Here is a 72089-nt window from a genome sequence, read left to right as displayed (position 1 = left end):
ATGACATGTTGGGGACGTCCGGACAATATAAAGTTATAATCAAAAGTAAACTCATGCCAAGTCAATCAAACTAAACCACCAAAAAAAAAAACTATGAGCACAAACTATGTCAAAAAAAAAATAAAGGACTTCATCTCATCAAGCAAAGGAATAACACTATCTTTTATTCAAATGCTTCTAGTATTTGCTATTTACATGCTTGTAAATTCTTATAAAAATAAGAGCAACTCACATAACTGTGGAACATCTCTACAACCTTTACAGAAGTTGAGAGAAATCTTTGGCCGAGAAAGAAAGACAAAAGGGAATCTAATATACATGTAAAAAAAAACAAGTAAAAAGCTCATAAAAGACAGACACCTCATACCAGTTTTCATCACAAAGCTAGCAAACAAACAACACACAATCGCTTCTTGGGGTGTCAAACTAGTTGTTAGATCTAACTATAAGCTGGGTCTAGCTCACTGATCTGAAACAAACAATCACATGAACAAACTAAAACAAAAATAAAAAAAATAAAAAATAAAAAGAATTAACTAAGACTAAAAGCAATTCTTTTTTCCTGAAACAAATAACTTAAGACAAAAAAAAGATTCTCGGCCTTAATTACCACAATCAAACACAAACACAAACTTATATAATTAATGAGGTCACAAACGCAAACCAACAAACAAATATAATCAAAAACCAAACACTCCAATTCACATTCTACTCATCCTTATAACTCCATGCAAGCCTCCCGCTCACTACAATTCACAGTACTTCCACCAACAAGTGAGTGACAATAGGTTTGAAATAACTATTCTTTTGAGAAGAGAAAACAAAAACATTCAAAAGATTGCAAACAAATGAACTTCCATAGCAATGTTCTCCATCAAATACGGCACCTCTCATCAAGTAACAAAGCAAGGGCTCTTTGCAGAATTTTTGGTTGGCTATAGAGGAATTAGATATATGCACATCAGAAACCAGTTGGCTATTCTATCATCATATGGGTATATAGACAACCCATGGCCATATGGCCTGAATGGATCAGAGATATGACTAATTAAACTCAGTATAATCATGCACAAAGTCAAAACCTTAGTCGCTAGGCTTTAATTCAATTAATTTCTCAATACCATTTCCGTAATGCTTTTTACTAAAAACAAAAAAGAAAATCCTCAAAACCCACAAAAAAAAAAGGGTAATAATAATAGGAAGGGAATCTGAAAGGCAAAAATGAGTAGTAATGGTTACAAAGGGCAATGCCTGAAAATGCAAATCCATAAGCCTCTAGAAATAAATCAGCTAGCACGCCACACAATATAACAAATTTGATGCATCTTTATCATCCAACTAGACCTAATTGAAAACTTGAAAGAATGGGCATAAAACCAATGTTTGAAACTTTGAGCTATCAGATCTCACACTCACAGCAATGCATAGCAAGTCAAACCCAGCAATGCATAGTAAGTCAAACCTTTTCTAGCTTGAAGAAGGTTCCTGCCAGAAGATGCACGAGATCCAAAGATGGTATCTGCAATTATATACACAGAATTTTTTATTTTTTTTTTTAAAAAAAAAAGGAAGAGGAAAGAGATATATAAAGAACCACATATTCACAGAAAGACAAAGATTAGGGAAAACTAATAAAGAAATAAATAAAAAGATGGTAATCCTGTCCATATTAAAAATGCAGAGTTATACATTGCCCTACATGGTATAAAAATGCAGAATGGGTGTTCGAACCACCAAACGGCCTTTGAGGTGGTTCGGCCACCCTCATATTTTGAGAATAGTCGAACCACCTTCACGACTATGGAAATAGTATGGCCACCCCAATAACGCAAACAAAAGATTTAGGTTGTTGTGCTCTAAAATCATGGCTCTATTTGTTAAAATTTTTGTTTTCCCTTCTCCAAACAAAAACATTAACAAACAACCAAAACACAAATATAGTTTTCACATTAGGAAACTTTGTCAAACAAAAAACACTCCCCAAATCGAGTTAACATAGAGTTTCTCTTCATGCATTCAGAAAGCTACAAGCATGGAATTGCATACAGTGACCGCCATGAAGGTGGAAGAAAACTGAAGATGCCATATGGTATGATGGTTTAAATGAATGGTAGAAATTAGCAATAAAATAGCCTGTATAGTATCATTTGGCTGTTTGGACAAGTAGAGCATCTAAATTAGAACTTCTAGTACTATAGTGGTAATTGGCACATTTCTAACTTTCTGATCGATCCCCAGCAGAAAGGATATTAGAAAGAAATAACCTACATCTATTTGTAAGGATATTAGAAATGCATGTTCTTTAGATCTTCAGGGTTCTTATGCCAATGTATAAGCTCATATTACCTGCAGCATAAGAAAAACAAGCGACCAGAAAATGACATACATAAGCTGCAAAACAGAAATTCATAAATAGTTCTTCAATGCAAAATGCTTTAGATTTAATGAAGCATACACAATTCCGGGAGTGTTAAAACAAAACAAATTCAAAGCTTAGTTTAGTTTAAGAGGAAGCGAAGCTTTCAAGCAGATATAGAAGATAAACCAAACTAAATCAATAAAAATTAATGGAAAATATTCCAAAACCCCTCTTGTGCTTTTTTGGATTTTGTAAATTGGGTTTATGCACATTTTAAATCTAAGACTGCTATCAATTTTTTCCTCAAATAAATAGCAAAAACGACATGGAAATACTATTATGCCATTTTTATTGAAAATTTTAAAAAAGTCCCAACCCTTTTCTGACTCCTGTGTTTACATTAACCAACATTAATTAAGTTCAATAACAAACCCCATATAAGAAGCAAAATTTTGTCTTTATTCTTAATAATCAGTTTAAATAAATTATTAGCAAGCAGAATGTTCATCATCTTACCTGAATAACAATTGAATAAGGGGGAGGCATATGGAGAGCTGCCCCGCACTGTCAAAACGACAGTCGAACCTGCAAATTATCAACAGAGAAACAAGTTTCAATTTCTGGAAAAAAAAATAATCCAACCCAATGACAAACTCATTCAGGGAAGCTTGATTTATGTTGGCCAAAATCTTGCCGGTCAGTTTAAATTGCAGTTGCTCACCAGATACCTTGTGAAATACTGCCGGAGAGAGAAACGTGTGCGGCGTCGGAGTGAGAGAGAGAGAGAGAGAGAGAGTGAGAGAGTGATGAGGGGGGTGGGACTTTGGGGTTACGGGTTAGGGATTTGGGTCAAACAAAATGGTTTGAAATTTACAGAAAACATAAAAAATGGACTCAAAATTTCAGAAATTAGCGCCAATTTCAGAGATTGGCGCTAATTTTATTTTGCCCAATCAATAGCGGCAACCATAGGTCGCCGCTATTGATCTCAAATAGCGGCCTCCCCATATGTCGCCACTATTTGGGGTATTTTTTTTTAAAAAAAAAAATTATACTTACAATTTTTTAATTTTTATTTATTTATTTCTGTTTTTTTTTAAAAAAAAAAAAATTTCTCTTGTCATAAGTTTTTATTATTATAAGATTAACTAAAAATTTCCGTTTAATAATTTTTTATGATAAAGATCATTAAGTTGATATTTATCTTATAATTAATTATAAAATAATATAAAATCCAAAGATAATACAAGATCAATATAACTAAGGGTCCGTTTGGGAGTGCGATTTTAAAAATTGCGTTTTTAAAAATTGTGTTTTTAAAATCACCACTTTTTTAAATCGTACAGGCGTTTGGTAAAACATACTAAAAAGTACTTTTTTTTATCAATTGAGTGTTTGGATAATATTAGCATATAATTGCGGTTTCATGACCAAATTACCAATAAGGATGAACAAGACAGAAAGGATGAAGATAAAAAAAAAAAAAAAAAAAAAAAAAAGAGAAAAGAAGGGTTTTAATATATTTTAGGTGGATATTCTTGGTATTTTTTTCATTCCCGTTCTAAAAAAGGTAACTATTGCGCCAAATATCTTTTTAATAAAAATCGTGATTTTATTTTAAATTCGCACTTTTTCAAATAAGCACCCTCTAATCAGCTTATGGAAATCGCAGATTTTTTTACGATTTTAAAATTTGCGTTGTTAAAATCGCAATCCCAAATACCATAAAATTGCGATTTGGTTTAAAATCGCAGATTATTTTTTTCAAAACACACTCCCAAACGCACCCTAAGGCACTAAGATAATATAAAAAGCTTACAGTTCAATTGAATGTTCCATTGAACCTTCAATTGTATCCAGTTTGATCTATCAATTGATCATATCACGATCAATCGAACTAATTCACTAGGATCGATCGGATGTTTGTTTTTTTAATTTTTCTCTTGTAATATGTTTTTATTATTATAATATTAACTAAAAATTTCCGTTTAATAAATTTTTATGATAAAGATCATTAAGTTGATATTTATCTTATAATTAATTATAAAATAATACAAAATCCAAAGATAATACAAGATCAATATAACTAAGGCACTAAGATAATATAAAAAGCTTACAGTTCAATTGAATATTCGATTGAACCATCAATTGTATCCAGTTTGATCTATCAATTGATCATATCACGATCAATCAAACTAATTCACTAGGATCGATCGGATGTTTGATCGAACATTTAATCCTATCACGATCAATCGAATTAATTCATTATGATCGATCGGATGTTTAATCGATCATTTGATCTTATCACGATCAATCGAACTAATTCACAAGGATCGATCAGATGTTTAATCGATCATTTGATCTTATCACAATCAATCGAACTAATTCACAAGGATCGATCAGATGTTTGACCAATCATTTGATCCTATCACGATCAATCGAACTAATTTACCTAGATCGATCGGATGTTTGAGCGATCATTTTATCCTATCATGATCAATCTAACTAATTCATTAGGAGCGATCGAATGTCTGATCAATCATTTGATCCTATCACGATCAATCTAACTAATTCATTAGCAACGATCGGATGTTTGATCAATCATTTGATCCTATCACGATCAATCGAATTAATTCAGTAGGATCAATCGGATGTTTGATCGATAATTTGATCGATAATTTGATCATATCAAGATCAATCGAATTAATTTAGTAAGATTGATCGAACATTTGATTCTATCAAGATCAATCGAACTAATTCAGTAAGATTGATCGAACATTTGATTCTATCAAGATCAATCAAACTAATTTATTAGGATCGATCAGATGTTTGATCGAACATTTGATCCTATCGCGATCAATCGAACTAATTCATTAGGATCGATCGGATGTTTGATCGATCATTTAAACATATTACGATCAATCGAACTAATTCATTTAGATCGATCGGATGTTTGACCGAACATTTGATCCTATCACGATCAATCGAACTAATTCATTAGAATCAATCGGATGTTCGATCAATAATTTGTTCTTATCACGATCAATCGAACTAATTCACCAAGATTGATTGGATGCTCGATCAAACATTTGATCCCATCACTATCAATCGAACTAATTCATTAGGATCGATGTTTGATCAATCATTTGATCATATCACGATCAATCGAACTAATTCACCTGGATCGATCAGATGTTTGATCAATTATTTGATCCTATCACAATCAATCGAATTAATTCACCAAGATCGGTCGATTGTTCGATCAAACGTTAAAATAAGAATAAGAAATAGAAAACTTCAATAATAATTAATAGGAGAATTTGTTTTCTTTAAAAGAAAAAAATAAATATTGATTTTTTATATAAAATAAGAATAGAAAATAGAAAACAAATTCACCAATAATTAATATAAAAGAAATAATGACAAATTATCGGAGGTGAATTTTTGGTAAATAATTTTTTCTATTATATATGTAGGGTTAATAGCATCGCCCCAATATATATATATATTTTCCAGGGGTAAATAGCGGCCACTACAAAGTCGCCACTATTAATGGGTCATTAGCGGCTAATTATCTTTTAAAATTTTTTCTTATGTCAATAGCGGCGACTGCAAAGTCGCCACTATTGACTACTCATTAGCGGCGACTCTTGAGAGTGGCCGCTGTTGACACTCATCAGCGGCGACTTTAGGGTCGCCGCTGCTTAATTTTTAATTACTTTTTCACCTGTTAATAGCGGCGACTCTGCTATTGAGTTTTTTAATTATTTTTTAAAATTTTTTGTTATGTCAATAGCGGCAACTTCAAAGTCGCCGCTATTGACTACTCATTAGCGGCGACTCTTAAGAGTGGCCGCTGTTGACACTCATCAGCGGCAACTTTAGGGTCGCCGCTGCTTAATTTTTAATTACTTTTTCCCGTGTCAATAGCGGCGACCTAGGAGTTGCCGCTATTGAGGGGTCATTAGCGGCAACTCAAAAGGTCGCCGCTAATGACCCATTAATAGTGGCGACTTCATGGTCGCCGCTATTGAATTTTTTTAATTATTTTTTAAAATTTTTTCTTATGTCAATAGCGGCGACCGTAAAGTCGCCGCTATTGACTACACATTAGCGGCGACTCCTAAAAGTCGCCGCTGATGACTCATCAGCGGCGACTTTTGGGTCGCCGCTGTTTGGAGTATTATTAGCGGCAACCCCTGTCGCCGCTATTGTTTCTTAATAGTGGCAACCCATTGGAGTCGCCGCTAATGATGGTTAGTAGCGGAGACTTTATGTCGCCGCTATTGTTGTAGCTGCTAAATAATATATATTTTTTGTTTTAAGCGTCCACTATTAGCGGCGACTCAAAAGTCGCCGCTATTGATGTGTCATTAGCAGCGACTTAAAAAAGTCACCGCTAATGACCCATCAATAGCGGCGACTTTTGAGTCGCCGCTATTTGTTTGGTCGCTAAAGACCATATGGCTTGTAGTGTACTAATCCCAAAAGAAATTTTCCTTCAACACCCATTTTTGTTCAAGGAAAATTAGCTGAAAATTATTACTAATGCTTCATGCCCATTAGGCATATACCTAAAATTAAGCTTCAAGACCAACATCAACCCAAACCCCCATCGCGATCTACAACTCTCTCTCCCATCACACCACCAAATCCACTCCACTCAAGCACCCGAAAGGTTGAACCATGGGTATTGGCACATTTTTATGTGATAAAAGCTTTAGTTCCAACCCTGGATATTTACAAAACAGTGAGCTTAGAAAATCCTCAACTCAACTCTGTGTAGATGGAGCTCTCGATTTGGCAATGAATATATGGTGAGAAACAATCATGGCAGATGGCTTCGTCTTGTTGACAAAGTGATGAAAAGGAAAAGAAGAGAAGCAAAGGAGAGAGACTGAGGGACCGAGGGAGATAGAAAAATTAAACAATAGAAAGTAATCTTTGAGGAAGAATAAAATAATCACCTAGTGTGCTATAGTAAATAGTAAAATGGTGCTATTCATTGTAGCAAAATTTGCATTTTAATTACTCTGGAGCTTACCTATTGGAGACAAAAAAAACCAAAAAAAAAAAAAAAGGCTCAAAGTAGCTAAATGTAGCTATTATGAGTCCTTTAGCCAATTTTTTGGAGTCGCTCTTTAATAGCTAAAATAGTTAACATTGTTGAACGTGTTCTAACTACCTGGCCCAATCGATACAATTGCCTAAATCGCACAGTATTTGACTAGGGTCTGTTTGAGATTGCGATTTCAAAAAGTGTATTTTAAAAATAGTGATTTTAAAATGTGCGATTTGAAAATGTGATTTTTAAAAACACAATTAAGCATTTGGCAAAATCACGATTTGACCCTTAAAATCGCTATTTAGCCTTTACAATCGTGCGTTTTTCAAAAAATCACCTCCTTACCTTCAAGCAAATTTTCTGTGTTTTCAAATCGCAAATTTGTAAAAATGCAATCCCAAAAAATCAATTTTAAGCGATTTTGTTTAAAATCGTACTTTTGTTTATAAAATCATAATGCCAAACGCACCATAAGTATACAAAACTTGGATACGCTGAGAACGCCTTCCTGTTTGAAGGTTGGCCCATCCTCTCCAAACAGGGCCAATTGGCCAAGTCTTTTAGGGCCAATCTTTTACGGGAAGGGGCCAAGTTTTAACGGATAGGTTCAAACTTCAAAGTGAGTATATTTTTACCTCTTCAAGGCAGATTTCAAAAGAGTGGGGGATGCAAAGGGACCCTTTTTCTATAGTGTGCTGGTGAAGTTAAAGCTGACCATTAACAGTTAATAAGGTTTTCATATGCGCAGGGCAATGGAACCTGGAAATTTATGACTCTAGCTAGTTCATCATGGGCTACACGTAATGATGATGTTGAAAGTAATGACTTGTTTTGAATTCTTAACAGCAATTTGTATAAAAAGATGATATTGGGTCATTTATGAATTTTATTTATAAAATCTTCCCACAAGGTGACCATTAATTTGATAAATGCTACATTCTTATAGCATTAATATGCAACCTCGTTCTGGTTGTGGTTTATCTGGCCTACATGTACATCTTACCGTCTAATTTTTAATTGGCAGAATTAAGGTACAAAAAATAAAAGAAATTCGTGTATTTTAGTATTAGAGATTGTATTGCAAATTATTGTCTTTTCTGGTAGGGTTTTTCTTTTTCTTTTTCCCACTTAGGTTCAGTTTTTAGGAACAAATTAAAGTATATAAAATGCGTTTGACATTGAAATTTTACAAATTAAAAGTGTAATTTTAAACCAGATTACAGAAATGGAAGTGGTAATTTGAAAGGTGTATATATGTGTATTTTTCCCTTATATATACATGAGCCTAACAAACACGCAAGTTGAGCCTTATACAAGCTTGTTCACAAACGTTAACCAAGCCAAACTGAGGTTTAATACTTGTATGTATCGTTTGAAATTCGATCTTAGTTTTGTGTTTATGAATGGTCTGTTTACTAATTAAATCGAGTTTTATTAAACCAAACCTTAGCGAGTTCACGAGCAGCTATGTTCATTTACAACCTATTCGAGACAGAAAAAGAAAAAAAAAATAGAGGGGGAGGGAGTCTTGAGAGAAAGAGGAAGAGAAAAATAAATAAAGGGTGAGCTCCTTTTTTTTAGTCATAATTGTGACTTCTAACAAGGATTTTCTTTCTTCAAGAACAATTTGGTAGTTAATTTTCTCTTGAAGAATATTTTTATGGTTAAAATTTTTTGACATTACTTGCGAACTCAACACCAACCTAAAACGAAATTAAAGGTATAAGGTTGAGGAGTCTGACCTATTTAATTAAATGTATTGGGTTAGTGTTAATAGTCATGTACTTATTACCTTAACACGATCTGAACCCAATACGTGGACACGAATTGCCACCTCAATTTATTTTGGGTGCTACGACAACATGGAGTTTTAGTATTTAGAATGGGGACTCATTGTAGTATTGGATGCGCCAATTACGTACGATGGTTTGTGCTGAGGCTATTTTTTTTCCTAGAGAGTAGAGACTGTTGTATTTTCCCAAATCACAATGAACTCAAGTTTCTAGCATAATTAATTGAGTGTTACAATCTCTATTTTATTAGAGTGGATTGATCAGATTTTTCCCATGGTTTTCCCTTCACTCTAGAGGGTTTTCCACATATATTAGGTGTCACTACAAAAAACCTTTTGATTAGTAACGACACATTAGTAACGTGTCAATAGGCTTAACACGTCACTAACGGTTAGTAACGTGTGCGGCGTATTACTAATTTGGACGTTACTAAATTCCTATTAGTAACGTGTTAGAAATTGACACGTTACTAAATGTTTAGTAACGTGCCATTTTGACACGTTACACGTTACTAAACTTTAGTAACGTGTCAAAAATGACACGTTACTAAACTTTAGTAACGCGTCAATTTGACACGTTACTAAAAATTTAGTAACGCGTCAATTTGACACATTACTAAAAATGTAGTAACGTGCTATTTTTAACATGTTACTAAACCATGCAGGAAAAAAAAAAAAAAAAATTCATTTTAAAATTTCTCAAATTTTTTTTTTTTTTTTTTTTTAAAAAAAAAACACCTGATAACAATAACTATCAATATATAGCTATTCATCAACATACATCATTTCTCGAGTCGTATTAGAGCTATCAATCAAGATGATGTCCACAAAACATACATATATACATAATTGTCTATATACATCAACATTGTTAATAAACAACAAATAAATCCAACTATATATATATATATATACACATTAACAAAACATAGGAAATACAACTTAAGTTATTCGCGAATACATTACATACAAACACCCTAACAAAAAACTGAGTGAACACCATCATGATTGCTCGACTTCTCCGCACTAACTGCAAATGATTAAACAACAATCTATTAGCAAACAAACAATCAAACAATCAATCAGCAATCATCAAGTCCTAAGCGATGAGCAACGTCAAAGTATACGAAGGTCATACTCAAAAGTATTCAGGTTTAGTGACGTGTATAAACGTCGCATAAACAACTTCAACATTATATCTACACTACCAACACACACCTGCGTTTATATATATAGTTTCAATGATATATATGATCATATATATGATCACAAATATCCAGCATTTCCACAACCACAAGACATGTTAATTAGTATTCCTAATTTTGAAGTATTTTGAGTTAAATATATACACTATTTATGAATATTCGATAATAACTTCTTGGAAAAATTACACTTTACCCCCCCAAAGTTTGGGGCGATTTTCAATTCGACCACCAATGTTTCAATTTTTGCAATACACCCCCCCAAACTTGCAAATTTTTTTCAATTCGACAAATTTCATCCAAAAATTCCCATATTGCCCTTAATTTTTTTACTTTTTTATTTTTTATAAAAAATAAAAAAAATAAATAAATAAAATTTGGGGGTTATAAAAATGACCAGATGGCCAAAGGGTTGGCTAAGGCCACCCCGAATATTTTTTTAAAATTTTTTTATGAAAAAAATAAAAAAATAAATTAGGGCAATATGGGAATTTTATGATGAAATTGGTCGAATTGAAAAAAATTTGCAAGTTTGGGGGGGTGCATTGCAAAAATTGAAACATTGGTGGTCGAATTGAAAATCGCCCCAAACTTTGAAGGGGTAAAGTGTACTTTTCCCTAACTTCTTATTAAGTCATATGTATACATACGGGCTTGCTAAACCATTGGTACATTGTCTTGATAAACAAGACTCTTGTCCAATCGGGGTCCGTTGTTGGTTTTCATTTCGATCGTCGTCCTCAGCTTCTATTCTTACGTCATGTACACATATTACAGTGTAAATGTGTTATACACATGCATGTGTGGCAAAAACATACGCACAAAATGTGATTACCAAAAAATATTACTAACTCTTAAAATGATAGTCATTTCAGAAGACAATCATATTACTAAAAGAGAAACAAAAAATAATATAGTTTTACCTGATCGGCTATCTATTGAGGACCACACAATCACACGGGCTGGAAACTCTACGTCGTGCGGAGCCCTAACATTAGTCACCTCCGGCTCGGAGGTGACATGTCTCAAGCCCTCAAGGACATGAACCCAAGCCTCATACGCTGCCATCTGCTCAGCAATCTGTGCAGCCATCTGTGCGGTAACTTGTTGGGTCACCTTTGCAGTAATCTCGACCCTCTGCTGGGCCAACTGTGCAGCCATATGTGTCCTGTGCTGCTCCCTTTCAGCTTCGAGTGCTCTTTCAATCATTTGCGAGACATTCGAGCTTTTGAGATTCTGTGAATGTGCTTGGGACGGTGTATAATAAGAATGGATGTTGTCATTGACAGGTAGAATATTCTTACTAACCCCTCAAAGACGACCCGCATACTCAGGCTTATTGTCGTGCGCTTGGGCATATGCGTCGTTCGATGCCCACCGAATAGTCCCATGGGGCCTGTATACTACATTACACCTAATCATTGTTATCTAACTAGTGTTAATCCTAAATAAGTTAATACGCAAATAAAAATGAAAGATAAAGGGTGTAAGCAGCATACTACTTTCTCCTCGACCTCCCGATTTGGGTAGCTACCGTCTTTCTTTTGGTGGGTCTTTATGTAAGCCTTTGCTCGCGTAGGAGCCCTGCCCGCAGTAATTACCTGCAATTAAAAACCCACAACACAAACATATGTTAGTATATATATTAAATTAATGATGATATATACATTTATACAAATGGTAAATTACAAACATACATCCTCATTTGATAACCTTGCGAAGCTCTTCGAGCCGATGCAGTGTGGTGTGTTATTCAATGCTCGTATCTCTTTCATATGCTGAGCATAGTGCTACACGTACACAACATATATACGTTATTAATATGTGAGCCTTCTTCACAATATTTACAATTAATGAAACTACACAATTGAAATTAACTTAGTGAACTACTTGATACGATGGATCGCACTATTTTTCTAGCAATATATTCACGTCTGCGTGGTTGTACCATAAAAGAACTCCAACATCCTCGCCTTCACTGTTGCAGGAGTCTCACCGCGCTGAATATCGAGTTTCCTTTTCAATTCATGTCTCCAACGCCTTAGCTTCTTGTCCATGTCACGAAACGCATCATTCTTGATCCAGATAAGATATAGAACTGCGTCTGCATTAGTTACAAATTGAGAAATTAAGAACCCTACATTATATTTTCACCATCAACTAATTGTTTCACAAAATAAATAAAATAGCTACTATGTACATATGATTGTAAATTAAGAATATCGTAACATTTCACATACCATCAATGAGCTCCATAAATCCTCCTTTGTGTTGATTGGTACCTTAGTCCAGTCGTCAGATATCCTGAGGAAAGCCTTGCTCCTGACAGTCTTGCCCATCACCCGTCTTAATTTCGACCTGCTATGTCCTATTGGCTGCCGCGCGCCATTATACTCCACCACGATCCTTTTCCTAGGGGGGATGTTCCACAACTTGCGCGAATCATTTATGTACATCACTTCAATTTTATCCTCTGAATTTGCGTTGATGTTTAACACACACATAAATGAGTACCGACATTAATTGGAAGTGAATGCTTATAACTGTATATATACAAGAATATGCATAAACAAATATGTATATATTTCAATCTTGACTAGCATACATACCTATCGTCCAAGGTTAGGCCAAGCATTGATGTTCAATTTTGTTTCATGCACATCCAAGGAGGCAGGTTGTATGGTACTAGCATTACAGGCCAAGTATTGTGGGATGTGCTCATGTTCCTAAAATGATTAAACCCATCCGAGGTTAGGTCAAGCCTTACGTTCCTGCAGTCTGCTGAAAAATCCGAATATAAATTATCAAACGACTTTCATGCTTCACCAACGGCCGGATGCCTCAATACGCCATCTTTTGTGCGGTCGTTTGCATGCCATCTCATATAGGGCACGGTATGCTGCGACATAAATAGCTTCTATAGTCGTGGTATGATTGGAAACCACCGCAATACCTTCACCGGACATCGCTTACTCGACGATATGGGGTGGCCATCCTCGTCTAAATGAATTTCGTCCTTCCACTTAGATTTTCTACATTTAACACATAAGTCTAACTCCTTATTGCCATTCCAAAACAACATATAGTCATTACGACAAGCCGGTATCTTCTCATATCCAAGTCTCATGTCCCTTAGAAACCTTTTGGCCTCATATGTATTAACTGGCAAAGCCCTATCATTTGGAGGCAACAACTGATTAATGAACTCTAGGAAAGCCGAGAATATCGTATTACTAACTTTACCCACACACTTCAAGTTATACAAATATAAAGTAGCACTCAGTTTACTGTGTTTGGTCTTCTCATGAAGCGGCTTGTCTGCCTTTTTTAGCAAGTCTTCGTACTTTTGTACGTCACATTCACCGACTTCATCATGCACAAAGTGTTCTTCCTCACCCTCCACCTCAACCTGAGGCTCACAATTGTCTTCCATCATTTCGTGCATGCCGAACAAATCACGCAACAGGCTGTGCATATTTCCACCCTATTCTGCGCTTTCACCCACATCCGCGGTCGAATAGTTCGAATGAGCGCCTTCAACTGGAGCTTGTATAGGCCTCTCATCGTGATAAATCCAATGTTGGTATTGTGGCCACATTCCTTTCCCCCCTGTCAGGGCCCCCCTGTCAAGTGGTTGTATACCAACCCTGACAGGTGTTTCTTGTTTGTTCGACACGTCTTACAAGGGCACACAATAAGCCCATCTGGAGTTCTACAGTTCCTAACTACGAAGTCTACAAACGATCTACACACGTCTCCGTATTCATTCGTACCCTTAGACTTCGTCATCCAACTCTTATCCATAGCGTTACTATGTATATTAAATAAGTTGAGGTTAGTTTTGGAATAACCTAAGAAAAATTATTGGCCACAAATTAATTTAACTACATTTGTTATGGAGTCCCTAAACAAAATTAATCTAGGCTAGTTAGTTTTTGTTTTTTTAATTTAAATTACACAAATTAATATAATTTTAATACGAATAGCAAAATTATTGGAAACAAATTAAGTTAACTACATTTGTTATGGGGACCCTAAACAAAAGTAATCTAGGCTAGTTATTATTATTATTTTAATAAAAATTACAAAAATTAATACAATTTTAAGGACAGAAATTTCCTCCAAACCAGTCTAAAGAAAATATCCTCCAAGCCATGTAAAATAGTGCCAAGTGTCTATAAACATTTAAAATGCACATTTAATTCTTAGGAAATTTTTGTCCTAATTTTAATAAGCATAGCAAAATTATTGGAAACAAATTAATTTAACTACATTTGCTATGGGGACCTTAAACAAAAGTAATCTACGCTAGTTTGTTTATGTTTTTTTAATAAAAATTACACAAATTAATATAATTTTAATAACCTAAGCAAAATTATTGGTCACCAATCAATTTAACTACATTTGTTATGGGGACCCTAAACAAACCAATGAATGACAATCAATGTATAAATAAATAACAACAAACCAGTGGAATTTAATATGATCACCAATACAAAACCTAAACCAAATTATATAAAATAAATTTAAAAGCATTTGTTACAAGGACCCTAAATAAAGCAATCTAGGTTAGTATTTTTCTTTTCTTTTCCTTTTTTTAATTACATGTACCCTAATCTAAATTTGTGAAACCTAAATCAAATTATATAACAAATTTAAAAGCATTTGTTATGGGGACCATAAATAAAATAAATCTATATTATGTTTTTGTTCCAATTTTTTGGACTTAAACATTTACATTATTTGGACTTATTAATTAATCATGAGGTTAATTTGTAAAACCTATCTCTAATAAAAAGTCTAGCTAAATTCAAACTAATTACCCTAAGTGTGTGTGTGTGTGTGTGTGTATATATATATATACACTGCAGAGATCGACTGATTAAATCAACAACATAATCAATAGATTAATGCGTATGTATAGCTGTGGAGAAGAGATCGACGGAGATGCAGAGGGTATGGCGGTTGGAGTACTGTCGGAGGGAGAGAGAGTGACGGTCGGAGGTGATTTTGGTGGAGATAGTAAAATAATATGGAGAGAAGAGAGTTTGGCCAAGATACATTCTGCAGCTTATCATTGAACTTAAATAGAAAAGAGTAACATTTGTATTTGATCACATCAAGCTAACAAGATAAGCTTTGATGTGATAAGAAGATTTAAACAAATAATAAGAGATAAATAGATAATTCAACAGATTACAATCAATCAAAGGAGAAGTGATACAAAAACATGACTCTTACAAGAGATAAGTAAGAGTCCTAATAGAAAGATGGAAGAGATAATAGTTCTATGGCGGCAGGTCTCTGGTACTGCGATCGAGCGCCCTAGTGAGTGCGCTCGATCGCACTCGGAATGGTTTTGAATTGGAACTTTCTGGTACTGCGATCGATCGCTCTGAAGTATGCGATCGAGCGCTCTTCTCTTGAACAGCAGACTCCTTAACAGGCCCCCTCAAACTCATGGGAGGAGGAAGGATCATGAGTTTGTCACACAATTCTAGAAACCGAGAAGAAGTTAATCCCTTAGTAAAGATGTCAACACATTGATCAATGGTGGAAATAAACTGAATCACAATATCCTTGTGCATAGCCTTTTCTCTAATGAAGTGATAGTCTATAGCTATATGCTTTGTCCAAGCATGATAAATTGGATTAGATGCCAATGCAATGGCTCCAAGATTGTCACACCAGAGCTTTGGTGGAGAGAAAAGGGAGATCTTCAACTCCTTTAGAAGCATGCGTAACCAATATAGCTCAGCAGTGGCAATGGCCATAGATCTATACTCCGCCTCTGTGCTTGAATGAGATACAATTGGTTGCTTTTTGGATTGCCACGAGATTAAGCAATTGCCAAAAAAGACGTCATAACCACTTGTGGATCTTCGGTCAATTGGATCACCAGCCCAATCAGAGTCACAAAATGCTTCTAGATGAAGAGGTCCCTTAGTGAAAGACAAGCCATAATCTGAAGTTCCCTTGAGATACCTTAATACTCTCTTTGCTGCAATAAAATGAGCTGTAGTAAGACAGTGTAAAAACTGACAAAGATGATTCACTGAGAAGGATATATCTGCTCTTGTGAAAGTGCAATATTGAAGTGCACCAACAATATGCCTATACAGAGACTGATCTTCCAATGGTTCTCCATCAAATTTAGTCAATCTTTTGACCGAAGTGTATGGAGCAGAGTAAGGTTTAGCTCCTATCATGTGAACTCAATGTAGAAGATCAATAATATATTTGGATTGATTAAGATACAAACCTATAGAAGTACGATGTACATGTATGCCCAAGAAATATGACAAATTACCCAAATCCTTCCACTTGAATTCAATTTGCAGTTTTGAGATGAGATCATTAATGCTGGATAGATTATTTCCTGTTATGATGATATCATCTACATATATAAGCACAAAGATGGTAAGAGAATCTCTATGAAGCAAAAATAAAGAAGTATCCATCAATGATCCTGTGAAACCAAGTTCAAGTAGAGCTTGAGTAAGTCTATGGAACTAGGCTCTTGGTGCCTGTTTTAAGCTATACAAGGCTTTGTGAAGCTTGCAAACTGAATCAGGATATTGAGGATCAACAAATCCTCTTGGTTGTTCCATAAAAATTTCTTCATCAAGTTGTCCATGGAGAAAAGCATTTGATATATCAATTTGTTTCAAAGACCAATTATAATGAACAGCTAATGCTAGAATCAATCTCACAGTTGCAGGTTTTATCACAGGACTAAATGTTTCTGTGTAATCTATACCATCTCTTTGTTCAAACCCTTTTGCCACTAGCCGTGCTTTATACCTCTCAATGGTTCCATCTGGTTTTTGTTTGAGTTTATACACCCATTTGTTTCTGATGACATTTCTGTTGTGTGGTCTTGGACAAAGAGACCAAGTGTGATTTTCCTGCAAAGCTTGGAACTCACTTTCCATGGCAGCCAACCAATGGGGATTTGAGGTTGCTTGAGTAAAGGTGCTCGGCTCACTAAAAGTAGAGATAGATGTATGCATGGCTTTTAGGGGATGTTTGGTAGAATAATATAGCTTGAAATCAGTAAATGTTTTAGGTTTTAGGCTGCCTGTTTGGGATCTAGTAACAATATGAAGTGATCTTGGTGGATCAATCAAGGCAGGTAGTGAAGATGGAAGGAATATGATCTTCTAAGATTGGAAGCGATATGTCACAGGTAGTAGTTGATTCTGCAGCAGAATCAATGGTTGTAGGTGAGGTTGGTGTGGTTGTAAGTGGAGTAGGTGGAGAAGGTGTAACAGAATCTGTTATCACAATTGGATTGGATTCTGCAGGTAAAGAGCTTGAAGTTGGTATTATTGCAATGAGAACAATTGGAGGGGATAATGGTTCAACATAAATTGGTTCATTTGTGATCAAATCAGGTGAAATATTGTCAACTTCAATGAATTGAGAGAGTAAGGGAACAATACCTTGATTCAAGGAAGAGTCACTTGCTGAAGCCATGTGGGAGGCAGTACCTTGTGCAAGAAACAACTTCTCATCAAAAATCACATGCCTTGAGATAAAGACTCGTTTGGTGGAGGTATCTAGGCACCTATATCCCTTTTGATTTAAACAATATCCTAGAAAGATGCATTGTCTACTTTTGAATTCAAGTTTGTATCTATTATAAGGACGAAGAAGAGGATAGCAAGCACAACCAAATACCTTTAAATTACTATAATCTAGTTCCTTATTGTGAAGTTTAAAATAAGGAGTAGACCATTTTATAGTTTGAGTAGGCAATCGGTTAATCAAATAGACAGCAGTATGGCAAGCCTCAATTAATCCAGAATTTAGAAGGTAAATGAGATTGGGCAAGAAGTGTAAGGCCAGTTTCTATGATATGTCTGTGTTTTCTTTCTGCTATTCCATTTTGTTGGGAAGTGTGAGGACATGTTATTCTATGAAAAATACCATGAGAAGAAAGAAAGTTTTTGAATTTGTGAGATGTATATTCACCCCCACCATCAGTTTGGATTGATGTTCAAGAAGTGTTAAGGAGTCTGTTGTTCAGAGAAGAGCGCTCGATCGCATACTTCAGAGCGATCGATCATAGTACTAGAAAGTCCCGAAGTAAATCATCTCAAGTGCGCTCGATCGCATACTTTAGAGCGATCGATCACAGTACCAGAAAGTTCCAGTTCAAAACTATTCCGAGTGCGATCGAGCGCACTCACTAGGGCGCTCGATAACAGTACCAGAGACCTGCCGCCATAGAACTCTTATCTCTTCCATCTTTCTATTAGGACTCTTACTTATCTCTTGTAAGAGTCATGTTTTTGTATCACTTCTCCTTTGATTGATTGTAATCTTTTGTATTATCTCTTTATCTCTTATTATTTGTTTAAATCTTCTTATCACATCGAAGCTTATCTTGTTAGCTTGATGTGATCAAATACAAATGTAACTTTTTTTCTATTTAAGTTCAATGATAAGGCTGCAGAATGTATCTTGGCCAAACTCTCTTCTCTCCATATTATTTTACTGAGAAAGCACGACTAAAACACTGGGCAACGGAGGAGAGAGTGAGTGAGAGAGAAAACGACGGAGAGCGTGAGAGAAAACAGCTGAGCTGCTGGCCGGCCACAGGATCAGAGGAGAAGAAAAAAAGGAGAGGGAGACGCTGCGCTAGAGGAGCGAAAAAAAGAGGGGGAAAAAGAAAAGAAGAGAAAAGGAATAAGAAGGGGGCCAGGGAAGCACGTGTGGCAGCTGGCATTCCAAAGGCCAGTTAGTAACGTGCCATATGTGGCACGGCACTAATGTGAAAAAAAATAATCATGTTTTAAATTTAATTTAATTTAATTTTTTTTTTACATGAAAAAATGGCTCTTATATACTGAGAAGCAAGGATGTGTTTTTTTATAAATAATAGTTATATCATTTAAGGTACATATTGAAAGAAAGCAAAGAAAATTGCTTTTGGCGGAATGAAGTCTCAGCTTCGTTCTCATTGTATATATAGGCAAAGAGTTACAATTGTAATCAAGTTTGACAAACCCAAACTTGATACAAACTAGGAGACCTAATTCAATACAAATAAGTAAAACAAATACAACTAGAACACTAAAGAGAAGAGATAAGAACAACTATAAGGATAATACTAAAAGATAAGAACAACTATAAAACAGACTCTATTGGTTCCTTAACAGCCCCCCTCAAACGAATGGGAGGGGGAGTAACCATGAGTTTGTCTCTAAGGAAAAGAAATCGAGACGAGGTAAGGCCCTTTGTAAAGATATCAGCACATTGATCTTGAGTTGGGATGTAGCTAGCACAAAGATCTTTGTGAAGAATTTTCTCACGGATGAAGTGGTAGTCAACTTCTATATGCTTGGTACGAGCATGGTAGATGGGATTAGAAGCTAAAGCAATAGCTCCTATGTTATCACACCAGAGTACAGGAGGATCATGGAGAGAAACTTGCAATTCTTTGAGTAGCATTCGAAGCCATGAGAGTTCAGCAGCTGTAATGGCCATTGCACGATATTCAGCCTCGGTGCTAGATCTCGAGACAACAGGCTGCTTCTTGGCATGCCAAGATACTAAGTTGGAGCCGAAGAAAACACAATACCCTGTAGTGGATCTGCGATCAAGAGGATCCCCTGCCCAGTCAGAGTCACAGTATGCCTGAAGTTGAAGAGGACCTGAAGTGAAGTGAAGGCCATGATCTGGTGTGCCTTTGAGATACCTTAGAACTCTTTTGGCAGCCTTCATATGTTCTGTAGTTGGACAATGGAGAAATTGACACAATTGATTGACAGTGTAGGCTATGTCAGGTCTTGTGAGTGTGCAGTATTGTAGAGCTCCAATGATATGACGATAGGTTGTGGGATCTGGTAGAGTATCACCATCAAGCTTGGTGAGCTTCTTGCCTGAAGTGCAGGGTGCGGCATAGGGCTTTGCTCCAAGCATTTGCACACGATCAAGTAAATCAATAATGTATTTACCTTGATTTAGATGCAAGCCAGTTTTGTCACGAAGGACATGGATGCCTAGGAAGTATGAAAGGCAACCAAGATCTTTCAACTTAAATTCCATTTGAAGGCCGTGGATGAGAGTCTCCATGATAGATGAATCTGTACCTGTTACTATGATATCATCAACATATATCAGTATGTAAATATGAACAGAGCCTTGATGAAGCATAAAAAGAGAGGTATCTACTAAGGATCCAACAAAACCAAGATGGAGAAGAGCTTGTGACAATCTATGAAACCAAGCTCGTGGGGCTTGCTTTAGACCATAGAGGGCCTTTTTGAGCTTACAAACATGATCTGGAAAAACTGCATCAACAAAACCAGTAGGCTGCTCCATGAGGACTTCTTCATTCAAGTAACCATGAAGGAAGGCATTAGAGACATCCAATTGCTTGAGGGGCCAATTGTAGTGGATTGCTAAGGATAGTAGGATCCGTATAGTGGCTGGTTTTATAACTGGACTGAAGGTTTCAGTGTAGTCAATACCATCTCTTTGCTGGAAACCCTTAGCCACTAGTCTTGCCTTGTATCTTTCAATAGTACCATCTGATTTTTCCTTTAGCCGAAAAACCCACTTATTCTTGATGATGTTTCGATGTGAAGGTCTAGGGCAGAGAGACCAAGTACCATTGTCAACTAAAGCTTGAAGTTCACTTTCCATTGCAGCAAACCATTTAGGGTTAGAAACAGCCTGAGCAAATGTGGTAGGGATAGAAGGCAAGTGTGTAGCATGAAAGGATTTTAGTGGATGCTTGGTTGATTTTAAGGATAGGAATAGCTGATAGTTGGGAAAAGACTTAGGTTTGGAGTTTCCAGTCATAGATCTTGTGACAATATGAGGAGAGGCTGGTTCAGTAGGTGCAGGCAAAAGCTGAAGTAAGGATTGATCTAGGTGGGGGATAGGATCAGGGGTAGGTGGTAGTAATTCGGCAGTAGGGGTAGTCAGGGGAGTGTTTAGAATAGGTACTTGTGCTGGGGAAGGCAAGGTGATTGGGGGTGAGGTCTGAACAATATTAGAGTCAGAATTATTCATAGAGTAAAAATGAGAATGATCAAGAACAATACCTGTAGGGGAAGGATCTGATCCGTTAGGGGATGAAGATGCTGCTCTATTCTGTGCAGGGAACACCAATTCATCAAAAATAACATGTCTAGAGACATATACACGATTGGAGATGGGATCAAGGCACTTGTAACCCTTTTGGTGGGTACAATATCCAAGGAAGATGCATTGTTTGCTTCTGAATTCCAATTTGTGTTTGGCATAGGGTCTTAAGAGAGGATAACAAGCACAACCAAAAGTTTTTAAAAAGGTGTAGTCTGGCTCCTTATTGTAGAGTTTGGTGAAAGGACTTGAATTTTGGAGAGTAGGGGTAGGCAATCTATTGATGAGATACACGGCAGTACTGACAGCTTCAACCCAGTATTTAGAAGAAAGGTGGGATTGAGCTAGGAGACTAAGACCAGATTCAATGATATGCCTATGTTTTCTTTCTGAAACTCCATTTTGTTGAGATGTATGTGGACATGTGACTCGATGAAGAACACCATGTGTTGACAGAAATTGAGTAAAGTTATGAGAGGTGTATTCACCACCCCCATCTGTTTGAAGTTGTTTAATTTTAAGGGAAAATAAATTTTCTATCAAGCACTTGAATTTAACAAAGGTTTCAAAAACATCTGATTTGAGTTTTAGAGGAAATAGCCAGGTGTATCTAGAGAAATCATCAATAAAGATAACATAACATTTGCTTCCATTGATTGAAGATAAAGGAGAAATCCATACATCACTATGAATAAGCTCCAATGGAGCAGTGGTAATACGACTTGACTCAATAAAGGGTAATTTTTTGCTCTTTCCTAATTGACATGAAACACAAATAGATTGACTCGACTTAACTGAAGACACAGGAAGGTAGTAGTTGTGAAGCAGATGCTGCAAGATTTGATGACTTGGATGCCCTAAGCGGTTGTGCCAAACTGAAGAAGACACCCTGATCCCAATTTGCGCAGTAAATGCTCTGACTTTATTTTTGGTGAAGTGTTGTAGCCTTAATGGGTAGAGACCATCTTCACTTGCCCCTTGTAGGAGGATCTTCCCTGTGAGGTTGTCCTTAATCAAGAAATAGGTATCAGTTAGTTTAAAATGGCAATTATTGTCACGACAAAATTTATTTATTGAAAGTAAATTTGTTGTAGCATCAGGACAATGTAAGATATTTTTAAGATGTAGGAGTTGATTTGAGCGAAGAAAAGAGGAAGAGCCAGTGTGGGAGATACCAAGTCCATTACCATTACCTACTGCTACTGTCTCATTACCCTGATATGGTTGCTGCAGAGTTAGATTTTCCAAGTCATTAGTGATGTGAGTATTGGCTCCACTATCAGCAAGCCATTCATCTTCATCTTGTAGATCGTTGGATTGGGAAACCATTGCAGCAAGTTCAGATGGTGGATGTCGTCCTTGGAATGAATAATCCATGCGATGAAAGCAGTCCAATGCTTGATGATTGGAGCGGCCACATATCTGACAAAGAGGTTTGTTGGATGAGAGGATGCCAGGTTGAGAATTTCTCCTTGTAGTGTAGTTATTTCTCCTTGGAGTGTAGTTGTTGGGAGAATTGCTTCTTGGAGTGTAGTTGCTAGTGCTTCCAGTAATAGTTTTTCCTTGGGAGAAAGCAGGGGTTGGGAGTATACCAAGAGATCCGTTGAAAGTCTTATTTGAGGGATAGGAATTTCTGTAATTGGAGAAATGTTTCCTTTGGTTGTTGAATCTCTGTTTGTAACCTGGCTTCTGAGCAGTCATGACAAAGGATTGTGGTTCATCAATGGCAGCCTGATGTTCAATGAGTTGCTCGTGTCCAAGTAATTCAGACTGAAATTCTTCAAGAGACATAGTGGTATTCTTTGTTATCATGGAGTAGGTCATGACAAAAGAATTGTAGGTGGAGCTTAATCCACCAATGATGTAGGATACAAGGTCATCATCGGTGATGGGGCTGCCGGCGATAGCTAGCTGGTCAGCCAAGGATTTTGCACTTCGAATAAAGGTAACACATGGATTATTACCTTGTCTGAGAGTCTGAAGTTGGCGTCTCAATTGAGTGACGTGAGACCTTGATGGAGAAGCATAACGAGTGGCAAGGGTTTTCCATACTTGATTGGAGGTTTTACACCCATAAATAGTAGGCACAAGTGGAGCAGTTAAGGTTGCAATGAACCAACTGAGAATACATTGGTCTTTCTTTTCCCAGAGAATATATTCTGGATTTGGGACATCAGGAGTAGTTTTGTCCGGAGAAGATGGAATAAGCTTTGGTGGGCATGGCTCAGAGCCATCAACAATGCCCATCAAGCCGTTAGTTTTGAGGATGAGCTTAAATTGAAATACCCATCCGAGATAGTTGCTGTCATCGAGCTTGGATTGACAGAGATGCGCAATGTTTGGCATTGTGAAGGATAGAGCAGCGTCGCTAGATTGCGTCATGAGTGCAGTATCAAGGACACGGCAAGGAGATGCGGCTATGGTCTAGTGCGGCAAGGAGAAGAACAGCAATGAGGCTGTAATTTGGTGCAGCAAGAAGAAAGAAAGTAGGTGCGGCAATCTGGTGCAGTGCGGCAATGTTGGTGCAGTACAGCAGGTGCGGCAAGAGAAAAGGTGATCTGAGGGCAGCAAGAAGAGCTGCGAATTTGCCTGGAGAAGAAGCTGATTCCGTTGAAGAAGGCCCAAAAATTTGAGAGGGTCAAGGATCTTATTGAGAGGGGTATGAACCGTAAGGCTCTGATACCATGAAAGAAAGCAAAGAAAATTGCTTTTGGCGGAATGAAGTCTCAGCTTCGTTCTCATTGTATATATAGGCAAAGAGTTACAATTGTAATCAAGTTTGACAAACCCAAACTTGATACAAACTAGGAGACCTAATTCAATACAAATAAGTAAAACAAATACAACTAGAACACTAAAGAGAAGAGATAAGAACAACTATAAGGATAATACTAAAAGATAAGAACAACTATAAAACAGACTCTATTGGTTCCTTAACACATATAGCACAAAATGAGGAGGATTCATATGATATTGTCAATTTTAATAAATGTCTAATACTAATAATTTCATATGAAATTATTCAAACCACAGTGTCATTGAACGAAAATATAAGGATTCAGATTAGCATAAATAAATTAAAGCTCTTGCAAGCAGCCCTTACAACATAAACAGTAAAGCTCAGTGAAACCATCGCCACATGCTCTATTTATATATATATATATATATATATATATATATATATATATATATATACACGTCCGAGCAACTGCTATCTAGCGCTGACTTGAACCAACTGATATTTGTACATGGGTTAGTATAGTACTGTTTTAGAGCGTGTAGATCGATGATATGCTAATCATTTCGTCGAAGATTATAATCACCACATTGTCAATTGAATATGATATGTAGGAATTCTATGAATCGATATATATATTAAGCTTCACAATTAAGACGTACAATGCTATTATTGAATATGCAGTCAACAACCATTTTGATTGTTTGAACAGAAATCTTAGTAATTGTTATTTCCAGAGCAAAAAACCTATTGTAGGTAGTGATGACACTCGACCTGAGGCTATAATAGCTATATATCAAGTGTCATCATATATATATAGAACACAAATTAATTGTATATGTAATTAATTGTAAATATAATTATATACGTACGAATACATAATAAATAATATACACTAACATTAATAATACTTATATTATTATGTATACTTAAGCAGAAGAAGCCCTTTCCAAATTAAGAAGCTATTCAAGAACAAATGGAAAGCTTTCTATACTCCACTAACAAGAATAATTTATACTTAAGCAACAAATGGAACACTTTCTACTTTTTAGATAATGTGTAAATTTTACCTTATTTAGTAAATATAATTATGAAATATAATGAAAACTAAATAAATCATTTTAGTATATATTATGGAATTACTAATATAATGTTAATAGTATAATATTTTAGTTTCTTAATTAATATGAAATTTAATAATATTAATTAGGATAAGAAAAAAAAAATTGTAACGTTACTGACACATTACCAATTGGTAACGTGCCGGTTTGACACGTTACCAATTGGTAATGTGTTTAAATTTAATATGTTACCAAATAATAACGTGGGTAGAGTGACACGTTACTAAAATATTTAGTAACATGTTACAAACTGACACATTACGAAATGGTGACATGGTAAAAAATAATGAATTAATCGTACACACGTTATTAATACTGCATTTTTTTGTAGTGTGTGTTTTTGAGTGTTACTCTCTTGGTGCTTGATTAATTGCTTGTGTGTGTGTGTTTTTTACTGGTTGCTTAGGTTATTAATTTAATTCACACAAAGACAGATGGTTGGTCCAACAAAATGGTACCAGAGCTGTGATTATTTGAGTGTAGTTGCTTGTGTGGATTAAATGGAGAATACTTTGGGTGCTATGATATTTAAACTTATGGCATCCAATTATTCAATTTGGAAGCCAAAGATGGAGGACATAATTTATTGTAAGGATTTACACGACTCAATTGAGGGTGATAGCGTCAGGCCAAGCAATGTAAATGAGAAAGAGTGGGAAAAGATGCACTATAAATCCACTGGGTATATGTATCAGATAGTGGATTAACCTTTGTGTGTTGTATCATGTATCTGCAAGAGACAAGTATATACCTATAGTCTTTCAAAAAAAAAAAATATGAGGGTTTTTATGAGAGGAAGATAACTCAAAATAAAGCTTTTAAAATTAAACAACTTGTCAATGGTCTATTGCTAATTAAGCATGAGTGATTTTCAAGACTTGGTGAATCAGTTGATCACCATGAAAATAGTGCTAGATGATGAGTTGCAAGAACTGTTTCCCCCTTCCGACTCTGGGTTCAGTGCTCTCCATATACAATGTAGTCAACATACCCGATGCCTTGGTGATCTCATGTAGGGTTAATTGCGGAAACTCCATCCACAAGAAAGAATCTAAATCATTTGACTAGATTAAAGAGAAAATAAATTTCCAGTTGAGATAGATTTAATGTAATAATTATTTTAAGTCCTTGACCATGACATTTTATTTTGAGCTACTAAAATACATATTCTTAATGAAATATAATTTCACAAGTGGGAGGATAATTAATTATATGATTAAATTGGATATTCAAAGAGGTAAATATACATTACTTATATTTATACATCGGCAACCTAAGCAGTTGGATAGGAAGCTAGTGTGGCAAACCCACAAAGCCCGAGGTCTCTCTGTATCCTCATGTACCCACTCTCACCCCAGTTCTCGCCCCATGAGTTCTTCACTAACCAATAATCGATGCCATCAGGGGTGGTTCCAAACCCAACTGCAGTAACAGCATGGTTTATGACCGTCCCACATTCTCCATTGAATACTCCGCTAGAATAGAAATTAAAGGCTCTGTCGCCACCATCAATGCCAATTGAAATTGGTTGGCGGGCCACGTGCTGCAATAATTCCTTCTCATTGATGCCAGGTATATCAGTAAAACCAGTAATCACAGCAGCACTTTGAGATGTTTTCTCGGCGTCACAAATTCCTTGCGTAGCCACGTATGGGTAATTTGTTTCAAGGGTGATTCCATTGTTTTTTATTATATAGTCAAAGGCATAATTCATGAGACCGCCATCGCAGCCTTGATTGTAAACTGTTGAACAGTCCAACAGTTGCTGCTCAGACAGGGAGATCAAATTGCCAGTTTGGATCTGGGTGATCCCCTCTACCGCTGCCACGGCTGAAAATGCCCAACAACATCCTGCACGCATACCAATCAACCATGATAGAAAAATTAAATGGCTTAAGTTTTTTGATAAGTGGTAATTTAACAAGAACAATAATAAGTGCGGAAATTTTCAGGGTCTTACCGCATTGTCCTTGGTTCTTAACCGCAGTGACAGCTCCCTGGTCTCTCCAATCCACAGTCGTTGGAATAACATCAGTGAGGCTTTCATGCGTAAACGATGTGGTTCCGGTGGACCTTGATAGATTGGTCATCTTGAATCCACTACGAGAGGCAATGAATTCTTCAGCTGATAAGTCTGCAAATTCGTTGAGACTTAACTTGTACGTGCGATTCCCTTCACTGTTGGTTGTCTCTATAAATTCTGCATTTTGTTTGAATATCTCGAAGCGGCTTTCCTTCTCTGTATCGTCTAAATAATTGCGATTATATTGAGCCAGCCATTGCGAGTATTTCTCAGCCATGGACGCTTCTTGCAATGCTCGGGACGCGGCTTGAGATGTCCAGCTCCCCAAAATTGTAAACACGGCAATTATAAAAGTCTTCCCGAGTACTGCTAAAGCCATTGTGTACAAATCGATCGAGTAGGGTTACTTGGCTAATGATTTGTGAGGAAGAAAGCACCCATTTTTCCTATATATATAAGAAAAGAAACATCCTCAACGACCTTGACAAAACCATGAGTTCTTATCCAAGGAGGCCAAAAATAACAAAAACAGAATAAGATCATTTTGACATCCTCAATATTCTATAACGATAATATCTTAATTCGACAATCGCTTATAATTAGAAAACATATATACCTAAAAATGGTTTTGCGTGTTTCATCGTTGTTTAACTAAGTAAGGATTAAAATTTTGGTCTAAGCCGGGGGCTGAAATCGAGGGAGTCGTAGGCGCTCCCTAAAGTCTGACTAAATTATAACCTGACCTTGCCCTACCATGGTATCAATGAGAACGAATGTGGTTTAGACTAATCAGGCATGGAGATTCTCATTGCAGAATTTGAACCCATGCCCTAATGTTTACCTAACTACTTTGGCAAATTTTTTGAGCCATTAAATATCCACCCTTGATAGTAAATGAACTGGACTTACTCATAAAGACCAATTTGCATACAAAATGCATATAAATGCGTAACTATCTAAGAGCATTTCTAGCAGATGCTCTAAACTGGTGATAATAACTATATTTAACTACTATGAGCATTTTTTAGTCTCCGACAGACGCTAAATAGACAGGAACGAAAGAAGGGGGGGACTGGTATAGACCATGCCCCCCAAATTCCTAAGAACAAAAAAATTTTAAGGAGAAAAAAAAAAAGTACCTTATACTTTTTCTCCATTTTAGACACAACCGAGGAAGAGAGAGTAATAGTGGTGAAAGTGTGGAGGATAGAAAGAGGCCAGGAAGGGATTCTATTGGATTGTAGGGTTTGTTCAATCTTTGTGTGTGTTGGAACCCAGAAAACGATCTATGGCAACCATTAATGGGTAAACTGAGACTGCCCTTGAAAAATCAAATGCTCTCCTAATAGCAGTATAAATTGAACGCCAAATTTACAAAGACTTTATGAAGGAAGCTCCATAGATAATATGAACAACACCTACAAGTCAATTTTGCTAGCTTTTCCTCAATCAATCGAAAACAACAACCTCAAAACCCAATTTCCCATGTTTCCAACTGCATCCCACCACATGGGCAGCACCCTTTTAGAAGCACTCAATGGCCGCGTGAAAGTTTCAGGCCAATTTTTCATCAGTTTTATAACTAGAGAGAGAGAGAGACGAGCTGGTCTGGAGAGAGACGAGAGAGGAGAGTGGGGGAAGAAAACGAAAGATTACAAAAATAATATTTAAATAAAAAGTATAAATTTTTTTTTAAAAAAAAAAATTTTAACTATTAACTTTTTAGCTACTAATCCCAAAAGAAATTTTCCTTCAACACCCATTCTTGATAAAGGGAAACTAGCAGAAAATTGTTACTGAAGCTTCATGCCCATTTGGCATATACCTAAAATTAAGCTTCAAGACCAAACATCATCCCAAACCCCCATGGCTTACCTCTGCAACTCTCTCTTTCCCTCCACACAACCAAATCCACTCCACTCAAGCAGCCGAAAGGAAGGTTGAACCATGGGTATTGGCACATTTTTATGTGATAAAAGCTTTGCTTCCAACCCTGGATATTTACAAAACACTGAGCTTAGAAAATCCTCGACTCAACTCTGTGTAGATGGAGCTCTTGATTTGGCAATGAATATATGGTGAGAAACTATCGTGGCACATGGCTTCGTCTTGTTGACAAAGTGATGGAAAAGAAGGGAAGCAAATGAGAGAGAGGGAGGGACCGAGGGAGAGAGAAAAATTAAACAATAAAAAGTAATCTTTGAGAAACAATAAAATAATCACCTAGTGTGCTAAAATGGTGCTATTCACTGTAGCAAAATTTGTGCATTTTAATTACTCTGGAGCTTATCCGTCAAAACAAAAAAAAAGGGTTAAAATGTAGCTATTATGAGTCCTTTAGCCAATTTTTTGGAGTTACTCTTAAATAGCTAAAATAGTTAATGTCGTTGAACATGTTCAACTACCTGGTCCAATCGATACAATTGCCTAAATCGCACAGTATTTGACTATGGTTCGTTTGAGATTGTAATTTCAAAAAGTGTGATTTTAAAATAGTGATTTTAAAATGTGCAATTTGAAATTTTTTTTTTTTTTTTTTTTTTTAAAAAAAAAAGATTAGCAGTTATTAGAGTTACTAAACGCTAACTACCGGTTAGTAGAGGCAGGTAGTGAATTTTACTAACTGCCTAGGCAGTTACGGTTAGCGGTTTTAGCCAATAACCGCTAACCTTAACGTCTTTTCACCACTAATCTCAAGAGACAGATACATATCTTTGAAAAAAATATGAGGGTTTTTATGAGAGGAAGATAACTCAAAGTAAAGCTTTTAAAATTAAACAACTTGTGAATTTGAACCTTAAAAAGAGAAGGCCTATTGTTAATTAAGCATTTGAGTGATTCACAATGAAAATAGTGGTAGATGATGAATTGCAAGAACTGTTTCCCCCTTTCGACTCTGGGCTTAGTGCTCTCCATATAAAATGTGATGAACGGACCACTAAATTTGTCATTCATTTAAACATTGTCAAAGGGAATAATGTGAAATTTCAAGAGTACTCCTTATGACATTGATTTTAAATCCTAAGAGTATTGCAGTCTCAAATGTAAAGTTGAGGTCACTTTGATTTATTTAGGAGTCAACATACTTGATGTATTGGGTGATTACATGTAGGGTTGTGGAAACTCTATCCTCAAGAAATAATCTAAATCATTTGACTAGATGATAAAGATAAGAAATTTTCAGTTGAGATAGATTTAATGGAATAACTATTCTAAGCCCGGCCTGACCAGGACATTTTATTATGAGGTACTAAAATGCCAGTCTAAATGAATTTATATCAACTATGGAATATTTCATAGAGCAATCAAATGTCAAAATAAGAATTATTTATGGGATTAGTTGAGTAAATTCGAAAATATTTACAAGAATTCAATTACAATTATTTAGTAAAAATTAATTGTAATTAATAATAACCCGTGACAATTCATAAGATAACAAGTGTCACTGGTGTATTGAAGGTAAAAATATATATTTGAACGAAGACTAAGTCAATGGTCTCCACACCCCAAAATGGACATCAATATATATGATCATTACTCATGTACGTACATGATACTTGAGCGAGGTTGAATAGAAACTGGCTGGCTTTCATGCAGAGACGGGACTACATGCAGACGGGAGTGGCCCACCCCCAGTTTTGAATTATTATTTTTTATTATTAATTATTCTTTAAAATGTGAATTTGGGCAAAAAATTATTAGTTTGGTCCCGACTCATTAAAAAGTCAATCCAAAGTTTGGTCTTGGCCGGACGATAAAAAACAGTTAGAAAAATTTAAGTTTTAATACGCTTTACATTTGTGTTGCGTGACTGTGTGTGATGTTTATCTCTGATAAGTTTTAATACACTTTACATTCAGGGATTAAATTAAAAATTGAATTATATTAAAAAATAATTAATTTTTATTTTGCTTATATTTTCTAACATTGAATGAATACTAATTTTATATATATATATATATATATATATATATATATATATAGTCTTTAATTTTAATATATTTCCCATCAATTACTTGGTCCCCTATTTAAATATATTTTTAATTCATACTTTGGCCCCTGTCAATAAAAATTCCTGATTCCATCCCTGCAATATAATTTCAAATGGAAGCTTTCCATAAAGGATTTGGCTTCCATATATACTTTTGTTTTAATAACAAGAATCTTCTCAAGTTTGAAAGAAGGGTAAAGCTATTAAACATGCATGGTTTAAGCACCGTAGACTAAAATTAAAGATTTGTGTTGCCCTGCTCAAGAATATGCAAAAAAGAGTGAGAAATTTCTAACCTATATGAGCGCATGTCATTTACTGTACAAAGCAGATTCCATGCAATATAATTTCAAATGAAAGCTTTCCAGAAAACATCATCAAAACATGACATTTTTTGGGCCTCAGAAGTCAGATCTTCATAAAGCTTGGGCATCTTCCCTGTAGGCCATAGATAGCATGCCCATTGGTGTTCTTCACAATTCTATTACTACGTACATGGAAGATGGAATTACTGCATTAGCTTGAAACTCGATCAACTTGAATTCAGTTCATATTTAATACATGAGTCAATCGTGAACATAAAATTAGTCTCAATTATTAAACGAACTATACTCGTATAAGCTCGTGTAACTTCATTTTTATTATTTTTATAGCATTACTTTTAGTTACGTAATTAGAACATCTTAAGGATAAACTATCCTCTTAATATAATAGATATATCTTGAATTATTGTTATTGTGAGTCTTGATATTAATATGTGTGTGTGCATAATGAATTTATATACATACTCATCATTGATGTACTTTATATAAGGAATTAATAATTAAATTAACTGAGCAACTCATGAATAAGTTGGAGTTTGCTCAAAAAATAAATGAATCAAAGCTCGAACAAATTATCCAATTCGGCTTGCATGTGTTCGAAATAAAACCTAACGAACAAAACTTGAACATTTAATAATCGGCTCGATTACAACCCTACTCCCGACCAACGAAAGGAAAAGAAAGCGTTGCACAAGTACTAACCGATGTGCAAGCATTTACATGACATCCCACTTACATAAACATGGAGAAATAGCAAAACATGCTCATGCAGCGAAATTAAATGAAAGATAAATGGTTTATTCACCCTTCGACTCTACAACTCAAGCAGTGGGAAAGGAAGATTCCATGGCGATGCCACATAGACCTTCCTTAGCATCAACATCTCTTTCCATTCTTATGTATCCATCTTCGCCCCAACTGGTCCCCCATGAATTCTTCACCAACCAATACTTCTTCCCATCTGATTTCCCATAACCAACTGCAGTGACGCCGTGGTCCAAATCTTTTCCACAATCTCCTGTGAAGACCCCCTTGGAGTAAAACTGGAAGGGATAGCCGCCGGCATCAATGGCAACAGAAACCGGCTGGTTGGCGACCGCCATTTTCAGTGCATTCTCGCTATTGGCAGTCACATCTTCATATCCTGTGATCTTGGCCGCAGAGGATGCTGTCTCGCTCTTGCTGCAATTTCCGTCTGATCCCTTGTAGGGATACTTGTCTTCAGTTGTAAGGCCTTTGTTGTGGATGATAAATTTGAAGGCATTGTCCATTAGACCACCTTCACAGCCCAGGTCTTCCCCGCTGGTGTCACAATCAACTAATTCTTGCTCGGAAAGAGATACCAACTTTTTCTTTTGGATTTGGGTGATTCCTTCGATGGCTGCAACCGCTGAAAATGCCCAACAGCATCCTACAAATATTCATGCTCATTGTTAAAATAACTAGAGAATAGAAGCTTGAGGAATGAGAAGAATATTACATATATAATCAAATTTTAAATGTTAGAATAAGTGGCTCATATTCTCTCAGGCACTGAACTATTAGTATGGTTGACTAGTTGTCGAAGCGCAGAAGTACGGTACGGGGTATTTTGGGGTTTTTCAAAATACATCCGTACAATTAAGATTTTCCTATAAGTATATTATGTTGTAACCCTAAATCAAAGAATAGTGAAATATAGTTGTACTTTCCTGTGAAAATAGGCACATTATCGAACCACGTAAATCTGTGTCTCGATTTTCTCTAGCTTTTTCTTTTCATTTCCATATTATTCATCATTATTGTATACAATAAGAACAACAAACATCCCTCAAACTCAAGGTGGTAGTGTACACAAGATACGAAAATGTTTAAGTGGATGTGCTTTTGTGATCATGAACACATCAGTCAACTGATTAGCAGATAAAACAAGACAAAAGTGGAGAATTTTTTGCTCTGATACCAATCTATACAATATTATAAGGATATGGAGTATCTTTGCCTTACCACATTCGCCCTGGTCCTTAACAGGAGTAACAGCTCCATACTGTCTCCAATCAACTCTAGCTGGCACTCCAGTCATGTTCTCATACCTGAATGGTGTCATTGCAGATGGCCTAGAATAGGAGGACCTCTTATATCCATTGCGAGAGGCCCGGAATTCTTCATTAGTTTGATCTGCAAACTCATTGATCCGCAGCTTATACGGCCGATTCCCAGCACTGTTGAAAGACTCAATGAAGTCCACATTTTGCTTGAAAAGCTTCAAACGCATTTCCTTCTCTGCATTGTTCTTGTAAGCTCGGCCATAATAAGCCATCCATTTTTCATGTCTCTCTGACATGGAGGCTTCATGCAACGTTCGGCTGGTGGCTTGGCAAGCCCGTATCGCCAGCAGCACCAGGAAGATAAATGCTCTTGCAGCTGTCAAAGCCATTAATTAATTCTTTTTCCAACCTGTTTAATTGATAGTTGTACGTTTCTGATGAGATTTTAGAACACAAAAAGGGATTCAGTCACACTACAATCATTCAAGAAGAAAGGGGTATATATAGAAGATTCCTGATGTTTCTGCTTCAACGCAGAATCCCCAAATAGTAAGCTTTGGAGATGAAAGATGTGGAAGGAATAATGGTCAAACCTACAATCATTGCTACAATCATTGATCATATGTTTGACTTTTGAGGTGATTAACAGCATCTCTTGTTTCTCCTACTAACACTACTGCCCGTAAAAGTTGCCTAGGAATTTGGACTGTTTCAACAAATCTTACAGAGTCTTCACATTGTGAAGAGATTCTGATACTAGGATTCCATGGAAAGCAAATATTGGACAGAATGTATCTTCCACATGGTAAAAAGTTGTCCCTGGTCTTAATGCTACATTGTGGCTGCCATACAACAACAGCCTAGGATATTGGCCACTGTTGATCTACCTAAAAATCTGTCTTTCACTAGGAATATTGCTAATGCATATTAGGATCCTCTTGGTTTTAAAGAAATAGTAGATTTTCAAATTACGTAATTTTGGTTAATTTTAGGCATCGAAACCCTTGAAAAATGTCATATATTAAAAATATGGTATGTTATAATTGAAACTTGAGTATATTTTCATCAGGTTCTTACTCTCTATGTTGCAAAAAGCTTTGAGCCAAAAATTGTCTTTTGATTTTATGAAGAAGAAGCGTCTCTACAAAAATGAAAATGAAGCTTTTTTGGAAGATTTTTTTTTCTTCTTTTGGTTAGCTCGATAAGTACTGCCACATTTTTAATAGATAACATTGTTCCAAGTGTTTTGATGCTTAAAAATGGCCTAAATTAAGTAATTTGATAATCTACAATTAATTTTAGAGAAATTGTAGAAGATCTTGATCCAATTGGGGTTAATGCATATTAGGATGCTCTTGGTTTATTCATTTCATGATTAAGATTTAATGTTGTAGTATTTAGTATGATAAATATGTTGATACACTATTAAAGAAATTAAATGATGTGACATTATTTACATAATTAGATGTAACATTGTTAAAGATCCTGGCCTTATCCTGCTAAATGTCTCGTGTTGGTAAAGTAGTAACAACATTAATAACTTAGCTCCAGATTTCCGGAAATGATAATACTGCATTTTCTTGTTGTTTCAAATTAGACAGTAACAATTAGGAAAAAATTAAAAAAATGTTAGACAGTAACTTCTCTTAATTAGGAAATAATTGTATAGTAATCACCCTCAAGGTCCTAAAAATTAATATTTTTTTTTAATGATTTAGGCATGAAAAACCTAGGAAAAAAAAAACCCTTTTCCCCCAAAAATTTGTTATTGGATACTTGATTTCTATTTTTCTAACTATTTGAAATTAATCAAAAAATATATATTATTATGTAATGTACTCCCTGATCACTTGAAGCAAAATGCATCAAAATTTGAGTTTAATTCTAAGAAAATAAAGCAAATAATTTACCAAAACTGGACAAGCTAAGGAACAAAGGATTCGTAAGAAAATAAGGTAGAATAGCTCAACTAGTTGGCAGTAGTAAACTCTTTTTAAATAAGGAAATACTAAGTGTTCTTCTAGTGTTCTCCCACCTATGGTGTGATTTTTAAAATCACCAATAGTAATTATATTTTTTTATAATTAAGCACCCAATGCTTTTTTTAACGGTGCCTTCGCATCAAACAAAAGTAATTATATTTTTATATATATAAAAAATCCTAGTTAATTAATTTGTGGCAAAAAAATATTTCGGTGATCAACGTATAATATTTTTTTTTAATAAAAGGGAGGTAAATACTAAATAACGTGTAAAATAAGAGGAGAACATGGTATAATTTCACGAAACCTTAATGGAGCTCAATGCAACTTTTCCTTCCGAGTAAACTGGCGTGTATAGATTGGCAGGTTTTTTTTTTTTTTTTTTTTAAGAAAATTGTTAAATTAGTCTCAATGGTTTAACCTTATAACAAATAAATCTTTGTGGTTTAAAATAAGCTTATGTTAGGCTATGTGGAGTCTGGGTCCTACAGTTGAGAGGGTCATGGTCGAGAGTTGGGCATCTTAATTGCACATGAGTAATTGAGAGGGTCATGGTTGAGAGTTGGATATCTTAAATGCACATGGGTAGTTGAGGGACCTGGATCCTCTCCATTTGAAATGGAGCGGAACTGGTTAGTTGCTTTTAGGGGGGCAATTTTGTTATTTTATTTTTTTGAGACAAAAATGTCATCTTAAAACAACTAAATGAATTCCCTCCATTTTGAAAATCCTTCTCTGTAGTTTGAGAGGTTCATGGTTGAGAGCTATGCATCTTAATTGCACATGAGTAGTTGAGAGGCTCATTGGTGGAGCTTGCCTATAAAAGGAATGATAGCTCATTTGTGAAAAAGCATTCCTAGAGAGCTAGAGCATCAAGTGAGTGATAGCAAACACCATTCCAACTTTAGAGAGAGACATCTCTTGTAAAAAGAGTGAGATAAGCTTCCTTGTAATTTTTCCTCCCCAAGTATAGTGAAATCTATGCAACTCAATGGATGTACCTCACATTGAGGGAACCACATAAATCTTGTGTTTATGATTGCTTGTGTTTCTTTCTATTTTTGCATTCACGATATTTCTGCAAAGTGGGAATAGTAAAATTTCCCAACAGCTTACAAATCTCTATAGTATGGATTGGCTACGTAACAAAATGATCCCTTCATACAAATTTCAGCTATTTTTTCAACAAATTCCTTGTGAAATACTATTTTACCCCTAAAATAAAAAAATAAAAATAAAAAACTTGGTTCGAGGGTGGTTGGACTAGCCCCATTGCTCTTTGATGTGGTTCAACTGTCCCCTCCAACCAATTTTGAAGGTGACCAAACCGTCTCCATTGATTAATCTCAAGGAAACAAATCACTCTTACGAGTAGTTTAAACATCCCATTCGGCCAATTTTAGAGGTGGTCAAACCATTTTCAAAACTCTTGGCAGACTTGTCCATCCTCATAATCGATTTTGGAAGTTGTTGAACTATCGTACTTGAAAAGATGGTACGACTATCCCTTCTAGCCAATTATGGAGGCAGCCAAATCCCTCTCATAGCTCTTGGAGGTGGTCCGGCCACTTCCAATGTCAAATTCTAGAGCTATGAGCATTTATCTGTTATTATGTCAACCCACACAAACCAATTTCATAATTTTTTTATTCTTTTTTAATGCATAGCAACTGGTTCACTAGTCATTTGCGGTTCAAATTTAATAGTTTGTATTAAAATAAGTAGGGCTACTCTTCACACCCATTTTGCACCAGATAACATGGCTTGTTTTAAATGGCATCTACTAAAAAATAAATAATAAATAAAATAATTAAAAAAAGAAAGGGGAAAAGTCGAGCACTTATGAACGCAATCTAACTACAGCAACAAACTTATATACCAAGCATTCTACAGCATTTGAAGATTGGCCTGTAAGGTATAGCCTGTCTCTGATACTGTGATGAGCATAAAGTTGCAAAAATGTAAATCAAATTGAGCTACCAGTATTGTTACATAATATTCACCTGTAATCAGAAAATAATTTCAAATTAACAGTAAGAATAGGAAATGCAGCACATTCATGGGAAGTAAGTAGAATATGATACAACTATGGACTGAGAAAAATGATTGAATTTCTGTAACTTTTACCTCAGGAACAATGGACCTACAAGCAGAAAGGCTTCAATATCCACATCAAAGCAATAACGCTTGCCCCTGACCATCATTTGAATGGTCAAGCTCAGTAACATTTGCACTCAAATGTTTGCCAACCGCATCGGCTAGAGCTTGTATTAGGGACTTGGGGTCAAATATTACACCCACTTTTGGATCATGTATAGAATCAACAAATATCTGCAAAACTCAATTTGTTTTAGAATCTAGGTCCACAAATGAAGCAGATTGTCATCGTTAAGTCAAGTAACTACATGTAAAATGATTAAACATAGTTTTCTGCTTAGACTACTAATCCTTATTGAGGCAATACTAAAATTCTTCCGAATACAGAGCGCTTAAAATTAATAACACCATAAGAAATCCTGCCCGGTTGACTTTCAAGTTCCAGCTGTTAAATTTCGGCCTCATCAGGCAATTCTTCTGGCACCAGAAATATTCAAAACTAGCATTTTGATCAGAGGTGCTAAATCAGCCTCATTGGGGAACTTCAGCAGTCTAGGGCTAGTTTAAAGAAAATTTTCAGGGACATGCCCTCAGTGCCTCACCGTAGTAACTCTGAACAAAACATTAATGTCTCATCCTGGAATTTTCAAATGAGTAATGCTTGATTTTAAAATGGAATATGGAACTTCATAAATGATATTTCCTGTAAGGATGTTTTCTTTAGCACTTTTTTCTAGCATACTAGTCAAAACAAATGGTAAGAGGCGTACATACCACATCAATGATTCCTTGAGCAGCCAAGCATTGAACATCAACAGGAATTTCACCATCTTTGGGGACCAAAAGTGTATTAATGTACTGGCTTGGCTGCACAGAAACATAAACTTCAAATAAAGTTAATAAACGACATGTTTCCTCTGATCTCAACATTTCCTTCATTCTAGTTAACCAAGGAAGATTTTTTTCTTTACCTATATAGTACAGTCCCTATCATAAAGATAAATTTCAAAAAGCCCGTTGTTGCTGTAAAGGGTGAGTTGATACTTCTATAATGAAAATCTCACTATTCAGCAATTTGGGGAGTGGAGGGGCTTGGGGATAGAAAGAAACCATTCATCAGACCTATGGATCACCAATGTGGTAAAAAGGACAAAAAGAACGCCAACAAGAGGACATGGCAGAGACACTGACATCTCTCAGAGGAGGTTAGACTCTGTCCAGAGGAGTGCAGCTCAATTTTCAGAAACCCCAACTACAAGCTAAAATCACCTTTAGGCATGCAGTATAGAGAGGAAGGTAAGATAACTGCAGAGAAGGCAAGTCTAATGGAGTCTAAAGAGGAGAGGTTAGATAATTACGCTCACTAGCCCCTGGGCTTGGGTCAGGTGTAAGGAGTGGGGGATGGGTTGGTTAGGTGTTAGGCTTAGAGAGAGACAGAGAGACAGAGAGACAGAGAGAAAGAGAAAGAGTATAGTGATTACTTGAATTACTGAGGAGAGAAGAAAGAGGGAAGATAAATAAAGGTCACCCCTGGTAGTTGGCTGTTTGTGTCAAGTGTTCAAGGATACCAGAATCATATGAACTTTATTTTTTATTTTTTTATTTTTTTATTTTTTTGAACGACATATGAACTTTATTATAAGAATGGCATTTCCAATGACTACAGTGATTTATCATTCAGCTTCAGTCTGAAAGGAGGGAGCAGTTTTCAAGTTACTCTAAAGTCATTCAACCTAATAATTGAAAAACTTTGCAAGTTACAAGTCTAAACCCACTGTCTATGGCATTCATTTTACAGGGCAACTTTTAACTAACTTCTACAACAAGCATCTCCATATTCATCAACAAGCTGCTGATCTTGAGAATTAAGGTGACAGCAATTATATACCATGTACTAATTATAAATTAAACTTGCTTTCTTATGACACAATCAAAAGTTAATAGAATGCAAGTTACTTCTGATTACGATTATTGAATTTAAACAGAACACTTGATTATCACGCTACACCACACCAAGTCACTCAGCAAAATTTACTTCAAAGAATTACTGTATCTACTCACGTACAAGGTTTTTTAGACAATTCTGAGCATCTCCATATGTTCGATTCAGAGCATCTGTAATTGCAGTTACGAAGCAAGATGCTGAGAAATCACTAGTTTCTCGATCATGTGTACCATTTAACAAAAGAACCTGATATCCAAATGAATTAAATAAGTACAACACATGCTGAACATTGCAAAACATGGAATGTCGACGTCCATGTCTAAAATATCACATTATATATATATTCCAAATTGCCAAGCAAGAGATACTAAATTCAACCAACCTAGCCATTCTAAAGGTGTAATTTTTCAGGGAAAACGCTATCCGCATTTACATTATCACTCTAAAATGACTAGTTAAGTTGCAATTGAAGCTCCCTAGAATTGCTTATAAAGCCCAGTCTCACCTAGTAAGGGATTAATGTGGAATTTAACATCCATGAACTATTTTATAATCCACCTACTCTGTGAGTTATTCATCTCCCTAACATGGGCCAGGGATGTTACAAAAAGGCATTGGCATATCCCATGAATAAGAAGAATGAGCAATAAACCATATAACTTGTACTAGATAGTCACATGTATCAAATAACTTGATAGCGTGATGGAAAGATACCTTGCCCTATGTGAGTTATTCATCTTCCTAACATGGGCCAGGGATGTTACAAAAAGGCATTGGCATATTCCATGAATAAGAATGAGCAATAAACCATATAACTTGTACTAGATAGTCACATGTATCAAATAACTTGATAGGTGATGGAAAGATACCTTGCGGCAGGACCTTGAAGAAATAATCTCTCCAATGCCTAGTAATACCTAGAAATGCATGATCAATCAGAAAATATAAAAAGTTAAGTTTCTGATGTTGCTTAACAAAATTCACAAATTAACTGCTGATAACAAGCTGGACACGAGAAAGAAAAACTTAGGTGAATGAACTTCAAGATTTGGACAAGTTCATAAATCAGATTCAAGAGATAGAATTGGTAAACAAGCTAGCGTACTTATTTTGATGTGTTGTTTCACTTGGGCCAATAAAAAAGGAAAATATTTCAAAAAAGCAGAAATCTTCAAAGAAAAGTTCTGAAGCCTACTCTCCTCCACTAATTTATGCCATCTTCCCTCTTTTCTTCTTCTTTATCTAATTGCCATTTTTCTGCTCTACTGTGTTCTCCAGCCATATCACCAGAAGAACTGGTTCCTTTAATATTACAACTTTCTATAAATCATCTTCCTAACATAGCTTCAGCCAATAAATTTCTTCAGCACAATTATTAATTTCCAGCAGCTTCTCAGCAAATTTATATTAGCCTTTTTCAAACTATAATTCAACTACAAGCCCTAAACCACTGTCCAAGCCCTAAAATCATATTTTCCGAAACCTTTTGAACCACTAATTAAGCAATAAAAGGTAGCTCAATCCTGTTCATATTCGTAAATACACCAGATAAGTGTTTAAGGTCAAAACAACAGTTTTCTTATTCATTCGTGTATGCCAACTTGCTGTGATAGAATATATGAATAAAACTGACAACTCAAAACTACTGGGTCAGTGTGGTTCCAAATGTTGAGAAACCAACACTCGTTGGGTCAATCATCAATGTTGTGCTATGTAGTCTGATGAAACCCGACCCAGTCAATATTCATTAAAAACCAAATTTTAAAACTCATTTAACCATTTTACCTTCCCCAGATCTCCTACTTTTTCTTCTCATCACTCGATGTCGATCCTAGATCTCTCTCTTTGGTTTCCTCTGTAAGTTAGTGTTAAGGTTTGGAGTTGGGTTTGGGAGGTTGGAGAGAAATGGGGAAACAGAGAAGGCCATGGTAGCGTTGGTGGTCATCGTGTTGATAGTCTTGTTTGGTGCAAATAGGGTGAGGTCGGGTGCAGTGGATCACTGTTACAAGGAGACCTGCCATAGTTGGATCTATTGCCGCCACTATTTAGTATGCTTTCATATCTTCCTTTTTCTTCTAAATTGCATGGTTGTCTGCTGTTCTAGGATGATCGACTTTGTTCAGATCTTCAATTTTCTTCTAAAATTTCTAGGTCGCTCTAATATTCTGGGTCGATAGGCTTTGTTTGTTGCTGGTCTTGGTGTTTTGGGAGATGGAAGTATCATTTAGTATTATTTGATAATGTTTTTGAGAGAGGTGAGCATATTTGGGAATTTCGGGCTGGCGTGATTCGGATTAGTGGGTAATAGCCAATGATTGGGTGCCACTATGAAACAATCACAATGGGAAAGTCATGGGTTTATGGGGGTGTGGGTGTCAGGTGACTTTGATTTGAGTTGTCAGGGATGATGCCTAAGAATTTTCAGGGCCATGGGATGGGGTTGTAGAAGAGATGACATTTGGTAGGATGGGCCAAAAACGAGCAGAACCAGATTCTAAAGAAACCCAAAATAGGCCAAACATGCCAAAATGTAAGGACCCAAGGGCAGAACTAGAAGGTTCATAAAACCTGAATTGGGCAAGACGGCCACTGACATAATGGGCCCAAACAAATCAGACAAAACCCAAAACCCGACCCAACCAATTAGTTGAATCACTCTACTCCAACAGCAGTTGATGAGGCACAGTTCAAATTCCAACCACCAATCAGTGCAGTTTGGTGGCCAATTTTCAATGACTGACTGTCGGATCAATTGTTGGAATCCGGCGAAGTCCAACTGATCAAGTTAGTGCACACCCCTATAAATATTAATGTTGCATGAAACAAGATGACTATAGACAAATTAGCCTTCTGCAAAGTAAAGAGGTATCTCATGGAGTAAGCAATACAGTCCATATGGCCGCCCACATTAGTTTATCTTAGCATATGCTAGCAAATGGTAATAAGGTAGTCCAAAGTATTAATCATCATTATCTCTCATAATTTATCTCACATATGGTAGTAAAATCATCAGAGTGCCATAGCATAAGCAAAATGCTAGCAAATGGTCAAGAATGTTACCAATGATGGACAATTGGAAGTGAAGAGAGATCCCATAGCATAAACAATACAGTCCACGCTACTCAACTGGTCCAGGACAGCTGGGTTTGCTGCAGGGAAGACCTAGTCAATAAAAGAATTGAATTATCAAATGGTCAAGATATCAGGAATTAGTGCACATATTACAACCAATAACAGGCACGTTTCAGGCAATTAGCAAAGGGATGAATCATTTAATGGCACCGTTGCCAAAACGCTGCTCTTTTCTATGCATTCCTTTTTCTTTCGTTTTTTTTTTTTATAGTTTTTTTAATGCAGGACACAAATGAAAAAGCTTTTTTAGGAAAATACAACCACACATCAATATGGGACTGAAGCCATGACCTCACCCTCTACCCCTTGTTTATGGAAGGAAGAATATTGCCATTTTATCCACACACCATTGGACCTATACAGGGTTAAATATTAAGATACAGGATTGAGTTCTTGCGACAAAACCATCTCTAATACTACATAAGACACAACAATGAAACCTAGGATCACCTCATGCAGCAAATTACTGCCCTCACTTGACATGTAGAACACCCTCTTTATTCTTGAAGGAAGCGCTGGAACTGAAGATCTTCCCTATAATGAGAATTAGGCAGTTGAATAAATAAGAAACTTTGTGCAAAATAATTAACAAAAAATGAAAATCCTTGTGTACTATAACTAAACCAGAAAATTATCAGCACAGTGCCAAAACTCAATCAACATCATAATTCTTTAGAACTCATCCTTGGTCCCAACACCTTTTTTTTTTTTTTTTGGCCCTTTAGATAAGCAACATTCATCAAAAGACTCCAAGGAAACACCACCTAAGCATAAAGTTAGACAAGGAAGGAGAACTATCACCACCAGTAACACCACCCTGACCATTACCATTGCAAATGACACCAATACATACCACACCAATATCACCACCACTAACACCACTCTCCTCACAGCCATTGCAACTGTTCCCACCAACATAAGTGTTTAACTACTGCCCAAACGCTTTTGATAACCCTCGTCTGGAAAATCCTCCATGGATGAATCATACCATTAACATAACTCAACAATAATATAAAATTTGACTTCCTATGATGAAACAATAGCAGCATACCTTATTTATAGGTTCCATGTATCCATGACTTGGATGAGAAATTTCATTCTGACCTCGAATTATAGTCCCATCCTGACAGTAAATTGAATGCGAGAGAATTAGCAGAAGATATTATAGTGCAAAAACTGGGATATTGCTTATCTAAAACCAGCATCATTTCTGCAAACTATAGTTGCATCATTTGGTCCGTTAACTGAGCTAAAATACCAGAGTACAAAAGTTAATCATTTCCATACAGCTATTGATTGCTAAGTAAAAATGTCCCACAAGTTAACACAAGCATTTCCGGGAAAAAATTGAATCTAGGAGACAAAATTCAGAAACTGATAAAATACCACTTATTCTAAAAACTTAAAAATCATAAAAATTGTGACTTGATCACTTAATTAAATATTCTAATACTCTTCCTCACATGTGGACCGAAATTTTCATTCCACAAGTCGGGCTTAACGTGTGAAATTTTTCAAGGTAAAATAGGATCAAGGTTCAAACTCTGGACCACTTACTTTGCTACCATAATAAAATATTATTTATTCCAAAATCTTAAACTGATAGAAAATGGTGAAATGAATCACTTAATCAATATTCTAATAACTACATGAGGCACTTGTAAATGTAAGGATTCAAATACATTAACAAGATCATGCCAATTCATAACCTCTAAATAAATCAGTATTTCCAAGGTAAGAGGGGGAAAATCAGAATATAGAAGAAAGAAAAATAGCTTTATTTATATATATTCCAAACAAAGTATTAGGTCTACCGCAAGAATCACAGATTTGTTTTAATTTATAAAATAGCAGGTTCAATAATGTTTTTATCATTTGCTATAACTCAAGAGAGTCTGATCCCAATACGATTGGGAAATTATGATCAACCTTAGTTACCCAGACTTAAGATATCCTCAAACAATCTGACTGTATGCTATTTGGGTCCTCTTGTCAAAGATTACAAATGCATCAGAAACAAAATTCGGCTAACAAAAAGCACAATAAATGAAAATGTACCATATATCAATTACACATGCAATACAAACTAAGCAACACATATCACAGTCCTAGAATGCACATAGAAACAATAAAAACTTTTAGAGTAAATCTGAAACATGGAATATAAAACCATTCCTCAAAATAAACAAGAAATAGAATTTTCTCCAAGAACAGAAACGAACTTAGTTTGCATGACTCTATTACCATACTTGTCCACCTTTTATAGGTAAGATATGATGGAGCTAGATACCTACAAATTAACACTTTGTCTTCCATGGATGAACTGACAATAAGGCGTCTTGTATATACTAGCAGATACACATGTAAATGGTGAACCAATACGCAATTACAAAAAATAAGCACTTATGGTATACCCATACAAATTAAAATGTGGATCAATAATCATCATACCCATAATTCACATCCTAATGTAAGCCTGTCATTTGTTGATATCACTGGGAGGACCATACTTTCTGAAGGAATATCTGAAACACGTGAAAACAAAAATATTGCAGCATCTAAAGACTGAAAAAATATGCGTGCTCCTGCAAAGAAGAAATTCCCAATGCTGCAAAAATTATGAGACTTGGTTAAGTAATGATAATATCAGAGAAAAAATTGAACAAACATCAGAATTAACTATGATGCAATAATTTTAAACTAGTACAGCCCTCTCTAGAGGCAAGTCCAAGCACTAGTAGTAGAAGCTAGTCGCATTTCTTAATCTTAAAATAGGACTAGCTGATAGCAATTCAGCAGCAAAAACAAAAGATCATTCAATTAAGTGTTTTAGGGATGCATGATCACAATTCACAACCACACTAATAGTCTATACACTCAAAATAAATTTCACATCTATTTTCTTTTTGGTTACCAGGGGAGGGGGTTAATTTGATGGTTGGAAATACTAAGATAAAAGTTTTCCTTCAAATTGCGTTGAAAGTATTTCCTACAACACAGCCTATTAAACTAACATGTATCCAAACTGTATGTGTTTCTCACGTGCATTTTTTTTTTATAAGTAATTTTTTCGCCCCAAGGGGAGGGGGAAGGAAAGATTTGAACTAGTGTTTCTCACATGCATTTTTAATTGAGCACATGATTCTCACAAGTATTTTTAAAAATGAATGTCAAAATCATATACATTTTGGACACATGTCAATTTAAAAGACTGGGTTGGAAGAATTGAGAAAAACTTTGTTCAAAGACTAATATTGTTATCTTCCACACCCCCTTCCCTTATAGTCATTACTTGAAAAAATTTATGATTCTAATGGAAAATAGGCATTTCACTTACATGTATTACCCTTTATCAAGAAGATAGCCATCAAAATTTCATAAAGGAAAAGGCATTACTTATGTGACAAAAAATTGGAACTCAAATAGAAATAAAGTACCTGCCATTCCTGAAACAAAATGATTCATCAGACCGCCGGAGAATCTGTGTTTGAAATTCCGGAAAAATTATCAAATTTTTCATGCCAAGCATCACATTGAGAAGTTAAAAGAGCAGTCAAAAATGGGAAGAAGTGATAACTGACACATGAAAACCATAAAATAAATAAATAAATAAAAAGCAGTCATGAGGGGCTAAAGAAAGAACTATGCAAGCAATATTTCATAAAAAAATAAAAAAATAAAAAATAAATAAAAAATTATAAGTTTTATTTATATGAAGGTATGAATGGTTTAACTTGAACCTTAGCATAAATTATCATATTTTGTTAAGTAATTCACTTCCAAATACAACACATCTTGTGTGAATATCCTCCACTTCTCCTATAGTTACCTAGAAGTATTTAAGTGTACCCGTACTACATAATGTGATATAATAAACAATAAGGAAAAAAAAAAAAAAAACTAATCAAGTCCAATAAACAAGTAACAATAACTGGAAGCAAAAGAAGTCCAAAAAATTGGGTTAGAAAAGGAAATATTAGAGCATGAGCATACGTCTCTTTGACTAAATTGTTTAAAGGTGAATTGGCAACAAATTTATTTACTGGCAATCAAGCATATGTCAGATTATTCACCTGATTCTGAAAGTAAGCCAAGAAAGCTCGAATTGTCTCCCTGTAGGGTTTCGACACACCATTCCATAGAAAATGTTCTCCTTCGACGATATTATACCTGTCAAATACTTAACTCAGCATACCATACTCAATATACATAATATTGAGTAACACCTAGCAAGTAAATGAGATCAACTCAGAATACATAATATTAATTAAATGGCACAAGTAAAAAGTAGACAATGGACTAACTTCATTGTAAAAATGAAAAAAGAGAAAGTATGGATTTAACTTGTACACTATCAAAATATAATTTCTTTATAAGTAACAAAGAATATATACCAAGAGTTGAAAGCGCACATTCCACAATCAAAATATTACTAATAACCAAAGTATATAAAACAAAAGATAACGAAATTATATGTCAATTAGTAGCTTTCGCCAACTTCAATGCTTTACTTTAGAATAAACATGTAAATATATGCACTATGAAAAGCTCACATACATAATGCATTATGTAATATCACACTTCTTTTAATTATTTTCTTAATTAAAAGTGTATATGTAATGACCAAAAAAAAAAGCGTTAGCCACATCTTTGCTATAACTCTAAAATGACTAGTCAATTTGGAGCTTCTCTAAAATAACTTATAAAGTTCAGCTTCACCTACTAAGTAAACAATGTAAGACTTAGCACGCATGAGCATTTCTTATAAATTGCTCACTCTCTATGTGAGCATCTCAAGTACCATATGGCGTTACTATCTGACTTTGATACTATTTGTAATGACTAAGAAAAAAGTGTTAGCCACATCTACTCTATCACCCCAAAATGTCTAGTCAATTTGTAACTTCATTAAAATCGCTTATAAAGTCTAGTTTCACCTAGTAATAAATAATGTGAGATTTAACACCCATGAACATTTCTTATAAACCACTCACTTTCTATGTGGGTTACTGATCTTCTCAATTTGAGATTAGGGTGTTACAGTATCATCTAAACTGCAATGCAATTACATTTATGGTTTATGAGGAACACTGAGCATTATAAATAAAGAAACATGGTTAAAGAGATTTAGAGAAGTGAGAAAGAGAGAGAGAGAGAGAGAGTAATAAGGTACAATTTAGCAGGGATTCGTCACTAAGAGCAAGTTTGGGATTGCGTTATGAAGGGTAAAAAGTACTTTTAATACCTAAAAAGCTATGCCAAACCAAAAGCTGGCCTATTTGGTAAAAAATTCTAAAAGTACTTCTTTAACTTTTTTACTCTAAAAACTGTCAAAACACACTTTTGGCAAAAGCTTAAATATTTAACTTCGGCCAAAAAGCGTTTTTTGACTTAAAAGCTCTAATCCTCAAACACAATCTCAAACATACTCTAAGTGAAAAATATACAACACAATTATAGTTGTCTTATCGCATTTCAAAGTTCATTTTTACGTTACTAAGTTCCATTGACATGAGGACAACGAATTTCTTCGTCCAATGCAGTCCAAACATGGAATACTAGAATGCTTGGCGCTACATACAAAATGCAACATGTACATAATAAGCTAATCATCCAGAAGGATTTCTACCATTCTGATTTGGCTTGTTGTGCATCAAGCGGTAAACGATGACCCAGCAATCTTCGGACAGCAAGCGACTCAGCAGTACTTTGATCAGACAACCTCAAACACCTCGACCGTATGTCTCCAACAGCCGGACCACCTAAAGCATTACCAAACCAATCAACCTCCACACATCCTTTACACAATCCAAAACTTGTTATTTTCGATGTTTCTTCTATTATCGACAAAGGACTAGGTTTGCAAGTGATTAGAAGACTTACCGAGGACACGAACAATCTCTGCAGTACTTCCTCCGTCATCGGAAACAGGGAGAACATGCGCAACCCGAGTCGTGAAACTCTTTAGCTCTTCCACCACACCATTAAACGCAGTCCCACCTGCAAATTAGACACGCAAAGTTGTTATCACATTTCAATTTCACCAAACAAACTCATCGTAGTTATTACTCTTAGAGTTTTCATTGTTGGCGTACCTGAGAAGACGAGTAATGAGGGCTGGTTAGGGTTTAAGTTTGAGGCGCAACGGCAACAATGTTGGTGGGTGGGTGAGGAGCGAAGCGCAGCCATGTGAGGTCTGTAGTAGGGGAAATGGGAAAGAGGGCAGAGTGTTTTACACGAAAGGAAAGAGGGACCCAACAAACTGTCCGCCATATTCCCGCGTCTCCACAGGCCCTAAATCGTTGGGGGAAGCTTCCCCGAATGACCCACTCCACTCACTCTGCTTTCAAGGTCCTTCAAATGGCAACAAAAACAAAACAGAAAAAACAAAAAATAAACCGCTTGCCGATGTCTTTTAAAGGGTGTTTTTTATTTGTTTGTTTAAAAAAGTATTATGAGGTGACTTAGGGTGCGTTTAGGATAATAATTTCGTAAGAATAATTTATATTTTTTAAAAATATTGTAAAACGTAAGGCATTTGACATTGAGATTTAAAAAGCACTTAATTTAAAATAAAAAAATAAAAAAAATCTGCAATTTCGATAGGCAGGTTAAGAGGTGCTTATTTAAAAATAAAAAAAAAAAATTAAAAAAAAAAGTACAAATTTAAACCAAAATTAGGATTTCGCATAACAAATATGGAATATAAAGGTGAAAAGTTTTTTTTTTATGGGTTCATATTTGAAAAGTATTTTGTTTTTTATAATGTCTTTTTGTTTTTAAATTGTTTATTAATAATTTCGAGAAAAATATTTTTTATTTCGAGAAAAAAAAAATAGAATTATCTTCAAAACCGTTACCAAGAGAAACCAAATTATTTATTAGATGTAGAGTTTCTAGTTAAGATGCTATCACCTGATTTACTTTGGACATAAATTTTTTTTAAATTAGGTCGGAGAAATTTTTTGTAAATCAGTCTCTACGCACATATATTTTTTATTAATGCTATTAAAAAAGCATGTGAAACGCAAATGCTATTTGAGGAATCCACACAGCCTTTTCTTCCATAGAAATTTCCAACCCATATATTCATTTATCTACAATTATCTAATTATCCAACAAAATCTTACCTTTTGGAAATGAAGTTGGAAATGGTTTGAACTTTGAAGACACAATCTGCAATAAAAGCATAAACATATGATATCCTCCACCTTTATAAGCACTCGCTGTTTCTAACTCAATACATTTAATAAAAAAGACTAATTTAACTCAATTGTTGATCCTCAGTTTCATCTGGCATAATCAAGGCTGCAAAACCAGTGGAATTGCCTAGTCATTTCATCCTAATATATCTAAACAATCTCCCACTCAGACTCACTGAATTCTGGGTCTAGGGAATCAGGTCTTTTAGCATGAGTGGATGATTTGGAACTTTTTCCTCTTTGTTGATCTAATCCTGTATCGAGATCCTCATAAAAGGTTGCATGCTGCTTATGATTCTGATTCTTCAGTAACCTTATTTTTGAAGCAAAAGCTTCCCGTAGTTTTTTCTGAAAGAACCAAGAAAGTAAAGAGGGATACATCAGTTATTGTCAATATTGCATTGCTTTCTAACTATCCCACCACTCAACTTCTCATAAATAAACTGTTGTATGCAAATGCTTAAAATATTTCTGCCAAAGTACCGCCAATTTGCATAAATTGACTTGTGTATGTGAGAGAGAGGGCAGAGAGTGGAAGAGAAAGCAATAGAGGCATACCTTGTAAGACCCAACTTTTGTCGCTTCACAAGAGATGGAGCAGAGTTCAGTACTTTCCACCATAATGCAACTTCCACCAAGCTTCACCATATCAGATGATTGAGCAGTTTGTATGCCTTGCTTGGTAACATCATCATCCCTAGACTCTTCATCAATGGAGCTATTGAATGTTCCTGGAATGATGCAACAAAACATTTTTTTTTTTTTCAAAAAGTAAGAATGGAAAACCATTGGGATATCAATAATATCTCAACGCAAATAGATGAAATGAATTGCAGAAACATTGCTAGAGAGCATTAATAATAGAAAGAGAAAAAAAAAAGACTAGTTACCAGCTTCTGCATAAGACAAAGACTCTGATTCATAAAAATTAGACCCCCAATCCACACACGCACAAACAAAGAGAGAGATCATGATGATATAAATACTTACGAATTGATACTGCTGAGGTATCACCACAACTAAGTTCAGCATCCATAACTTTATTCTCACAGGACTCAACCAAACTAACAGAGTCAGGGGATGGTATGTCGCCAGAGTTACAAGCACCAGCATCTATCTCTTCCCCTCTTTTCATAAAAGAGTTAGACCCTTGGACATCATTTGAGGCTGGGAGTAAAATCTTGGCTCTACAATCCAGTACCATATCATTATCAGCATCGAGTTGATGAGATAACAGCACCTTGCTTGAATCTTTATTTCCAGGGGGGATTATATCTGAAATCTCATGCTGGATTTGCTTCTCCTTAACGGCAATTTCTTTGGTACCAACTTCTGGCTCTATGGTCATCCCATTGATCCCAATATCCACATTTTTCTCCAAAGATAAATCAATACCCACGCCCTTAACAGGTTCAACAGAAGATGAGTGTAGCAAATTATCTACTCTGCAAGGTACCTCTTCAATATGCTCTTCTTCATCAATACCAACCGTTGGCTTTACATAGGCTGTGGCCTTGGCATTTCCTCCCACACCTGAGTGAGAACCGTCCTCTTTCTGTATATCCAATGATGATGGAAGAAGCATATCTTGCATGATTTCTGACCAAAATTGTCTAACATGGTCACGCACCGTCTGTAAGTGATCTCCAACATTTTTAAGTGTGTCCTGCTCAGGAAAGCAATCAAGTATAAGACAGATAGCAGCACTGGGAGCAGACTTAATGTAAGAAGAGCTAAACTAAAGATGATACAAAAATGTGATGCGGTGACTTGAAATACATCAAGTCATGTGGCCCACCCGTCTTTTATATTTTCAATTGGTTTTGGAAATGACTAGTGACGTAAACTCTTTCTCTCAACTGACTTGAACTTGTATAAAAAGGCAGCCTGCGAATGTGAAAGTCAGAGAGAGACCAAAAAAAAAAAAAAAGCAGCCGCTCAATGAGAAATAGAGAATGCATTGAGAGAAAGAGACGTAGATGCCACATAGCAAAGAATTTTATTTTCTTCGTAAATCCGCAGGCACTAGAGAATTAAAGAGAGTTTTTGGCCTTCTCTTCATTGTAAAATAATTCTCTTTCGTCAGAGTGTGAGATTTTGGTCATATTAGGGCTTTGAATTTTGAGTGGTTTTCTCTCTACTACTCTTTGTACTCCATCTTTTGCAAATGGATTTTCTCTTGGTAGTCTCTGCATGTAGATGTAAACTTGTTAAATCGAACCATGTTAAATTTTGGGGTCCTGTGAGATTGGGATTATGTTCTTTTCTGCTTCTTTGAGATCCTAAAATTATTTTTCACAACAAAGTTTATGGGATAACAGTACCTTGCTTGAATCTTTATTTCCAGGGGGGATTATATCTGAAATATCCTGCTGGATTTGCATCTCCTTAACAGGAATTTCTTTGATACCAACTTCTGGCTCTACAGTCATCCCATTGATCCCAACATCCACATTTTTGTCCAAAGATAAACTAAGATCCATACCCTTAACAAGTTCGACAGAAGATGAGTGTAACAAATGATCTACTCTGCAAGCTCCCTCTTCAATATGCCCTTCATCAATACCAATTGACTCATCATAGACTGTGGCCTTGGCGTTTCCTCCTGCAGCTGAGTGCGAACCCTCCTCTTCCTGTATATCCACCGAAGATGGAAGGAGCATATCTTGCATGAGTTCTGACCAAAATTGTCTAACAGGGGCACCCACCGTCTGTAACTGACCTCCAGCATTATTAAGTGCATCCTGCTCAAGAAAGCAATCTAGTATAAGACAGATAGCAGCACTGGGAGCAGACTTAATGTAAGAAGGGCTAAACTAAAGATGGTGCAGAAATGCAACAAGATGGAAACTACACAGCATGACACATCCAAATCAGATCAAATTTAAACATCTGAAAGATCACTAAAATGTTTGAGCGTTACTTACAAAATGACTCTTTTAGCATTACTTTATCATAAGTACCTTTTGAAAAATAAAAGAGAGCCCAACACTCAGGAGACAACTTCTCAATTATGCAGAATTAAATGAACTAGGACCCAAAAACTTCATAATTCAAACTGACAGCAGATTAATACATATTTGAATTGAACAATACGTGGAGGTTATCAAGAACTAGATGTTCAGGAAGCACGATGAGGAGACCATTTTCATTCAGTAGAATGCCAAAAATCAACCACCACACGTAACGCAGGGGTCTTAAAAAAGTTTAAACAGGAAATAAAAAATGGTACCTGGCCCATGATCTCATCCACCTCCAAGCACATGGCTTCAAGCTTATGCATCATGTTCCCAACCCAGGCAATCCCTTCAGATCTGTTCTCCATACTGAACACAAGCAACCATGCTTAAAAAATCCGCCTTTTAGATGCAGAACAAAGTTTTAATTTGTTCACCTTCTACTAAGAGCGTTATACTGCAGCCATTCAGATTAATGAGTACTCAACAAGCACAAAAAAAATATTAGCCATATTTTGGGTTGCTGGACCATATGCTAAAAAAAGGGAAAAATGGAAAACATAAAGCAGATATAATCCAACCAAGTGAATGTAACATTTACTTATCTTTTCAAGAAAGGCACAAAATGAATTTTCATAATATGATTTGCCAGCTAAAATCAAGTGTAAAAATTACATATAACATAGGCATTAGCTGGCCAACTGTTGCGTAAAAACATTGATAATGTCAATCATTTAGACTGAAATTACTTGGGCCATTCTTAAAGAAAACAAGAATCTATTAGTACCATCCACAGCAACAAAAAGAAAGCGCATCAGTGCTCGATCAGTAAAGTCCATATTTGGAGCATAAGAGAAAGTATTAAACATGTTGGAACTAACCGAATAATAAAATATAGGGGTAATTGTCCTTTCCCCCCATGAACTACCAATCGATTACCATATACCCCCATCAACTACCAACTTTACATTACAACCCCATCAAACTACCCTTTTGTTTCCAAAACCCCATTTCCATCAGTCAAGGTCGTTAAGTCGGATGGTCAATCCATCACGTGCGCGTAAAGTTGGTAGTTGATGGAAGTATATGGTAATTAAGAGGTAGTTCATGGGGGAAAAGATAATTACCCAAAAAAAAAAAAAAAATGCATACGCATTCAAGGCATGTGACGCGCACGTGATGGGTTGACCGTCCAACTTAACGACCTTGACTAACGAAATGGGGGTTTTGGTAATGAAATGTAGTTTGATGGGGTCGTAATGTAAAGTTGGTAGTTGATGGGGGTATATGGTCATCGAGTGGTAGTTCATGAGGGGAAAGGATAATTTTCACTAAAATATATGTACATGATCAAACTTTGGCCTCAATATTGTCAGTAATCAAATGATCTTGGTTTCATGTTGCAAATTCTCACAGTAAAAGTAAACAATAAAAAATTCATATCAAGAATTAAAATCAAATAATTTATGAAACCTTTGAAGTGTGATCAAATACTGAGATTGGGCCAAAAACCAACCTAGTTACTTCTTGCAAAATCTAAGCCAAAATTCTTCACTTCCAGGAGCTTTCGAACAGCCCTATGCCAGTGCTATATTACATTACCAAAACAAAGAGAAGTCATGCAATGATCAACTCTAAGACCGCAAGTATCGATCATGCTTTCGAGAATCGAGTAAAATCCCGACTTCAGAAACTTATTCATGCTAACCTCAAGAATGATTCAGAGATGCTTTCACGAAAACCGAGGTTTTTATCACCAAACTAGAAAAATGACAAGTACATTAAAATCCAGCTCCAAACCTTTGTTAGCCCACCATTAACATAAGTTTGATTGTCAGATTTGGAGTCCTTTAAATTGAAACCTTGTCAATTATCAGAACTCAACAAAACAGCTGGGCTAAGTTGGAGAAATTCATACAACAACCAGAAACCGAAACAACATTAAATATAGAGAAACCAAAAGAACATAAGACACAAGACCCTTCAATTGTTTTCTCCTCTGTCCCTCACTTTTCTCAGCGACCAAACATGGGGAGGGACAAGAAACCTATTGAGTCAAAGATACCCAAACTCTAATGATCAACTATCAAAAGCACCCCAGAAAAACCATAAACCACCAAAATACCTAAATTCAATAAGCTCTTCAAAGGCAACACAAACTACCACCATGAAAAAATAAGTAAACCTCAAAGTACAGATGATCAACATGCCAAAACGCTTCTAAAGTCACTGCAAGCTACTATAAGTTAACAAAAGCAAGAGACCCATATGCCGTACAAAAACATAAAAGCCATGAATTTGATCACTCACAAGTTCCAAGAATCGACACCCATGAGCAAAAACCTTGACAACTCGAAGAGTTCGAGGAAACCCAATTCTGCAGATGCTCAACAGACCATAAAAAGGTAATAAAGGAAGAAAATTGAAAAAGACTTTACGACGGCCCAAGAAGACGCAGAGGTCCCGGCGGAGCAATAAAAGAAGCGGAATGAAAGAGTGAGAGACACATAGGAAAAGTCAATGACTGGTTCAAGAACAAAACACTCTTTAGGAGTCAAACCGATATCTACTTCTTTATCATCGCTTAAAGTGATTGTTTCGTAATGGACTTCAACAATAAATGCTGTTGACGTTTGTAGGCATAAAAGTTTATCTTTGCATCTACACCACGAAGATCATTTTCAATGGAAGAGCTAAATGTTATTTTTATCTAAAATAATTTTTTAAACGTTTAAAAAACCTCTTACATTAGATTAGCCAAAAGAAAATGTAAAATAGATGTTTGATTGAAAGAGCTAAAATAAAAGCTAAATGTAACAGCACTTTTCAAGGGAGTTATTTTATTTTTCATTGTTTCTCTCACCTATTTTCTCCTTTTCCTAAATATTTTCCTACTTTTTCTCTGCATGTTCTCTTTTTTCCAAAACTTTTCTCATTTTTCCTCTCACATGTTCTCTTTTTCCCAAAACTTTTATTACTTTTAATAATATTTTAATAGAATAGATAGAAATATAGCTAATCGGATGTAGAGACATTTAAAAATGGCTTAACTAAATTAGATAAAAGTGAGTTTTGAAAAGTCATTTTACATAAAAATATGACTCATCCATTGGGAATGCTCTTATGAGACTAGATTTTTCCTTAGAATCTATTTTATAATTAAGAGTTAAAATTGGTGCATTTAATAATAGATATACATAATATTATATTATTTAAATTATTTTAAAAAATACATCAGCACTTAAAATTCAATAGTTAATAGGCACTGCTTGCCGAATACAATATAAATTAAGCATTATAGAATTACTTATATATTAATTATTGAAGTACTATACGACATAAAAAAAAAATTAAAAATTAAAAAAAAAAAAATTGTGCTCCAAATTAATTCAAAATGTAGAGGAACCAAATTGAAACTTTCTCTTCCCTTTCCAAAGGAGAGTGAAAGTTGTAACATGTAGTTAAGTCCATGTTAATGCACTTTCCAAGACAAGAAACATTAAGTTAAAGTCAAGCCAAGTGGTATTGTCCTGCGATTGAAGAGAAATACTATACTTCTCAAATTAAGACTAATAGGCCGTGGCACACTAGTTTTATAAGATATTTGTGTTGTATATAGTATTACTCTTTTATTTTCTTTGTAATGTTTAGGGAGGTTAAATTTGTTTAATTATTCATCAATTATAATTTGTGTCCATTAAAATACAATAGTGCACTTAATAGCCTTAATGAGTAAGGGTTTAGGTTTGCCATTTCAAAAAATGCAATTTTAAAAATAGAAAATATTCGACTTGTGTTTTAAAAACTTAACTAAGCGGTTGGCAAAATCGCAATTTAAACTTTAAAATAGCAGTTTATCCTTTTAAAATTGTGTGTTTTTTTTTAAAAAAATACATACTTAGCTAGGATTTGAAAACAAAGATTTTCTAGTTTTTCAAATCGCAATATTTTAAAAAAGCAATCCAAACGATTTATTTTTTGAGATTTGATTTAAAATCGCACTTTTTGTCTATAAAATCATAATGCTAAATACAACTTAAACCTAACCCTAATTTTTGTTGATGTAACCTAACCCAAATTTCTAACTTTGGGCTAAGCCCATTATTGAATTACAAAATAACAAACTCTTAAAAATTGAATACTACAAACTAATAGAACTAAAATAAAAATACATGACCCAACAAACTCGTCTTGTCCCGCATCACAAGGTTTCTTATGATTTCCTTATTAATGGTATGGAAATTAACATGGTTGAACTTCTAGAGCGCGCGTACGTGGCTATGAATAAGATGAATGGGATGATAAAGAAATAGATATATGAAAACAAAATATTCCTTAATATGTTGTATTTTTCTCATTTATATATATGAAGAGTAGACGAAAATGCAATATGATTTACGTTTCAAGTTCGGGAATCATATCGTGTTAAACGTACCCAGGAAATACTTTTCAACTAGAAAACCGTTACCTTCAAAGCTCAATAGTCAGGTTTAAACCCACTATTATCGCCTTGACTGACGAAAATGTTGTATGAATTCAAAGCGTATCTACCGCAGCAATTTACAAATTAAGAGGTAGCCAAACCCAACTTTATAATTACTTGCTCAGAAAGAAAGAAAATGAAAAAGAAAGACTTGTGACTTTTTAACGGTCTTATGACATACGTAAAGAAGAAAGATACCTTTCATTGACAATAATTTAATAAATGGGGAAAACACACTTAATTCATGCCTGATTTACACTTGACCCAAAATAACATTGGCGACTATAAGTATTTTCTTCTTTTAGTTGGTACCTTCCGTCAAGCATTTGACTTAATTATATATTAATGTACTAATTTTTGTTTGAAATACCCAGATTATTATGATTTTTAGAGTTTTTTTTTTTTTTTTTGACATGTCCATATAAGAAAAGAAAAAGGTGGAGGGAGATTCAAATTAGTGGCCTTCATCACTTCATGAGACGTAGTCTCAACTGATTAATCTACCCATAAAAAACAATGATTTCAGGAGTTAAAATGAAGGATTTGTCATTCAAAGTACTTTTTTTTTTTAAAAAAAAAAAAAGTGAGAGATGAGTGTAACCAAACCATCTTCTTAGGTTTTGGGTTGGTTCGGCCACCTCCAAAAAATATTTTAGAGGTGGTTGAACAACCTCCACCACCCTAAGATGGTCGGCCATGCACGTATCATCTGCAATGACTCAGGTATCATCATGAATAGCCTATCATTAGCAATGTGGAATCGATTAAAGCTCTTACATTATTTGTGACAACTTTTATTATTATAAGCAAGGACAAATGTTGTTGGTGATATAATTAGCGATGACACTTACGTCGTCACTAATAACCTTTATCAATGGGGCAACAACAACTTATTAGAGATGATAGGTCATTGTTAAAATTCATCAAGAACGGCTTTTAGACTTTTAGTGATGACTTTTTTGTCATAGCTAAATACCAAAATTCTTGTAATAGACCCCTCACTTCCTTTTTTTTTTTTGTTTTTAATTTTTTAAAGTTTTTTTTGTTTCTTGAAGGGTAATTTGGATATTTCATGTAAAAAAATGTGCACAGTCATATCACTTGCCAAGTTTCCATCAATTTTGACACTAAACTCTAAAAAGAAAGGATAGTTCAAAGGGGACAAGTATCACAAATGGTATTTTGGGGCTATCCGCAAATGACATGTTTGTCCTTGGGAAAAGTGTATTTTTCCTTGAAGAAAATGTTGTCAAACAAGGGTGAAAGCAAATTAATTTACAATTTAGGGTAGCTGAACCATGTCTCAACCTTTTTTTTAAGACCTTGGATTTTGACGTAAAAAAATTTCACGCATAAATCACACGCAGCATGTTGATCAGGGTCCTAATTAAAAAGAACGTTAGTTCAAAGGGGATCGGATAAGAATGTCACAAATGATAGTTTATAGGAAAAAGTCAACATACGTCCTTCAAACTATCACCTAATCAATAATGTTTTTCCAAACTTTATATTACGATAATGTCCCATTAAACTCATTTGTTGTTTTCAATGATAGGTAAACAAAATACCTCGCTTGGCTTCAACCAAATTACGCAATGTTACTGCAATTGAAAGGCTGATCAATACCTTCAGTACTCGTTTTGAAGTGCCATCTTTTGCTTTCTTTAAGCCGACTCTGGACCTAAACCAATCTCGAGAACCCATTCCTGCTATTAAGAATATAATCAAAACAAGGATCAAGAAAACATCCGTCAAATTCATCAAGTTTTAGCATTTATAATGTCCTGTTTTTCTCACCGACCAACCAGACAATCATGTCTTGTTACAAAATGTACGACTGCCACCCAAGTAATAAATACAAAAAACAACTCATATTTGCATTATTAACTACGTTCAATCATAGAAAAGGTATCATATTTTCCAAACAATATGCAAATTAACACCCATGCATGCACAACGTACCAGATAATAGCCAGGCTCTGAAAGAAATGCGCATGCAGCCAAGATCTTGGAGCAAAAAGGCGGGCGGAGACAGTATTATTAATGGTAGTAAATTAAGGAGCAGAAAAGCTTGTTAAAAGAATAAAAGGACCCATAGCTCAACACAAGCTTGTGTTTATCTTTCTTTCTTTCCTTCTTTGTTGTAATTTTTATTTCTATTTTTCCTCAAAAGATGTTCAACAAGAACTATCTCTCTCTCTCTCCTCATCTTCTTGTTTGTTGTTCTGTCTGTCTCTCCCTCATCAATCAAAGCTACAACTCTTGCTGATGTGAATGTTGTGCTGTGTTATGGTGAGTTGGTGATGTCTGTACGTGTTTTTTCTTTGGTTTGAGAATTAATTTAACAAAGGGAAGCTGAGGAAAAGAAAAAGAAAAATGGAGAGAATTCATTAAAGGGATGGTATAGAGACAGCAGAACAATCTGTGACAACTGACAACTTACTTTGGATTTACTGTTTATTACTTATCTTTCTCAAAAGGGACTTCACAATCATTGATAAACATTATTCATGTAATTATTGTTTACTGTTTTATATCTGGCTAGGATTTGGCTCCAGTTTTTCTCAAAGCCGGATTGGTTAGAATCTATGCCTAAGATCTATCTGGTGGTTACACCATATTATAACAATGAGACCCAAAGAATTTATCATCATTTTAAGGAAATTCTCAAAGTGTTTTTTTTTTTTTCCTAATCAAGGAAATTCTCAAATGGTTGAATATGTATTAGGGTGACTCACATCACTCACTCATGCCCTGATCAGTTATCAGACTTGAGAAAAAGTGCCTGTTATTTTCATCTTCTAGGCTTTTTTTGTGTTGTTCCCAGCAAACAGATGCTTCTATAATTACGTTCAAGTAGAATATATATATTTAGTCTCTTCCGCTTACCTTTTTTTAATAGGAAAAAAATAGAAAGAGATCGCAAAATGCATGCAACTGCACATATTCATGGCTCGAGTTTTTCTCAAAGCCAAATTGGTTAATAATTGTGTATGAAGTGTAATGCTAAAATGAAGACCAATGTCCTCTTAATTATATCCTCCCAGAATTGACGTAGCTTTCAAAACTACCATTAGATCAAAATCCAATAATATCTATCACAAATCTAACTGTAATTTTAAAAGCTGTGTATAAAAGAAGAACACGGGTTTTCTTTTTAGCATTACTCGTGTATAAAAGGTGTATAATGGTTGCAATTGGTATTAATTTCCTAATCACTTTCCCTTACAATTATTCAACTCACACACACGACGTGGGACCAAATTTCTCTCTACCAAGCTTTGACAAGTCTTTCTAACCATGTTGCTAAATATGTTGTATTCAGCCTGAAAACAATTACACAGCCAATCCTCACACCCACACACATGATGTATACTTTCAAGCCAAACAAAATTATTGATCGAGAAATTAATTAACAGTATATTTGAAATTCAAGATAATTCAAGTGATCTCATTCTGTCTAGCTACCTATCTCCTAGATAATGTAAGACTATAATAATTACATACTAAGAATTAATTAGAACACATTAATACAATAATTCACAATATTGGACATACTATATATATATAGCATACGCAATTTGTTGATGTGATTAGCCAACTTCTGCAAATTAAAAGCACTTGCTAACAAGTTTGCTCTTCCTCTCTTTACACCTCACAAAAACCCCAAGAAATTGTCCATACTATTAGAAAGCTTAAATTACAAGATCAAGAAGATAGCAATGACAAGAACTGCAATTGTGCCAACAATTCACTTGTTCTTGCTCATCCTCCGGACATTGCAGTCAAAACTCTCTTGCACTTTCCAATGTTCATCCACATTCCAAGCAGCTGCAACAGAAAGAGGGAAAATTACAAGTACTTTATAAACTTTTTTTATTTCAAATAAAAAAAATACATCCCACCTAAAAAGTTCCATAATTTAAGTTGCACTCCTATCATACCACTACTATTCTAAAAGATGTTTAGGGATCGGACTTAGGTTCCGTTTGTGTTGATGTAAAATATTTTTCGATGTTTGGCGTGTATGAAAAATTACAATATATATATATAATTTCATTCAATCATATTAAACTTTAAATTATGAAAATGTTTTGATTAGGTTCTTACCGTGTCTTAAATAAGTCCCGACTAAGTCCCAACGGTGTCCTAATTAGGTCCCAACCAAGTCCCAGTCGGGTCCCATTGCGGTCCCAATCAAGTGCGAGGGTGGCCCCAATAGATCTTTGTCGCGCCCTGGTCAGGTATCGGGGTGGGTCTTGATGGGGTCCCTGTGGGTCTCAGCGAGGTCCCAGTCTGGTCTCTACGGGGTCTCGGTCATGCTCTCAATCAAGTCCCGGCAGGGTCTCGAGAGGGTCTCGTCAATGTCCCGGCCAGGTCTATCAATTTGAGAATAAAATACTCAAATTCAGAAAATGGTTTATAGTTTTCAAAAATGAAAACCATTTTTCGAAAATTTAAGAGGCTTTTTCAGTCAAACCGAAAAATATTTTCCATTGACTATTATTTTTCGTCGCACCAAACACAGGAAAATATGGAAAACATTTTCTAAAAAACATTTTACCTCAAAACTAACATAGCCTTAACTGAAAAATCAATAACACCGAGACCAATTTATACCACTACTAAAGTAAAGGGATTAAAAATGTACTTGACCCAAGATAATGAGACAAGGATATTGTTATGTTTGTCCTTACAAGATTTGATATAGTGCTATCAACGTTTTTAATTTATAAGTGTTCTCAATACTAACTACTTTAGGCCGAGCGGTTGCGGTTATGAAAATTCAATAACCACCTAAGGCTGACAAAGTTTTTTGGCAATTGGTCCAAGGGTGTTCTGGTAGTGGTTCGACGATTGAAGTATAATAAGTTCAAACTCAAAAAATAGTTTATGGTTTTAAAAAATGGTTACCATTTTATGAAAATTAAAGAAGTTTTTTATATCAAATAAAAATGTTTTTCATTGACTATTATTTTCGGTCACACCAAACACTAATTAATACAAAAATTATTTTACATCAAAACAAACTAACAAGAATTTTCTTAATTACCAGGTTTATTGTTTCAAACTAGTACGAGATGTAAAGTTTGTCAAATTTTGGTACAATTGCATGACCACAATTTTCAGTTAATATTTGTCGTAGGAAATAGTTTGTCGTCGTAAACTATGGGCTTCCTAAATTTGCTACGATTATCAAGATTTCAAACATTCCCTTCCTTTTCTGAAGTCCTATTCATAACAAAATTACGAATTACGGCAGATTAAAATAACACAAATAAACAAATATACTTCAAACAGAAGACCCCACTTAGGTTGTTAATTTCTACCACATCTTTTTGTTGTCTTCCTTTTACCGCCGTAGTGTTCCTTTTTCGTCTCTCCACGTTATACGTTACGAGGTTAGAGTATGTTAAGAATCTTATTTTGTCAGTTTGTCCTTAGAAGTGATTAAAAAGGGATGTTTGGTTCGAAATAGGTTTTTTTGCCCCAGTAGAGAACATTCGCACCTCTTTGGCCAAACGTTCGAGGTCGAGGCCTTTGTCTTTTAGTCAAAATATTTTATTGCAGTTTCTCTTTTGAGAGGATGAGATCCCTGAGTCTTGTTCTAAGAGAAATAAAGTTGGGAGGCGAACCATGGAGTCAATTACCAGTTAATTGATTTTATTAGGGCATCACAGAGACATTTGAAAAGCATCATAAACGTTTGTTGAAATTCACAAATATATATATATATATATATATATATATATATATATATATATATATATAGTTTTGATATATACCATGTAAAAATACACGAGTGAAAAGAAAATATAAAAGAGAGAAAGTGGAAACGAAGACAGAGAATGAGATTGATGATAAAGCTACATCTTTACTATTGATGTGTGTTTTGCATAGCGTACACAAAATGTCTCTATAAGAAAAATGTGGTAGGTGAAATGAATGAAAACATGATAATCATATAAGGAGAATTGATTTCAATAATACATTAAAAGTAAATGACTAAATTAAAGAAAATATCAATTAAACTAGAACAGAGAATATAAAATACTTTAACAGGCAAAAATATGAACCCGTAGAGGGGGCCATTCTTTGCCTTGAGAATCCAACGGCAAGTAATCTTAATTGGACACAAAAATCAAAGTTAAATATAACAAGCAATTGTCACCTCCCAAAGAATAAAATTCTTCTTTACGTCATGTGTATGCCAAACTAAATGGAAACCTAGCCTCAAAATTCTTTCTTCAATCTTGCAATGATCGATATACAAAAATATTTTTTTATTTCTCTATCAAGATTACTTACCGTATTACAATAGTCAAGACTCATTTTCTCCTCTTCCTCTTCTTCATAGGTGTGCAAATTATTTATTAGAGTATTAACATAAGAATAATGTTATTTAATTAGTACCATATAAATGGATGGTGTAACAATAAAAATTAGCCTTTTGAACTGCACTTGAAAAAAAATAAAAAACAATGATTAATTTTTATTGCCACATCATTCTAGTTGTATGGAAGTAATTTATGTGTCTACTAAATAGAATTACTCTTAGGATTCGTTTGAATTTGCGATTTCAAAATATACGATTTAAAAATAACGATTTTAAAATGTGCGCTTTAAAAATGTGATTTTTAAAAACGTAGTTAGAAGTTTGGCAAAATTGCAATTTGACCTTTAAAAACGTAGTTTATCCTTTAAATTGTGCATTTTTTAAAAAAAACACACTATTACCTACGATTTAAAAACATAGAAAATGTGCATTTTCAAAATCGCAATTTTTTAAAAACCCAATTCCAAACAATCTATTTTCTGTGATTTGGTTTAAAATAACACTTTTTTTTTTATGATGTCACAATGCCAAACACACCTTAATATAATACATACACGTGTTGTGATGTTACAAACATTGGTCATTATTTCTCATTGATTTTTTTTTTTCCCCTCTTGACCATTTGACATCAAGTCTTCTTTATGAGTGTTATGAGGAAAAAACTGAATCTATGGTTTGACCATTTGTCATTAGATTATCTTCATTATTTATTCATGAGTTTTATGAAAAATATTTCATCTTACGTTTTCTAGCCGTTTGTCATTAAGTCACCTTCATGAGTTTTGATTTTAATGGTTTGTCATTTATTCATAGGCTTTAAGAGGAAAATTTTATCTTGCATTGCTTTTTTACCGTTGGCTATTAATGGTCTTTAGTAAAAGCAATGAGCTCAATTTTTTTTATAAATTAAGCCCACCTACCAGCATCAAGGACTCACTTCTTAGGCTCCAAAAGAAAATGATCGTACAGCATCTAAACCCATATTCTATTTTTCGAACAAATTTTCTTTTCATAAGCCATTGAGCTATAATTTGGTCTTTCTTTCTTTTCTTTTTTTGGTGTGGGTTTGTCCCTCATCTTCTTTGATCAAAGGGTTGTTCATTTGATCTTCGTTACTTGGAAGTGCGTCCTTAACGAAGGTACATGTTATAGTCTAATCCTAGAAGGTTGCGTGTCAAGAGATCTAATCGCACCGAGTTATACACTCTGGGAGGCACGAAATCAACCTTTAAAAACAACGCTCTAGCGTGATTTTCTAGCTTCGAGAGATTTTTCCTTGCTCTATTTTTTTGATTTATTGTATTCTATTTATCTTATTGTTAATTGTTCGGATTAATATTATTTAGCATCAATAAGAATTTTTGCACCATCCATTTAATTTTACAACAATCTTAAATGTTGAATATGGATGCACAAATTCTTGCTGCTGCTAAAGTTCTTCCAGATGCTTCAAAAATTGAACCTTTTGATGGAAATAATTTTAAACATTGGCAACAAAAGGTTCTTGCAGTTTTAGATTTTACAAAAATTTCTAGTGTTCTAACTGAGCCTAGACTAGATGAGGAATCTGAAGAACAATCCAAAGAATTAAGAAAGTGGGAGATGGCTAATACATTATGTGTGAATACTATATTAAATTCTTTATCTAATGAATTGTTTGATGTTTATTGCAATTTTACAATTGTTAGAAATTTATGGGATGAATTAGTTGGTAGATATGTGATTGAGGATGATGGTACTAAGAAATTTGTTGCAAGCAATTTCTTACATTTTCAAATAACCGATGAAAAGAATATTATTTCTCAAATTCATGTGTTTCATAACATAGTTGCTAAATTAGCCAAAGAGGGTGATGGTCTACTCGAAAGTTTTTTGACCCAGTGTCTTGTTTAAAACTTACCCGACTCTTGGAAGGAGTATAAACTCCATTTCAAACAAAAGAAGACTTTCATGAGTCTTCAACAAACCATAGTGCATATTAAAATAGAAGAAATGAATAGGTCTTTGGAAAAGGTTAACAAAGCTAAGGAAATTATTTCCAAAGCTAATTTAGTAGAAGAGAGATCTAGTAGGCCTCCACAACACTACAAGAAATTTGACCATAGGCCCAAAGGAAAACCTTGGAATAATAAGGAAAGATTTAACACATCTCATTCTCTAATACAAAAGAAAATGGTCAATTGTTTTGTCTGTGGCAAAGCAGGTCATTATGCAGCGGTATATAAGCAAAGGACTACCAACAACTACAAAGGACCAATATCAAAAAACAAGGCAAATGTGACGGAAGTGGAAGAGATCATTGCAGCTGTCGTATCTGAAGCTAACATGACTACGGAAGTAAAAGGATGGGTGATTGATTCTGCATCTATTAGGCACATTTGTGGAAAAAAAGAAGATTTATCCTTCTACACATCAATAAAGGAAAATACTGAGAGGGTAATTGTTGGAGACAATAGATCTATGCCTATGGTAGGCAAAGGGAAAGCTCTCTCAAACCTAACTTCGGGTAAAACCCTTTCACTCTCCGATGTTCTACATGTTCCTCATTTCTGACACAATCTTGTTTCGATACACTTGCTTGGTAAGGCAGGACATAAGGTTTTATTTGATGGTGGCATTGTTACCTTAACTAAACATGATGAGTTTGTTGGTAAAGGCTATGAAGATCAAGGTCTTTTTGTATTAAATATTGCTAATATTATTAATGAAAATTCATCTTCTTGCGCTTACTTGGTTGATTCTATTAATATTTGGCATGGCAGACTTGGATATGTAAATCTTGGGTACATCAAAAAAATGAAAGAATCCAGAATTATTAATTCACTAAATGAAATCAATATGGATAAATGTGAAGTATGTGCTGAGACTAAAATCACTAAAAAAAACCTTGTAAATCTATTACAAGAGAAACTGAACTTCTTGGCTTAATACATAGTGATTTGGGTGATTTATAGCACACAATGACTAGATGTGGTAAAAAATATTATGTGATATTTGTTGATGATTACTCTAGATTTACTAAACTTTATTTATTAAGATCCAAAGATGAAGCCTTATAAATGTTCATAAAATACAAAATTGAAATTGAAAATCAAAAGAATAAAATGATTAAAAGACTAAGGACCGATAGAGGTGGTGAATATGAGTCTAATCCTTTTAAGGAATTTTGTGAACAAAATGGCATAATACATGAAGTAACACCTCCTTATTCACGGGTATCTAATGGAGTAGCCGAAAGAAAGAATAGAACTTTGAAAGAAATGATGAATGCTATGCTTGTTAGTTCCGGGCTACCCACTAACATGTGGGGGGAAGCCATTCTTTTGGCTTGTTACATTCAGAATAAAGTGCCTTATAAGAAAACCGGTAAAACTCCTTACGAACTTTGGGAAGGTCGTAAGCCTAGTTTGAAATACCTCAAAGTGTGGGGGTATTTGGTAAAGGTTATGCTACCCGAGTCTAAAAAGAGGAAACTTGGCTCAAGAACTTGTAATTGTATTTTTATTGGTTATGCTTGCAATAGTTCATGTTATAGATGTTTTGTTATTAAGAGTGGTGTTTTAGATTACAATACTATTATTGAATCCGAAAATGTTATTTTCTTTGAGAATGTGTTTCCTTTGAAAAATAAGGAAAAATTATTGCATGAACCTTCTTTTACTTATAATGAAATTGTTGATGATGTGTAAGAATTGAGGAGAAACAAGCGAGCTAAAACGGAAAGGAATTTCGGTAATGATTTTATTGCTTATATTGTTGATGATGATCCAACATGTTATAATGAAGCAATCAAATCTATTGATGCACATTTTTGGTTAGAAACTATTAATAATGAATTAGGTTCAATTATGTCTAACCATACATGGGAACTTGTTGAGTTACCTCCTAAGACCAAACCAATTGGTTGTAAGTGGGTGTTCAAGAAGAAACTCAAACCGAATGGTACAATAGATAAATACAAGGCGCGCTTGGTGGCTAAAGGCTACAAGCAAAAACAAAATATTGATTATTTTGACATTTATTCTCCGGTTACTAGAATTGCATCTATTAGAATATTGTTTGATATTGCTTCTATTTATAAACTTGTGATACATCAAATAGATGTTAAGACTACCTTTTTAAATGGTGATTTAGAAGAATAAATTTATATGGAGCAACCCGAGGGACTTGTAATCCCTGGTCAAGAACACAAATTTTGTAAATTTGTGAAATCTTTGTACGGATTAAAACAAGCTCCTAAACAATGGCATGAAAAATTTGACAAAGTGATGTTGTCTAATGCTTATTCTATTAATGGTGGAGATAAATGCATTTATAGCAAGTTTAGTAATAATGAAGGTGTCATTATTTGTTTATATGTTGATGATTTGCTTATTTTTGGAACCAACATTAATATTGTGCATGAAGCTAAAAGATTTCTTTCATCTAATTTTGATATGAAAGACATGAGTGAAGCTAATGTTATATTGGGCATTAAAGTTCTTAGAGATAATAATTGTATTACTTTATCTCAGTTACATTATGTTGAAAAGATGCTAAAAAGATTTGAGCACTTTGATTATTCACCTATGTCTACACCATATGATTCTAAAATACACTTGGTTAAGAATCATGGTGATAGTGTTTTACAAGAGAAATATGCACAAATCATTGGTAGTTTAATGTTCTTGACAAATTGTACACGCCCTGATATTGCATATGCTGTTGGTAGATTGAGTAGATATACTCATAATCCTAGTGCTAAGCATTGGGATGCAATTTATAGATTGTTGAGATATTTAAAAGGCACAATTAATTATGGTTTGTCATATTGTGGTTTTCCTGCTATATTAGAAGGGTATTGTGATGCTAACTAGATTTCTGATTTAGATGAGTTAAAACCTACCAGTGGCTATGTGTTCACATTAGCAGGAGGAGCTATATCTTGGAAGTCCTCAAAACAAACTTGCATGGCAAGATCTACAATGGAGGTAGAATTAGTTGCCTTGGAGAAGGTTGGAACTGAAGCTGAATGGCTAAGAAGCTTATTGATTGATTTGCCTTTATATGCTAACCCAGTTCCACCTGTTTGTATTCATTGTGATTGCCAAGCTGCCATAGCTCGAGCTAAAAGCGAGATCTATAATGGGAAAAGTCGACATATCTGATTAAGGCACAATATTGTGAGGCAACTTATTGAGACCGGTGTAATGTCCATGGACTTTGTGAGGTCAGAAAGGAATTTGGCAGATCCTTTGACCAAGCCACTAGCAAGAAGACTAGTGAGTGAAATATCGAGGGGGATAGGACTAATACCCAAATGATGACATTGTGATAGATACCCAACCTCTGTGATTGGAGATCTCATAAATGAGGTTTAATGGGAAACAAAGTCACAAGTGATCATGGTGTGATACTGTCATTCTATGTTATTTCACTATCTTGTTGAGAAGATTATTGATGAGTCCATCCCTATGGTATAAGACAATACAAAGATGCAGGGTGATTAATGATGAGTTTAAAATTCTTAATGGTTCCATAGTTCCTACCTGTTGGGATGGGGTGTTACCTGCACATACTCTTGATGGATACCACCTATGTGAGTGTGGAGGTGGTGCTGCTTCCTATGAGACTTTGGTAAGTCTCTAGAGCATTCATGAAATCCAGGGGCGCATGGTCTATATAAGGCGCCAACCTGCAGAACAACCCAATTTTTTTTTATTTCAATTTTTTTTTTTCTTTTAGAAAAAGTTATGTGGGTGATAAGTTTGCTCAACTTATGGATTTGGTTAAAAGAGTCTAACTCTACCACAATTTATTAAGTTTCTACTTATTTATCCTAGGTGTGGTTAAAACTTTAGGGTACTACATCGATACATGCTCTCAATCTCCTTTTACTCTAGTGTTTGTAACATGTGGGGGATTGTTGTGATGTTACAAACATTGGTCATTATATCTCATTGCTTCTTTTTTTTTTCCTCTTGACCGTTTGACATCAAGTCTTCTTTATAAGTTTTATGAGGAAAAAACTGAATCTATGATTTGACCGTTTGTCATTAGATTATCTTCATTATTTATTCATGAGTTTTATGAAAAATATTTCATCTTACATTTTCTAGCCGTTTGTCATTAAGTCCCCTTCATGAGTTTTGATTTTAACGGTTTGTCATTTATTCATAGGCTTTAAGAGGAAAGTTTCATCTTGCGTTGCTTTTTTACTGTTGGCTATTAATGGTCTTTAATAAAAGCAATGAGCTCAATTTTTTTTATAAATTGAGCCCACCTACCAGCATCAAGGACTCACTTCTTTGGCTCCAAAAGAAAAGGATCGTACAACATCTAAACCTATATTCTATTTTTCCAACAAATTTTCTTTTCATAAGCCATTGAGCTATTTTTTGGTCTTCCTTTTCTTTTTGGTGTGGGTTTGTCCCTCATCTTCTTTGATCAAAGGGTTGTTCATTTGATCCTCGTTACTTGGAAGCGCGTCCTTAATGAAGGAAGACACTATAGTCTAATCTTGAGAGGTTGCGTGACAAGAAATCCAATCGCACCGAGTTGTACACTTCGGGAGGCACGAAATCAATCTTTAAGGACAACGCTCTTGCGTGATTCTATAGCTGTGTGAGATTTTTCCTTGCTCTTTTTTTTATTTATTTATTGTATTCTATTTATCTTATTGTTAATTGTTCGGATTAAATATATTTAGCATCAATAAGAATTTTTGCACCATCCATTTAATTTCACAACACACACACACACACACACACACACACACACACATATATATATATATATATATATATATATATTAAACCAAATTAGCTAATTGTGTTGAGTAATGTTACAAGTCCTTCTTGTGTCCCTCTAAGGATGATGTGGCTCTTAAAATTACCATTGGCCTTGTAATTGATCACTATTAGATTTTGATCAAATTGTGATTTTAAAAGCCACCTCATTTTTTTTGGACACAAGAGTGACATAAGTGAGACTTCTAGAATTTCTCAAATTGTGTCACTTCTTTTAGTTACTTTTTTCCTCTGAGTTTAATTTAGTTACTTTCTAATTAAAGAGCCATTCACGGCAATGAATGAATATTATGATAGAAAAACCCATTCACACTAGTAGAAAAATATTATAATTTAATACAAATGCATCCATCCAAAACCACAAAATTAAGATGATATCCTTTATATGAAAATGTTGTTTACATGGGCCTTTATGATTATATGGCCAGTAGAGGAAAGATGTTCACATAATTCAAAACATCCTTAAAGGCACGTAGTATGGCATGTAAGTCTCTCTCTAGCATTCTCAAGAAAATGACAAATTGCAACAATCCTTGTATATAAATCTTATGCCCCATTTTGGAATTCTTCAAAACTCACCTCTACACTCACTAAGATTTGTATACCATGGCTTCCACAACCCTAAGCCATTTCCTTTGCTTGGCCTCTCTCTTGACTCTGGCCATTTGTGCCTCTCAAGCATTGTGTCACTCCCTCGGTGATGAGGAACACAACATGCTGAGGAGGCATCAAGAATGGATGGCTCATCATGGACGCATTTATAAAAAAGTGGAGGAGAAAGAGAAACGCTTTTCCATATTCAAGGCAAATGTGGAGCGGATTGACGCTTTCAATAATAATAGAGGCTTGGACCAAAAATACACATTAGTGTGAACCAATTTATAGACTTGACCAACTAGGAATTTTGTGCCATGCGTAACGGCGACAAAGGAATGCTCTCCTCCTCCAAAGCTTCATCTTTTAAATATGGAAATCTCACCGACGTACCGCCTTCTGTAAACTGGAGACAGAAGGGCGTTGTGACCCCTATCAAGGACCAAGAGAACTGTAGTAAGTGATATTAATTAATCATGATGATTTATTGTTTCTAATTATTAATTATTTGTTCACTTTAACTTTTTTGTTGCATAGGGTGTTGCTGGGCATTTTCAGTAGTGGCCGCTATGGAAGGGATTAACCAGCTTAAAACTGGCAATTTAATTTCTTTGTCAGAGCAAGAGCTTGTGGACTATGAAAATAAAGGAGAGGACCACGGCTGTAATGGTGGTTCAATGGATAATGCCTTTCAATTCATCGTACAAAATTCTGGACTCACAACTTAAGCTAATTACCCCTATGTGGGTGTACAAGGCCTTTGCAATTAGGGTTGTCAATTTTGACACGACTTGCGAACCCAACATGAAGTTACCGGGTTTGAGTCATAAAC

General features: G+C 35.0%; 5 protein-coding genes and 1 pseudogene across 7 annotated transcripts; 1 reads left to right on the top strand and 5 right to left on the bottom strand.

Annotated features, from left to right (window-relative positions):
* Nucleotides 1-17540: 17540 nt before the first annotated feature.
* LOC148589812 (uncharacterized) lies at nucleotides 17541-23900 on the bottom strand. The gene is made up of 4 exons (XM_088515184.1): nucleotides 22716-23900; nucleotides 22407-22526; nucleotides 19567-21527; nucleotides 17541-17988 (listed from the first exon to the last, which is right to left on the bottom strand). Exons 1-4 carry the CDS (start codon nucleotides 23898-23900, stop codon nucleotides 17541-17543), a joined length of 3714 nt encoding a protein of 1237 aa, XP_088371310.1.
* Nucleotides 23901-26649: 2749 nt separating this feature from the next.
* LOC132169653 (senescence-specific cysteine protease SAG39-like) lies at nucleotides 26650-27778 on the bottom strand. The gene is made up of 2 exons (XM_059580653.2): nucleotides 27337-27778; nucleotides 26650-27227 (listed from the first exon to the last, which is right to left on the bottom strand). The coding sequence occupies exons 1-2, from the start codon at nucleotides 27776-27778 to the stop codon at nucleotides 26650-26652; spliced, it is 1020 nt and encodes a 339-aa protein (XP_059436636.2).
* Nucleotides 27779-32534: 4756 nt separating this feature from the next.
* LOC132172300 (senescence-specific cysteine protease SAG39-like) lies at nucleotides 32535-34129 on the bottom strand. The gene is made up of 2 exons (XM_059583775.2): nucleotides 33700-34129; nucleotides 32535-33124 (listed from the first exon to the last, which is right to left on the bottom strand). The coding sequence occupies exons 1-2, from the start codon at nucleotides 34127-34129 to the stop codon at nucleotides 32535-32537; spliced, it is 1020 nt and encodes a 339-aa protein (XP_059439758.2).
* A 3447-nt stretch (nucleotides 34130-37576) lies between these two features.
* MEE18 (maternal effect embryo arrest 18) lies at nucleotides 37577-50072 on the bottom strand. Of its 3 annotated transcripts, none has more exons than XM_059583771.2 (15): nucleotides 50027-50072; nucleotides 48992-49250; nucleotides 48780-48896; nucleotides 48526-48658; nucleotides 46970-47066; nucleotides 46334-46377; nucleotides 45348-45504; nucleotides 43948-44019; nucleotides 43347-43430; nucleotides 42825-42926; nucleotides 40634-40681; nucleotides 39881-40010; nucleotides 38594-38703; nucleotides 37850-38053; nucleotides 37577-37725 (listed from the first exon to the last, which is right to left on the bottom strand). In XM_059583771.2, the coding sequence occupies exons 2-14, from the start codon at nucleotides 49167-49169 to the stop codon at nucleotides 37895-37897; spliced, it is 1431 nt and encodes a 476-aa protein (XP_059439754.1). In that variant the 5' UTR covers nucleotides 49170-49250; nucleotides 50027-50072; the 3' UTR covers nucleotides 37577-37725; nucleotides 37850-37894. The 3 variants fall into 3 exon arrangements, with proteins under 3 accessions (XP_059439754.1, XP_059439756.1, XP_059439757.1); XM_059583773.2 differs by having other exon boundaries at nucleotides 38594-38686; nucleotides 39885-40010; XM_059583774.2 differs by lacking the exon at nucleotides 37577-37725 and having other exon boundaries at nucleotides 37963-38053; nucleotides 39885-40010.
* A 1-nt stretch (nucleotide 50073) lies between these two features.
* On the bottom strand, nucleotides 50074-55635 carry LOC132172298 (uncharacterized). The gene is made up of 6 exons (XM_059583770.2): nucleotides 55366-55635; nucleotides 53331-53424; nucleotides 52423-52842; nucleotides 51089-51764; nucleotides 50657-50829; nucleotides 50074-50446 (listed from the first exon to the last, which is right to left on the bottom strand). The coding sequence occupies exons 1-6, from the start codon at nucleotides 55386-55388 to the stop codon at nucleotides 50249-50251; spliced, it is 1584 nt and encodes a 527-aa protein (XP_059439753.2). The 5' UTR covers nucleotides 55389-55635; the 3' UTR covers nucleotides 50074-50248.
* A 15703-nt stretch (nucleotides 55636-71338) lies between these two features.
* LOC132170354 (senescence-specific cysteine protease SAG39-like) overlaps nucleotides 71339-72089 on the top strand; it is a 2026-nt pseudogene continuing 1275 nt past the window's right edge.

Source organism: Corylus avellana, chromosome 1, assembly GCF_965113065.1.
Source record: "Corylus avellana chromosome 1, dhCorAvel1.hap1.2, whole genome shotgun sequence".
Taxonomy (NCBI): Eukaryota; Viridiplantae; Streptophyta; class Magnoliopsida; order Fagales; family Betulaceae; genus Corylus; species Corylus avellana.
The sequence above is the reverse complement of the archived record's forward strand: the minus strand, read 5'-3'. Positions and strand labels throughout refer to the sequence as shown.

Coding starts and splice junctions, on each gene's coding strand:
- LOC148589812 (XM_088515184.1), bottom strand. CDS start 23,900: ATGACGCAATCTAGCGACGCTGCTCTATCCTTCACAATGCCAAACATT. Junction 22,527..22,715: donor AGGGTAATGAGACAGTAGCA/GTAGGTAATGGT, acceptor TTCTTGATTAAG/GACAACCTCACAGGGAAGAT. Junction 17,989..19,566: donor GCTGTTAAGGAACCAATAGA/GTCTGTTTTATA, acceptor AAAGGGATATAG/GTGCCTAGATACCTCCACCA.
- LOC132169653 (XM_059580653.2), bottom strand. CDS start 27,778: ATGGCTTTAGCAGTACTCGGGAAGACTTTTATAATTGCCGTGTTTACA. Junction 27,228..27,336: donor TAAGAACCAAGGACAATGCG/GTAAGACCCTGA, acceptor GTATGCGTGCAG/GATGTTGTTGGGCATTTTCA.
- LOC132172300 (XM_059583775.2), bottom strand. CDS start 34,129: ATGGCTTTGACAGCTGCAAGAGCATTTATCTTCCTGGTGCTGCTGGCG. Junction 33,125..33,699: donor TAAGGACCAGGGCGAATGTG/GTAAGGCAAAGA, acceptor GAATATTTGTAG/GATGCTGTTGGGCATTTTCA.
- MEE18 (XM_059583771.2), bottom strand. CDS start 49,169: ATGGCGGACAGTTTGTTGGGTCCCTCTTTCCTTTCGTGTAAAACACTC. Junction 48,897..48,991: donor CTCATTACTCGTCTTCTCAG/GTACGCCAACAA, acceptor TCTAATTTGCAG/GTGGGACTGCGTTTAATGGT. Junction 46,378..46,969: donor TGGCTTACTTTCAGAATCAG/GTGAATAATCTG, acceptor TTTCAAACACAG/ATTCTCCGGCGGTCTGATGA.
- LOC132172298 (XM_059583770.2), bottom strand. CDS start 55,388: ATGGGTGTCGATTCTTGGAACTT. Junction 52,843..53,330: donor TGGATGAGATCATGGGCCAG/GTACCATTTTTT, acceptor TTTCTTGAGCAG/GATGCACTTAATAATGCTGG. Junction 51,765..52,422: donor GAAATAAAGATTCAAGCAAG/GTACTGTTATCC, acceptor TTTCCTGAGCAG/GACACACTTAAAAATGTTGG.